We start from the raw sequence: 72,089 nt of genomic DNA, 5'->3' as shown, positions 1-72,089 counted from the left end.
AGAATGTAATAATTTAAATAGTTGAATTCATGAGTCGATCTAAGCTAGACCTGTTGGGGAGATCCAGAAAACTCCTCGAAAAAAGACAGCCAATAAAGGATATGAAAATACTGAGAAACATCTCATCCAATCAATATTCAATAAAGTGAGTGAAGTCAACTCAGATGCAGGTACATCCGGCTGACAAGTCCCGAATAAGACGAAACGCACGTTCTAAATTCCACTGCTAGCCATTATCCATCTTTGCTTATTCAAGTGTTTTATTAAAAGCTTGTTGAATAGATGAATTTCTTTAAGAAGATCTAGAAAATTCCTCGAAAAACAGCCAATAAAGGATATGAAAGTACTGAGAAACATCTTATCCAAGCAACATTCAATAGAAGTTTTGCTAGAAACATCTAGAAAGTGAAAAGTGACATGTCACGTCTCTGATTGTATGATTACCTATACTACTACTACTACTATGTTTAGTAGTGCGTTCCAGGAATTTCCGGAAACCCAAGGTCATCGAAAATATTATGGACACCCTACAGTAAAGTGATTTCTTCCATATTTCGCTCCATTTCTACCATGTTCAAGTTGCTGTGTAAATTTAGCCTGGAGATTACTCGAACAGTTTAGGGAACCAAATCTAGAGTTTATTTAGAAGATTTATCAAGACTACGATTAAAATCACAGAAGAACTGGATGAAGAGTTGGGTAAGATTATGAACCGATCATAGTTAACTATTAACATCATCGATCGCTGATTTAATGTCCTAGAGGTTAAGTATTAGTATATGAAACTGTATATCCATAGTTGAAGTTCCCTGATGTAAGATCATAGATTAGCACTTCTTTGGATACACATACTCGACTGATATAACTGTCCCGTACTTTCACGTTTTCAATGATTGTTTAATTTAAATAGACTCATAAATTCAATCATGGTAGATTTTTAACAAATTTTTCAATGTGTTTTTTTCATTTGTTCATCGGTTTGTTACCTTTTTTTGGTTGTCGTTTGGTTTATATCCGTCGAAATATTCATAAATTAAAGTGATTTATTAGGGGGGAGGTGTATGTATATATATATATATATGCATATGTGTATGTGTGTGTTTGTATGTGTGTGTGTGCGTATGTGTGTGATGATTATGATAATGAATGAACTCATTTTAATTGTTAATTTCTTTCTCTTTTTTTTCGTTTAAAATTTTTTCTTCTTTTTTTCTTTTTTTTCTTTTTTTTTATCACCAAGGAAACAATTTATCAATTTATTGTAACATTACTTTATTGTATTGCAATTGGTGTAACATTTAATCAAATAGATTATTTACAATATTTTATTGGACCAATTACAGTAAGTGTTTATTTTATGAATATCAAAAGGGATTTTGGTGAATATGATAGTAATTTTTAGTAGACCATCATGGAAAACCTGGGAGCATTGGATGGCCGTTTCATCCTGTTGTGGGACTCCTCAGCAGTACGCATCCACGATCTCACCTCGTGAGATTCGAACCCAGTAGCTATCAGTTTCGCACGCGAGCGCTTAACTTCTAGACTACTGAACCGGCCGGCATCCAACGATGTTAATGTCTAACTTAATAAAAGTTTTATAATTACATCATCATTCCATACAATGAATGAATGTTTTAAAGGATATTATACATTATCTTAAAAGATAAGAATTGATTTCACTAAAGACCGATGATAATGATGATATAAAGTGAAGGTTGATATGAAAGTGAAATAAACTATTCGATAATCATTACAAGTTCACTTCAATCTTCTCATTGATGTTTAGCACTGCAATTGATCAGTCTCTTATTGAGATGCAGGTATATCCAGCTGACAAGTCCCAAATAGGACAAAACATGAGCCCCCGATTTCCCTGCTGGCCACTATTCATCTTTGCTTACAACTACAAAGATAGTTTACATCATAAAACGATTTTATTTTGCAGACTATAGAAAATCAGGAAGTATTAGACAAATATTTAATTTTAGTATGAGATATATTAGTCATTTCCATTAACAATCTCACCAGGGGTCTAATCCAGGACCTTCAGGTATCGAAGAGAGCGCATTACTTTTAAACTACCTGTGAACGACATTCTCAACTTTTGTCATTAAATGGCAGTGGAGCAACGTCAGGAGATGCAGTTCCATGGTAGCCGGTAACCAACAGTAGGTTCATATAGCGTTTCTTCACTCGAAATACTAGAGTCCATGTACACCATTGATTTGGAATGAGGGTTTCCCGACTCCCCTAGGTGGACTTTCCGTTTCCACCAACCCGGTTTTTAGGCCGGACATTCGCTTTTCATCGTCTCAATTTCGTAAACAACACCAGTACCACGGGAAGGTATTGAGTAGGTTTTCTGTGGTATTGGCTATATACGCGTGATCATGTGAGAGCATTTCAAGAGGCAGAGCTGACTGTCCTCTCCCCTGTCCGTACCAGAGCATTTGGGAGCAATGTCATCCCACCATCTCATCAGACAATGTTTACAATTAAATTATTGTGTAACAGTTTCCATGTTAAAAACTCAAGTTAAAAAAAATTATCATCCAATTAGAGTATAATTCTCAATCCTTCAGTTTTCTAGACATTTTAATGGTCTATACTGATTATTCTCAAACTTTTGTTAACTTTTAATAACCCAGATCAATTAGTTCTAGGGTAAAAATGACATACAACCCTGATCATTCATTTAACAAAACAACAATTTTCATAGTTGAAAGCCTGAGGAGTCCCACAATAGGACGTAAAGGTCGTCCAGTGCTTCCAGGTTTTCCTTGGTGGTCTAGTTTCAAACGACTGACGCTTTCGACAATGAAAATACTGAAATATCCACAAAAAGCCCCTTCTGATAGTAATAATAATAATCATATGCTCACTAGTGACTGACTTCGAGAGGTAAATCCAGGAGTTCTAGTGAGAAGCAGTGACCAGTGGAGTTCAAACCACGTCTGTTGTGAGATAGGAACTCACTGAAGACAATTGGTGAACGGTTGCTCAACTTGGTGGTTGAAGTTAGACATTAACATCGTTGGATGCCACCTCAGTGATCTATCGGTTAAGTGCTCTGGCGCGAGACTGGTAGGTCCTGGGTTCGAATCTCGCGAGGTGGGATCGTGGATGCGCACGGCTTAGGAGTCCCACAATTGGACGAAACGGCCTTAAAGCAGTTCTTCCAGGTTTTCCAAGGTGGTCTAGCTTCAATTGACTGACGCTTTCAACTATGAAAATACTGAAATCTCCACACAAAAAACCCCTTCTAATAAAAACAACCATTTCTTTCTTATACAATTTTTTTTATTGTTTATTTATATAGATATTTACATCAGCAAATTTTGGTGCTTTTACATTTGGTAGTATGGTTGCATTAACTGAATTAATATGTAAACATCCAGATATCAATACTACTGATAATCCTACTACTAATAATAATACTATAAATACACCAGTTAATACAAATTTGAATTCAACCCCCATTCAAACTGTTAATCAAGTGAATCCAAATAAATAGATAAGAAAGAAGTCGATTATGTATATACTTTATATGATTCTTTAGTTATCTTATCTACCTTTAAATACTTTATATAATGTATATTGGTGAATGATCTATCTATCTATCTACCTATCTATCTATCTATCTATCTAATCTGTCTATCTATCTACCTGCCTATCTATCTACCTATCTATCTATCTAATCTAATCTACTCTACCTATCTATCTATTTACCTACCTATCTATCTATTTATCTACCTAACTATCTATCTATCTATCTATCTATCTATCTACTTACCTATCTATCTATCTATCTATCTATCTATCTATCTATCTACCTACCTATCTATCCACATATCTATCTATCTACCTATCTATCCACACTACCTACCTATCTGTCTATCTATCTACCTACCTATCTATCCACATATCTATCTATCTACCTATCTATCCACACTATCTATCTATCTATCTATCTACCTACCTATCTATCCACATATCTATCTATCTACCTATCTATCCACACTATCTACCTATCTATCTATCTATCTATCTATCTATCTACCTACCTATCTATCCACATATCTATCTATCTACCTATCTATCCACACTATCTATCTATCTATCTATCTATCTACCTACCTACCTATCTATCCACATATCTATCTATCTATCTACCTACCTATCTATCTATCTACGTATCTATCTACCACACCTCCATCTATCTACCTATCTATCTATCTATCTACCTATCTAATTTATCTACCTATCTATCTATCTATCTACTTATCTACCTATCCACCTATCTATCTATCGACCTGCCTATCTACCTATCTATCTATATGTATTATGTAATTGGTTATAATAATGAATTATTCAAACAATTCCATCATTCAATTCAATTTCCTTAAATTCCTTAAATTAATTTTATTATATTACTGAACTTTCTTCTCTTATGACTATTGATTTTACCTTTGAAGAATTTTCAAGAGGTTAGAATTTTGTTTATTTGAAAAAATAGACAATTAATTTATTACTTATCTTGTGTTTAAATAGTTGAATTGATGGGTCATCTAAAGCTAGATCATCATGGAAAATCTGGAAGTACGAGAAGACTGTTTCGTTTTAGGATGGGACTCGTCAATAGTGCGTATCTACCTGTATCTATCTGTAGGATTCGAAGTCAGGACCTTCAGTCTCACGCGCGAACGCTTAACATCTAAATCACTTAGACGGCATCCAATCCAAGAAATTGCACCATCACCCACCATTATCTTCAATGAATTATTATCTTACAACAGACACGGTTGAACTCTATTGGTCGAGGCTACTCATTAGAACTCCAAGAAATACCTCTTGAAGTCAGTTACTAATGAGCACATGATGTTTATTATCAGGAGTGGGTTTCGTGTAGATTTTAGTAATTTTATCGTTGAATACATGAATTGGTTTAAGCTAGACTATCTTGGAAAATGGCCGTCCAGTGCTTCCAGGTTTTCCATGGTAATTGTCACTACTTCTATTTCACCGCATTTTGTCATGATAATTTCATCTGGTTGTGGGGATTTCATGTAGAAAGTTGATCCCAAGAAACATAAGAGTCAGGTTCTGTGTTGATTATGATTGATGGACGACTTGAATAGTAAAAGACAGTTTTATATTGATTAAATACAATTTATATTATATCCGGTCTTTGAAATTTCGCGTTGATGACTGACTGACAATTAAAAATAACAAGAAAGTTTTCAATCTCTTTCCTTGAATAGTTCCATATACTTACTCTTATGCAAAGTAAACATTGATAATATTTTAAACAACAGAAAAAGATTTCACCTAAGTTCGATGCTCTGGGCTAGATGGTTTAATTCCTCAGCTTTCACTGTCATTCTGGTCACAAAGGGCTTAAAAATCTTTTTAGTTATTTTTTGAAATATTCCTCAAAAATGGTATAAGGTTCCTCTTCTTGATTCCTCAGGCTGATTATTTTAATGGTATTTGGATTGACGGGACATAGATTCTTCATCTAGTCCTGATATAGGAGAATTCCATTAGAGTTCCTTTGATCTGTCTAAAAATGTAATTGTTGAATAGGAGAAATGTTGTTAAACATAGATCGGTGAGTTCTATCACTTCTACATGAATCAAGGGATTGAAGATGTTGTTCAAAATGTCAATGAAAGCTCTACAATTAGACCATCTAAGTCAGAGAACATACCACTATCTAAGATTGATGATTTTGTTTAAAACCACAATGAAACTTTTGAATTTGTATTATCCAATTTTTGAGTAACTAATACATTTTTAAAAGCTATGATAAGTCTTCTAATTAATAGATAGATTTAGTTCCCTAGGCTTTTCCTTCTAGTAACTTTCAGGCTAAATCTACACAGCAACATGAACGCGAGAAAAATGGAGCGAAATATGGAAGAAAATGCTTTACTCTAGGGTATCCATAACATTTTCGATGACCTTGGGTTTCAGGAAATTTCTGGAATGCTACTAAACATAATAATAGTATAGGTAATCATACAATCAGAGACGTGACATGTGACTTTTCACTTTATAGAGTGAACATCAACTTTGAGATGCAGGTACATCCAGCTGACGAGTCCTAAATAAGACGAAACGCGCTCCAAACTGGATTCCACTGCTAGCCATTATCCATCTTTGCCTATAAAGCTTGTGACTTTATGCAATATCGAGGCAGTCCACACAAGATGTATATATGCCAACAAGAGACTGATCAATTTCAGTCTTGAATAATAATGGGAACATTCAAAGAAACAATACTAAGTGAATTGGATAATTTGAATAAAAATAAACGAAATTCAAATTAGACTATTATGTTCAATAACAAAATTTGATTTGACACAGTTATGTCATAAACAAACAAACATACAAACAAAAAAATATTTCGAATTCAATAACAACGAAAGTAAACAATCAATGAATTAGTTTAGTTAAACAAAATATTTAATACAGTTAGATATTTTTATATAGTTGAAATCATGATTCGACTGAAGCTAGACCACCGTGGAAAACATGGAAGCACTGGACGGCCGTTTCGTCCTGCAGTGGAACTCCTCAACAGTACGCATCCACGATCCTCATTCGCGAGATTCGAACTCAGGACCTATCAGTTTCGCGCGCGAGCGCTTAACCACTAGACTAATGAGCCGCCCGGCATTGTCTAAGCGAACCCTCTTCTGCTAATGATCACATGTTCACTAGTGACTGGCTCTATGAGGTGTTTCCTGGAGTTCTAGTCAAAAGCAGTAACCAGTGGAGTTCAACCAGGTCTGTTGTGAAATACTAACTCACTGAACACAATGGTGGATGGTTGCTCAGTTTCTCTGATTGATTGAAGTTAGACATTTATACCGTTGGATGTCGGCCGGCTCAGTGGTCTAGTGTTTAAGCGCTCACGCGCGAAACGGATAGGTCCTGGGTTCGAGTTTCGCGAATGAGGATCGTGGATGCGTACTGTTGAGGAGTCCCACAATAGGACGAAACGGCCGTCCAGTGCTTCCAGGTTTTCCTTAGTGGTCTAGCTTCAATTGAATCATGATTTCAACTATATACCATTAGATATTCTCAAGATATTGTTTCATTTGAATGTATGAATACATGAAATCACTTTCTTTTTATTGTATATTGTGATTTAAAATGAACAAACTACTAATTACTAGATTTGGATTAACTACTTATAATGATTGAAGAATATATGGAACTTGAAACAATTATCTGCCAATCAATATCAAAGTTAGAATCTTCAATACGAACGTCATGACAGTTCTATTGTATGGAGCTGAAACGTGGAGAACTACCACAACCATCATCAAAACGGTACAAGTATTTATAAACAATTGTCTACGCAAGACACTGAATATCGGTTGTCTGGATATCATCAAAAACAGTTTACTATGAGAGAGAATAAAGAAGCTTCCACCTGAACAGAAAATTAAGAAATGATGCTCAAGGTGGATAAGACATACATTGAGGAGATCATCAAAATGTATCAAGAAGCAAGCTCTAATTTGGAACCCTGAAAGGAAACGAAGAAGAGGAAGACCAAGGTACATACTGCATTGAAAATTTGAGGTATATTTCAGAAGAATGAATAGCAACTGGAAAGGAATGCCCAGATTAGAGTGGGTTGGATAAAGCTAGTGGGCGGCCTATGTTCTTTTATTAGTAACTCATAGCGGTCATGATGTATATGACCCAGATCGGACATACTGATTTGTTAGTCTTTAGTATGATCAAGTGAATCAGTACGATAAAAGACAACTTTGCTATGACAACGTACGAATGGACAACAAATATGGTTGGTACCATCTGTAATTTAGGTACCAATGAGCTACAAGAATATCGAAAAATAGAATCTGTTCTGTAAAGGCACAGGATTTTTACATATGTTAAATTGTGATGTCAAAAACAAGTGAATGGTTTATAAACAGAAATGGTTAGCGGCTAATAGTGGAATCCAGGACATGTGTTTCGTCTTATTCGGGACTCGTCAACTGGACGACTACTCCGGGACTCGAACCCAGTATCCACTTAGCCACTGATAGACCATACCTTGTGCAATTGGGTGAAGTTTTAATTTAAACAACCAATACAAAGTGATTTTTTTAGTTGGTCAGTGTTTTGCATTCAAATGCGGTAATTAATTTCACTAAAATTGGGACACATTCTTTAAACAACTGTTTCTGTGTAGAACTCTTCAGAAATGTACATTCATAACCTAGTCAGGAATGGAACCCAGGAACTTCAGGCTCTGAAGAGAGGATATAATCTTTATAAAGATAAACATGAATGATGTGTGAGTGTAAATATGTTATGAGAGTTAGAAAAGCGCTATGTGAGAAACCTTGTAGGAGAAAAGAATCAGAGAAAAAGCGTGCTCACAACTCACTCAATACATAAAATCCCCATAAACTTGGGAACAAAATCAATCGACAACAATTAGAGCCAAGTATGATTCCTAAAGGTTAATATTAGAATATAGCTACTGATCAGATCAAACAAGATTCCAGAGGAGAAAGGAATCAGGAAGAAACTCTGGAAGTGGATAGGACACACATTGAGGAAATCACCCAACTGGATCACAAAGCAAGCCCTCACATGGAATCCTCTAGGCCCAAGGAGAAAAGGAAAACCAAAGGACACCTTGCGCCGAGAAATGAAGACAGATATAAGAAGAATGGACAATAATTGAATAGAAATAGAAAGGAAGGTCGAGGACAGAGTGGGTTAGAAAATGCTGTTTGGTGGTCTATGCTCTACGAGGGGTGGTAATAGGCGTAAGTAAGTAAATAAGTACTGATCAGGTATGTAAATCTGAAATATAACTGAGCATATTATGAATACACTTATTGACTTATTTGCTGTTCATGATAAAATCTTCATCTGAAAAATAGTCTGCTTCCTTGATTCAAGCTACCCCGGTCTTTGTTCAGTTATAATAAGTGACTTTACTGGTGGTATGTCGAATTAACAACACTTTTCTGAAATATGATTCATCCATTAAAAAAGGAGCCAGTCAGTTAGTCAGTCAGCTACAACGTAGGGCCAGGCGCATATATGCATCGGTCCAAGTTGCCATACAAGTTGCCACAACAAGATGAACACCAAATCCATAGAAGTAGTTACATCAGTGGTAGTACTGTATAAAAGAAAGATTATATATAGGGATATAATACAAGAAGAAAGAATTAGTTCGTAGAAATAAAGGTACAAAGCAATTTTAATCTCATGGTTTAAAGAAACACAAAGAGTGTATACACCTATGTCACTGTAATCAGTTCTGAGGTATGTCAGAAAGATTCTTCAACTGGTTGCGACAGCCGTGAAGATCCCAACCAAGTAGTCTGTATCTACCAACATACCTCATATCGGAAGTTAGCAAGTTCAAGGACTGAAGCCACATTTTGCTTTGTCCACCCTTAACTTCCTTCCAACCACCCCCCAACACTAATCAGCACTGTTCAATATGTTTTCTCATAAAACTGGATCATTTTTTCAATATAGTAAATCAATACAACAAAACAAAGTAATTAAAAAATATATAGATCGTTTCACAGAGAAGTATAATCGATTTCCCTTCTTTTTCAATCAAGTCTACTAATGCGATTAGTTGAACTGAAGGGGGGGAATCATTATAATTAAAAAAATGGAAGTGATTGATCTATTCCCTGATTATATACTAATGGTTGGTATAAAAATACCTTCAGAAACCACAGTCATTCATAAGAACGTAGTGATAAATATGAAAGATTTTTTATTGACACCATGAACCGATTGATGTTAGACCACCATGGAAAACCTGGAAGCATTGGACGGTCGTTTTGTTCTAGTATGGGACTCCTCAGAAGTGTGAATCTGCGAAACTCCATGCAGGACTCGAACCCGTGACCTTCGGTTTCGTGTAAGAATGCTTAACCTCTAGACCACTGAACCGGCATCCAAAGGTGTTAATGTTTAACTTCAACCAATTCACAAAATTGCGCGACCATCTTCCATTGTGCTAAAGTAAATACCTGTCTCTACTTGACATGGACTGACTCCACCAAAAGGAACAAATTGACTGTAGTCAATAGAATGTTTACTATTTATTTATTTATCTATCTCATCTTTAAAACTATTGAGATTTCGGTGACAATCAATAGACGGCTGAACACAACATTAAACAAAATGTATCCAACTGATAAAACTGATTCTGTGACAAATAGAATGATAAATAACGTAGTAAAAGGGTTCACAAGTATATTTTCTCAGTTTATAGCTGACTATTTACACCCATAAGGTAGTTTCGTCATTTCTCATAAGCTGCTTCCTGTTATATCCCGTGGAGATTTATGAATGGTAACTGTCGGAATCTATTTCTAGAGTAATACTATACGTATATTCGTATTGTGTAATTGTTAAGTAACTAACCTGTACATATTCATGTTCCTCTTATTATAAGCTTTATTTTGACCTATAGACTATTATCATATGATTTACCATTCTTGAGTTATGTCCAGTCTATCAATTACTATCTCCCACATTCACAGTCGGTTTGAGAATGTTGGTCGGCGGCCTATGTTCTATTGGGAGTAACAGGCGTAAGTAAGTAAGTAAGTAGGTTACATTCACAGTCACATTTGGCTAGATCTTGTACAAATGTTATTTTCTATTTTATGGTAAGATGTGGTCTGTTTGGTTTGTATATAAACTCAGTATGTTTGAAATAAATGATACATTGGTGTTCTGGACTTAACAGAAAGTGTTAGGCAGGAAACAAGGACTGAAAAGGACTCTAGACTGCTCGTACAGGTTTTACGCGTCATTTGTCCCTTCTATAATTCACTGTTCTCTAACTGATGGTATCGTCACGTCATATATTGATATGAGCACATACCAACAAGATATAACACAATCATATACATAATTGTGCATGACTAGGCTATTTATGCCTGTTCCTCTTCTTGGAGGAGCATACGCCACTCACCAAAATTATCCAACCAACTCTGTTCTGAGCAATCATTTCCAGTTACTATTCATTCTTCTAATGTCTACCTTCAATTTGTATTTATTCAGAAGTAGATTCCAACAGTTATTATTCATCATTCTCATAAAGATATAACAATAGAAGCCTTTGTCTTTTATGTACACATGAAATTTTTTTAAACATTACTTACTTACTTACGCCTGTTACTCCCAATGGAGCATAGGCCGCCGACCAGCATTCTACAACCCACTCTGTCCTGAGCCTTCTTTTCTAGTTCTATCCCTTTTTTTGTTCATTCTTCTCATGTCTGTCTCTATTTATCGGCGTAATGTGTTCTTTGATCTTCCTCTTCTCCCTTGGCCTTCAGGATTCCATGTGAGGGCTTGTCTTGTGACATAACCCTTGTTTGAACGTTAACCAGTTTGCATTTTATACTGACTTGTTTATTCAACTAACCTCTAGTTAGAAACATATTGATCAACTAAAGTGAATGATCTCATAACTTTCTTCGCATTAGTTACAAACTATCTAAAATAGTGATGGATTAAAAATGTTCGAGTCAGTTCCTTTATTTTTATTGTAATACAATATCAAATCGTCAAATATACTTTGGTGTAGTCTACTTATATCCATATAAGTAGTATATGGTAATGGTCAGACATAGAATGTATTTCAGCAGAAGATCGATAAGGAAAGAACCGAAACGAAGTGCAATTAGTATGAAAATGCATGAATAATTAAATCAAAGAAGATGGATTGATATTTCCAAAAGGAGTAGTCAAGACTGAGACAATTGATTGATAGTTTGCTAATGAGCTGTTTACCACTGTACGGTTATCAGATTTTAATGAGATATTCTGTAATGTTGTGCCCAGATACATTAGATTGTCTCCACCCGTGTTCTCACTCACTACAATGCTACATGATATTACCACTCACATTCACAAATGAACCATGTAAGCAATTGTACTGGACAAGAACACGAGTGTGGACAATCGAATGTATGTTAGCACAACATTACAGAATATCTAATTAGAATATGAGAACCATACAGTAAACAGTTAATTGGCAAAATAACAATCAATTGTCTCAATATGACAGTTTTTTTCTGAGAATATCCGTTCATAGTCTCCGATTATTATTGTTCATTCATTTTCGTACCAATTGCATGCCGTTCCCATTCTCTGATTATCGATTGTCTGTCAAAATACGTTCAATACCCGACCATCACCATATACTACTTATGTGGATATCAGTAATCCACACGACACAATAACTTTAGATTTATACTTTATAGTTAATTTTGAATGCTCAATTATTGATCATATTGTTGTCAAGTATAGGTAAAGTTTAATTTTTCATTAAGATTTATAACACATAATCAATTATCTACTGACTATGTCTAGAGGGGTGGAGGGTGGGGGAATTTTGTTTACATAAATATTAGTCAATGTTGAAGCGTTCTAATTGGAAACTATATTATGATCAATAATTACTATACACTTAAATATACGACAGTATTTATAACCCTGGACCCGGGTTTTCTGTTGACCACCTCCAACCACCATCTTAACTCAACATAGTGCAAGCAGTGTCGAGCCACCTAGACTGGTGGCCACATTGCAACTTGATCGATAGTATTCGATCAGCACTAAGACGGACTTGACACGCATGACATTGATCACCACCCAGTGATCAATCAATTGTGACAGTATTTATTCTTAATAAATTGATATTTCAACGTACTTTCTTTCATAGTCTAGTTAGATGTGGGATACATCAGTTCATCGGTTAGTGAGGCTTTGAAGGCCTATCAAACTAAGTGGTTAAGACATTAGTTATGTCATAACCTACTCAGAAATAAATTTCTGACTGATGTACGACTGAGCTGGAATAAAGTTGAGCGCAACCAACTCAAAATGAGACATAACTTCAGGGTCTTTGTAGTAGTCGTAATTACTGATTAGAGACATGTTAAGAACTGGTTACAGTGGGACTTATGAATTACCTATCTACTTCTATTAACTCCTCAACTTTATATTAGTATATATTATATATATTAGTATACAACTTCTCTGAATCGACTACATTAGTCTCTTCTCATTTGTTTAAATTTAGTACAGATAAACTGTGTGTTATGGTGATTTAAAGTACTTCAGGTTTATGTCTTGCTCAACGTTGTTTATGATTGCCTTATTGATGTAAAAAGTCCCTGGATAGATCTTTTTGATTACAGGAGACAGTTTTGCATCCATACAATTTTAGATCTTAGAAATTTGAAGACAGTTTTGGTTACCAGTAGACATCAAGTGGAAAAATGTTAAAACGAAATCATTGATCACTGGATAGCTATTTCATTCTAGTTTGGAATTCTTTGACAGTATGTAGGGACCTACTTCTGTGACGAGAACAAGATTGACATAATGGAAACAATTATTATTATAACCAATTGTACCAGTGATTGTTTTACTGTACTTGTTTGTTTAAGTGTACCAAACACAGACATTTTTGCGCTGTTTGTGATCTTGCACAAACTGGTGTACGCTAAGTTGCCTGGCTTGTGGTTTTTGACAAGATCTCGGTATTCTTTCGATACCACGAGATCGCCAACAAATACATCTTATTTCAACCGTCAACGGCCTTCTGGAATTTGGCCAAGAGAGGGATGCAACTCGGTACCTGACACGTAATCTTCCTGTAGTGGTGATCATAGTCAATCGCGACCCGACGCCATCTACAAGTATATAATCACTCCCCTAAACCATACAATAGCTTTGAACTGTATAGGATAGGTAACAGTCACATTCTTGACCTAGTCGTACCTCACTTACCACGATTATTTACTGGAACTTTATAGATTCATTCTGAAATCATTTATTAATGTGACGATATAGTAAATGTGTTTGTCAGACCGTTTGTAAAATTTAGTTCAATTTAACAACCTACTACAGGCTATTACTTTTGCTAGCTATACCGTGATACATAACGATATCATACTGGTTATTTATATGTTTCACGATTACTGATCCTGTACGCTGGATAAAATACCAGACCAAGTTTATCAAGTAGAATTCATTCTAAATCAGTAAATATTGAACTATTGTGGTGTGTGCTACTTATGTCAACATAAGTGGTATATATTGTGAGTCAGGAGTAGAATATCTGAAAGCAGAAGACTGAGAAGATCCAAAACAGAAGAACAGAAACAGAAAGCAATTGGTATAGACATGAAGGAACAGTGAAGTCTGAGACGACTGATTGATCAAATCAATATTTATCATTAAAAAGGGTCATAAGTTCGTATCAGTAAGGAAAATAAAATACCGGTTTATCCGAAGCCACTTGAGTGTAAAACGACACAAGTACTTATTCACTTTTGTATTGGTTGTTTAGGTCTTCTCATTAACGTTCACGACTGCGTTCGATCAGCCTCTTAATAAGATATGTTCACCATGTGAAGGCTGGCTCGATATTAGTTTAAGTCACAAGCACTATAAGCTTGTACAAGCTAGTGGTTATCTGAACTCAGTATCTAAGCGGATGACGTGGTGGTATTTGAGGCAAACGATACTCGGTTTGAGTCTCAGAATGAACATAATTTTTTGGGATGCAACTACACTCAACTGACGAGTCCCAAATAGGACAGAACACGCACCCTAGATTCTATTGCTAGCCGCAATCCATCTCTGCTTGTGAGCCGTAGTATTAACCTAAAGAATTATCAGCAAAGTAACATGGTTTGATTTGAAAATCATGGCAGTTAATTGTAAAAATCTAACAGAACTAAAAAAACACTATATTGAGAAATTTTCGCTGATCTGTGTAGCTGAGGAGAATAAAACAACGAATGTTGTTTTCGAATGATCCACAATCACCAAATCTTCCTTTCTCCACTTTTTGTTATGGTTGTTTGTGGTGTTTGTATGTACTAACGATTCCTTTGAACTTGATAACTGCTTGATTTCGAATTCCAAATAAATACTCCTAATTAACACACTGTTATATTGCACCTTTCAGTGGCGTTGTTATATTAGCACCAGTGGTTTCTGTTTGCTGGATCACGTTCCTGTTCTTTGTTCATTACCACCACGTTATTGATGCTAGTTGTGTTCAGTGTCATGTTTGGTGTCCACCTATTCTGTGACTGAAAAGATAAGCTGAATGTAATATCCAAATGAAATGATATCAATACATATTTTTATTGATTACAATACTTTAGTAGTTAATATTTGTTTGCGAATAACTGTTATTGTATACATCTGATTGGAGCTTGTAATTACTGTAGTAAACGTTCGTTGCCCATGTAGTTGGCCATATGTGGTGGTTTCGTTAATCGGTAGATGGTTAATTACATTCTTTTCTATTTTCAAATATAGAGTAAGCACACTTTTCCTGACGGCCTCTCTTCGCGAGGTTTGTCAAGTCATAATAGGGACGTTGAATCAGCTTTCAGACACCATCAACTCCGGCGAAAATATGGGTAAAATCACGAACCTTTGTGGTAAGTAAGCAGGGTGATTTTGACTGAGACTCTACTGTTGCAAGCTATCCGTACTACTCTTTATCCGCTGCTATTAGTTATAAATATATTCGGTGGAGCCTCGGATTATGGTTTGAAATGCCCTTTGGCTAGTGGTGAATGCAACCTGCACACCAGATCTGTCACATAACAAACTTCCTCCCTCCTACTGGAGGATAGGATTCTAAGTAAGACTTCATTAGGCGTTATCTTGAACTGTTATTATTGAAGTACCCAACTCACAATGTAGTCTTCCAACCATGCTATTAAAAGTCAGGTGATATACAGCAGTACGTGCTGGCTTAACGATTGGCAATTTAATTAGCCAGGACGGATAGTGGAGAGTTCAAACATTCAAAACACTTCTTCGAACTATTATTGCTCATATATGATAGCTATACGATTGTATTTCTATGTTCTTATAATTATGAGCTACATGTTTTACTATCTTTTACTTATTGCTGATTAGTAATGGAGTAAGATTGTGTTTAAAGTATGATTTCTTGTTTGATATGCTGTGTGCCCAGTCATATTAAGTATATTATTGTATGTGTTTAAGTCATGATTGAAATGGATGTAATAATAAGAGCTTGATGCTCACTTCCCTTTGAACTCAAGGCAATCCTTATAAAAGAGTTGATATGGTGTTTGTGTGGATTAATGATTCCTTGGTACTTGATGTGTGCCTGATTTCAAATTTTGAATACAATACGTTCGTTTGTGCCCACCTAGTTCTGTCTGACTGAAACTGCGTTCTTTCGGGGATTTCTAGTTCCTACACCAATTCAAATACTTCTAATCATAACACTAGCGCCACGATGGAGCTTGTGATTGAACAGTTGGACGCATTCTAATTCTGAAGCTTTTGAGAATTATGTGGAAAGGTTCAAAATCTGAAGGGCGGCCAGAAAAGATCTGAAGCGTGATAAAATTGTGACTCGCTTCCTTGCGTTTACCGGGAAAGAGGCCCACAGTTTAATGAAAACTTTATCATTATCAGAAAATCCTATTTCACTTCCACATGCCGTTCTCAAGGAACTACTATTAAGTCATGTAAAGTGTTCGCGTTTCAACTGTCATGATAGAGAGAAATTTCATGAAGTGACTCGTCAGAATAACCACAAGGTTAGGGAATTCATCTTTAAATTGCAAAAACAAGCTGCTAAATGCAATTTTGGTGATCAACTTCATATGAAGCTATGGGATCAACTGATTTCAGGAATGAATATACCAAATCTGGAAAACGAGCTTATGCAAATTCCAAAGCCTTCCTTTCAAGATGTGAGAACTGTGTGTATTAATTATGGGGCAGTGCGTGAAAGTGACTTCCAGGACATCAAGAACTCCACTACTTTACTTAGTTATTTCGGTCCAATGCTTTTAATATAGTAAGATTAGACACATCAAGTCAGTTTGTAAAACTACTGTGCATTTTGCCGCAGGTAATACTAAACTTCATCATTCAGATCCAACTAATTTTGGCAATTATTTGATCATATATTATCCTTATTTACAAATTTCTGTGATTCACTTAATACTCAATGACAAATATATCTATTTAGTGGTGCTTTTCATGATTTCACACTTGACATTGGAAGTGTTAAGTTCATAATTTTCATAAAAAGTTGATGTCATTAAATCCTAATTTACAAATAAATTCTTCCTATTTAATGTTTCACATCAACTCGGCGCTCAAATACTGTGGAACTACTCATTCCAATTTAGACGAAAGTTCCTATATATAGGACTATGAGATGTTTTTCTTAATTAACCGAGGTCTGGATTCCCGTCCTCCTTGTTCAGTTGAACAACTTTTCAGGTCAATATGTTCTTGAACTATTTTGTGAATCTTCACTCTAGAACATTATAATCTGTATAATTAGGATCCATATTTTCTGGGACGATAGTATTTTTTCAGTGAAAAGACGTTTAGTAAAACTCTGTAGAATTATGGTCTGGTTCGTTATCAGTATTGCCCCGATAATATACCCAATCCTAAAACTGTAGATTTATCATGGTGTGACTACGAAATCTATAAGATTTACGTGGAAGTCACATCATTGCCCGCACTGACTTGTCCTGTCGTAATCACCACCAATATATGATATAGAATGCATTAGGGCTCGGGATAGGACAGTATATTTAGTATGAATAAAAGAGATAGGTTACACAAGAATGACCAGCTAGTTGTCACAGCAAATTCTACTGCCTGCACCTACTACCGACCAGTCTCGAAGAGGACTGTGTTGAGACAGAAACCAATAAGTTATTAGGCTGGTGGTAACCATTCCCGTCACGCCGTTGCAATTAGAGAAAACTAAACGCACGAACAAAGTGTTAAGTGAGGCTACTTGTAAGGATCTGGCTTAGAAATCGGACATAACAATGTGACACAGTTTAAGATTTCTCAACAGTGATATCGACAACTAACAGAGAGAAGGAAAACGCATATCTCAATGTATACCTGGACCTTGAACCAGCAAACAACCTCATGAGGTGATGGGTCAGCCTAAGAAATGTATGAAACTGCGGTTATATATTGTCAATTTTGCAAATAATATTGCAGAAAACAAAGGCAAGGAAAGATTATGAACAGTTGCCTGATAACAGTTATATTTTCTCTCAGCTGCACGGATTGCCTTCATATTCTGGTTCCGGATCCAAATGTAACGCTTCTCTAAACTTACTGCAGAAAGAATATTGGCAAAGATTCAGAGTTCTTTTCTTTTGTCTCAGTCAACCTTGAGAAAAAGTGAGTCGACCGACATGTGTACACAGTGCAGTTACCTTTACTAGGGAAAGCAATGAAAAACAATTATAAATAGCATAAGCTTCCGAATAAGGCAATCTTCGAATCGAAACTAGAAGCAGATAGCTCAAGCCGCTGCAAGTAATTTAGGGTATATCTTGCAGGGTGAAGATACCACCAGCATTGTAGTTTGACAACTCTTTACCAGTAACACCTTCTATAGTCGAATCGCGCCCACCCAGTTAAAATCAGAAGTCAGAAGCGAGGAGGTTGGAAGTTATATTTGATGGGTCATCAATATATAGAGAAGTGAATGATCTAATCTGGCTATTGATCATGGGAGATGCTTCCCATGCCGTTCTGTAACGTGATCTGGTACGATGCATGACTGAGCGCCTTTAACTAAACGAGTCCACTAAAACTAATATAGTCAGCATCCAATGTCGAACACTTACAGAGCTATTGATTTTGGGGAATTATTTACAGCTACAAGGGGCTTTATTGTCATTGAATCCTGACGATACGACCATTAGGGCTGAACATACAGAAGCAGGTAGGATTTGCATTGCCCTTTGAATACTTGGGAAACGTCGAACAAATTATATTCGAGGGCAACCAAAGGAGATAATATGGTAAGCATGGTAAATCTGTGTAACCTCTCGCTCTTCACATCAAATACATTGTTTCATTATCACCTTGAATTTGCTCTGTGATGTGTCTCTAAAAACTATACCACTGACTGCCCTGGTAGGACGAATCACCCTTTTACAGCCCGTTTGAGTCACGCCACCGAAAACAGATATGGAACCGGTGACTTCGTCCTGCACCACTAGTAAAGTCTCAGATATTCCAAAGGGATAGAAGGTTGAGGCTCATAAAAGCTCCCGACTTCGCATGGATCTATTCTCGACTATCAGTTGCATGTCGCAACGCGACCTTCATAAAGCGCGCCAATTGTGATATGACATTACGTTTCTTACTAAAACCATCTACATTCATATCTTATAAAATATCAATCCAGCTAAGTAATTTACTACAGTAAAGGTTGTAACTTCTGTAACAATTTGATCTTTCCTGTGAACTGGCATACCTCATGTAACAAACTGTTGTTTGAGAATAAATTATTACTATTACTATTATAAAATAAGCAACGATATGACTTCGACGTAAGGTCTTATAGATTCGGTAGTCACGCAATGCCAATTCCACAATGTTGCATCGCATTCATCACTGTTACCATAGAATAACTTTTCTAATGCCGACCTAGACCCAAATCCCACAGGATCTTCATTGAGTCGACTCAAAACTAGTGTGATTGTCGTTTCAAAATGTTTGGAATCAAGCAATTTCGCTGGTACCTTTCTTTAAGTTCAGTTTATCAAGTATGTATCGGTCCCAAGTTTTCTTCACCTGAATGGCCAGTATTTGCTTAGAATGACATCATACACTTCTATATTCGTTTGCGTTTTGCTCGACGATCGATGAGAAGTGGATTCAATGAGAACCATAATTCAAATATCCCCGAATATACATTTCCTTAAATGAATTGACTGCTATATGCAGTAGCGAAAAACAATCAACTTGTGACAGGAAAGAGTGGATACAGCTGGACAAAAATAATAACAGTATATAAACAACACCACAACTAGACCTCTTTGTAACTGGATCGAATTTCTATTAACATTGACAGTTAGAGTCACCAGCAATCGTGTTGTAGGAACCCTGGACAAGATTCTAGAAAGGAAGAACAAGAAGACAGCAAACAAGGTAGTGAAGAAAAGTATTAAAACCAGCTAGCTGAAATACATGGGAAAACTAGCAGAGACGACAGAAAAAGCTGCAAGAGAACGGAATATGAAACAACTATATGACACAACGAAGAAACTAGCAGGTAAATATAGTAAACCAGAGAGACCAATCAAGGACAAAAAGGGAAAGATCATCATGGATATTCAAGAACAAAGGAAAAGATGGGTAGAATACTTGGAAAAACTTCTGAGTAGACCGGCCCCATTGAATCCATCGGACATCGATGCAGAACACACAAATCTTCTTTTAAATGTCACTCCACCAGCAATACAAGATATTAAAATGGTCATCAGACAAATCAAGAATGGAAAAGCAGAGGCACTTGACGATATACCAGCAAAAGCATTGAAGTCATACATTGAAGTAACTGCAAACATACTTCACCTTCGATTCAAAAAGATTTGGGAGGAAGAACAAGCGTCAATGGACTGGAAAAAAGGATACCTCATCGAGATACCAAAGAAAGGAGATCTGAGCAAATGTGATAATTGAGGAGGCATCACACTATTGTTAGCATCGAGAAAAGTTTTCAACAGAATGTAGGTGAACCGGATGAAAGACTCAGTGCACGCCCGACTTCGAGATCAACAGGGTGGATTTCGTAAGGATCGACCGTGCACAGACCAAACCGCGACAATACGGATCATCGTGGAACAATCAGTTGAGTGGAACTCGTCAATATACATCAACTTCATTGGCTGTGAGAAGGCGTTTGACACTGTTGAGCAATTAGCTGAGAATATTGTCCACATCATCCGGAATTCATACGGCGGACTACAAAGAAAGGTCGTGCATGGAGGATAGCTGACAGATGCATTTCCAGTAAGGACGGGATTCAGACAAGATAGCTTACTCTCTCCCTCCCTCTTTCTTCTGGTGATTGGTTGGATCATGAAGACTTCGACATCTGAGGGGAAATACGGAATACAATGGACATCTCAGAACCAATTAGATTTTTTGTACTTCACAGATGACCTAGCCCTCCTATCTCATACACACGAACAAATACAGACGAAGACAACTAATGTAGCAGTAGCCTCTGCAGCAATAGGCCTCAACATACACAAAGCAAAAAACTAGATCCTGAAATACAACATGAAGAACACCAACGAAATCATACTTCATGGAAGATGTGGAATCTTTCACGTGCCTGGGAAGCATCATTGATAAACAAGGAGGGTCTGATGCAGATGTAAAGGTGAGGATTGGCAAAGCAAGGGCAGCATTTCTACAATTGGGGAACTTATGGAACTCAAAACAACTTCCAACTAACTTCAAAGTGAGAATCTTCAATATGAACGTCAAGACAGTCCTACTGTAGGGAGCCGAAACGTGGAAAACTACTACATCCATTGTCAAGAAGGTACAAGTATTTACAAATAGTTGTCTTCACAAAATACGCAAAGTTCATTGGCCGGATACTACCAGCAACAGCGTTTTATGGGAGAGGACAAACCAGCTTCCATGTGAAGAGGAAATTAGGAAAATACGTCGGAAGTAGATCGGACATACATTAAGGAAATCACCAAACTGAATTGCGAAGGAAGCCCTAACCTTGAATCCGGAAGGGAAGCGGGGAAGAGGAAGGCCAAAGAAGCAGATATGAAAAGGATGAATAACAACTGGAAAGAAGTGAAAATGACTGCCCTGGGCAGAGTTGGATGGAGAATGCTGGTGGGCGGCCTGTGCCCCTCCACGTGGGGTAACAGGCGTAAGTAAGTAAGTAGTTAAGTGTACATCAAAATCAGATCATCTATTAATTTGCGATTGGACAGAGTAATGAGGTCTAGCTTTACAAGCCACTCCTTATATGGTAAACCCAGGGGGTTCTAGGACTGAACGGGTAGCTGCTTTCTGTACTTTTTCCAGGATATCCGAGTCACCTTTCAAACAGGCGCTTTCAGGTTGAACTCACTTTTCAAGTTTAGTCTACACTAAAGTTGTGTATACTGTAGTGAATATTGTAGTATCTAACTTGGTGAACGTCCGTCTTAAAGCCCATAGGGTTCTAAACCCCTTAGCTGAAACCTCCCGACAGTTGTCCGTGGTTTCAAGATCATCACTTTCACCCCAAGATCCCTGTGGGACCGAACTACGGTACAGGACCATCGCCTATGCTGTACCTATTTACTTTTGCATCTCCAAAATGCATGTAGACACACTTTGCCGCGTTGATAAATATCAGCCACTTTTAGACCACTTAATCACAATATTTAAGTCTGCCTGAAGTACGCATGCATTTGCGTCCCCTGTTATTTCTAGCCAGATTTTTACATCGTCAGAGTACTGTAGCACTGGGAACCCAACTACACCTGAGAGTTCATTGACATACAGTATAAAAAGTAGAGTACCCAGGATGGAACCTTGCGGGTTTTCATTAAGTACTGGTCTCCAAGAGGAACGCTGTACAAAGTTATTTTCTTTACATACAAGTGTAGATCGCATCAAGTCGCGTTTGACTATGATCATCACTACAATGAGATTACGCGCCCAAAAACGACTTGGTCTCTTTGATAACTCGCAAACCAGAGGACTATAACTGGTCCAGATAGAGTATATTTATTGCCGATCTCGTGGTATCGAATGAATGCCAAGACGTACCAAAGATTACAGGCAATAAGAGCAGAGCGTAAGAGAGTTCGAACCAACAAGATGAATAGCGGAACGAGAAGTGACTTTGATACAATAAAACAACAAAAAGTACAGTCAAACAATCGCTGGTACAATTGGTTATAATGAAAATTGTTTTTGTTATACTAATCGCGTTCTCTTCGAGAAAGGCAGGTCACTAGACAAGTACCACTTGGTGTAGCGCCTTGAATAGACATAAAACTGACATTATGAAAAAAAACAACACATTGATGACGCTTTAACTGATAGTTCAGTTCGACCAAAATGAAATCAGAAGTTTCCACACTCTGAGAATGAGAAAGATCAAAAGATTTACTCATTTGGAAGAGATATTGCTGAAACTTAAATAGCGCTCGCCCACATTTATGCAAAACTAGAGATAAATCAAAGAAATTGTAAGATAGCAATGCATCTTAGTATAAATTTAGCAGAGATCAAATATATTACAGTCTGTTTTTACTTTTTTTCTGACTATGGTGTTAAACACATTGTGAACTAAGTAATTGCGTTTTTTTTGGACCAATCAGGAGTGGGCGATTTTCGTCTCACATTATTATGTCTTTATGTGTGGGAATTTCGATAGCACTTTCTTGGTAGTCTTTGGAATTGATTATATATTTTAAGAATCTCTAATTATGTTTTAATGTACGTTTTTAATAGTAAGGATTCTGGGTGTTATCATGTAACTAAATTAATTTGGCAAATATCCTAGAAATTAATACATTGTTCAAAATGTCGTTTTTATTAACCTAACCATGTATATATTTTGAATTCATATTTTCATATTGTGGAAGGCTTAATATTAAGTATTTAGTGAATGTTCGGAACCTTTATATAGCGACTCCCAGTAACTAGGATCTTACAACTGTTACGGACGTTAAGTTTTAAAAGATACGCAGATCAAAAAAGCTAAATATATAGTTCATCAATTATTCACAATAAGTTACAGGCAGTGCCTGGGTAAGTTAATGATGGCATTGATTTTAATATTTGATAAGGGTTAATTGTGAATTGTAGATGCCAATCCTTGTTGCCAGTGTTGATTCACCACAATTTTTTTGGTTTTTGAATTTGAGTTATTGCAACCCACTCTTAAGGGACTAGGTCACACGTACTTAAAACTTGGGCGTAGAATCTTACGTACAAAACACATTGTGATCTCTCCTCTCCAATACTATTTCGTTGAATCTAATAGTATTGTCAGTGACCTATTATACTAGGAAGTAAACTATGCAGTCGTATAGTAGCATTGTTCTTTCGAATCTTATTTGATGGTATGCCACCAAACTCTAAAAACACCTGATTGGGGTTATGTTGTATATTGCATTGTACACAGTTTGCTTAGTTTCATCCGTATTGCGCCACCTGTGGTACAGCCGAGGTATCCATCTGTCTCTCAAAAGGCAAGTACACTGTGCAACATCCTGCTCTATACTGCGTTTTGGTTGCAAAATATAGCCACTGAAAGTATAGGTTGTTAGTATACGATAGCATCTCTTCAAAGTATTGTTTGAGTATTGTGAAAACACGGAGTAAAGTAAAGAATTCGTTTTTTGGTGAAAACAGTTACTCGATTAATGGTTAGGTTATGTATTGCTGATATGATAGACAAGAGTATGCAAACCTTGTAAGGGCTCTCTACTCGAACACTACTGGTTCAGTCAGCTTATGGCGAATTGCCACCAGAATTAATTATCTCAAGTGGTATTATTTAGTTACCTCGCGTTTAATTGGCTTCGCTATATATGGTTCCCTAGGAACAACACTTTCTACGCCTTACTTTTCAGAGGTTGATCTCTCTTCAGGTAGTTCACTTATCGGCTAAAAATACTCAGGTGACGACGCTGACAAAATGCAATCTTGATCGCATCAAGTGACTTGTATGAGATGCTTTCCCATCTCTCTTTTACATAGCGTTGCTTCATAGCTGACCTGGGTCTACACCCGAATTAATGAAAGGAAAGTAGTTAAGCATGTCGACCACTTGTCTTGGAAGTCTCACTGCCCCTTAGGGGGTAGTATCTGACGGAGTCTCGGAACAAATTCAGAAAGCTTGGTTGGGTTTTATCAACTTACGTCACTTATGGCATAACCAATATGCCAACTAAGGGCTTGTATACACAGCAATCCGATCTGTGTTACTTTATAGCTGTGAAACATGGTCTACGTAAGCAGACGAAATCCATAGACTGAAGATTCCCGATCACAGATGTCATCAAAACACCGCTTGCGTTTCTTGGAATGATAGTGGTTCATATGCACTCACCGTTTCTCTTCCTCTAGATCTTGAGTTTCAGTATTCCTTCATACATACCTGTCCACTCCGTCTTTGGGAACTTTATCCGTAATGTCCAGTCTTATTATTGTTACTACATTATTCCTAATTTTTTTAAATCCAATTTCGTCGTGTTAAGATGGCATACCAACTGGACCCGGGCTTTGTGTTCATAGGTACGAAATTCGTGGTTTTAGGTCCCCATATTAATCATAATCCATGGTTGGAAATGTCGCGGAGGATATCCCGAAATCACTTACAGTAGCTTAGATGAATCTGTTGTTTGTAAGCCACTAGGTTATGAGTTTCAACATTGTTCCGTAATTTTTATTCCTCAAATTTACTCCTTCCTAAACCATATTCTCTATATTTAGTCTTTCTCACCATCATTGATATTAATAATTTCGATTCCTTTGCTACTCATTCTGGCAAATTTATCTTGCTATACTGATGTGATCAGTTCACTTTTTCTAATTCACATTCTTCCTAGTTTCTGCGTCGCTTGTAACTGATCAACTGTACTTTGTTCAAGTAGATATGTCTATTTCATTGAAATCGTTCCTCAGTTGGATCAAAAAGTATCCAACCCATAGGTAGAAATAGGAAAAGTGAAGCTGAAATTTCGAAACAACAGGGACGTCATTTCTCATGCATAGCAAGTATTGGGCCACTTTATCAATTTGTATATAGTTCTTTGACAGTAAGATAGGTGGCTGAGGTGTCTTTTATTTGTTTAACCATCATCATCTACTTCAGCGCGTGATAATAGCGTAAGAGATCTAATGAAAAAGCCGGTCATACTATAAGATGGCGTCAGTTAATAAATTCATTGAATTTCAAACTGAGTTGTAGTGATAATTGCAAACCGCTTGGTTGGAGTTTTCTCGACAATTGCCACCATTAGTTAAGAATTCGGGAAATGTGACTCGGAATCTGTCAGACTGGCCCGATTCTTTTGATTTCTACCTTTCTATCAATGTTCTTAATGTTTAGTCTTACATTCATTGATAGTACCACCATTTCGTTGTTTATACAACTAAGTCCACCAGTTCACCAGTTGAGATGGCTGGGACATGTGTTACGTATGCCCAACCACCGACTGCCCCGACGTGCAATGCTTTATGGTGTAGGAGCAGGTTGGAAGAAAGCTAGGGGCGGCCAGACCAAAACATGGCATAAATCCATGAAGTCACTGACAAGTGGACTGGGCCATGTTGGAAGGTGTAGACTACCTGGTTGGGATTCGCGAGATGATAGCAACCGATGGTTAGAGACCTTGAATGACATGGCTCAAAATCGTTTGCAATGGCGAAGGTGCATCCACTCTTTATGTTCTACCAAATTCTAATCTGGATTCTTCATGTCTGTATCCTTTTTTTCTTTCCAAATTTATTTAATTGTATTATACTCCTTGAATAACATCTTTAAACCCTAATCTTTCAGATTACTGCTTATACTCTTACTACTTCTACCATTATGGGATTTGAGTCGACAACTTCATCTCTGTGCTAATGTGGTATGGCAACTCGAACTGATGTACGTACGTACGAAGTTCTACGTTGTAAATGACTGACTGACTGACGTATTAAATAAGTAAAATGGACAGTTTTATCTCATGTTAATATGGTTTGAGAATTTGGGGGATAACACATTTATGCAAGGTTCCGGGTTAACTATCAATAAATGAGATCCACACCTAATCTCCAAGATCTGTAAATTATCGTTTTCTGAAGAGTAAAATTTTAATTCTCACGTCCTCGGAATAGAAGCTTTGATATTGTATATACTAGGGATTTAAGTTGATCGCATATATTTTAAACCAGATCTTAAACAATAATGACTTTTGATTCACATCCTGTAATCTTTACCATCCATTTTATTTCAGAAATCCCCACTAATACAATACTTTCTCGGTTGTAATGTATTCAGTTATTTCAATAGATTTTCGAACAGTAATTATTACTGTTTTCGGTCCCAACGTTTTTATGACATCATAGGATGAGTTATCCACCAGATGCTTCACGTTCATGTCATGAAGCTGATGGACGTAGTGACCGAAGCGGTGGTAGTGGTGGTGCAACTAGTGGGAGTGGGGGTGTTTATGGAACACTATGCAGTGCATTTGGAGGTAGCAAATGGTCAGGCAGTACTGCATCATATGAAGTTGGACCCGATCCCATAATTTCCGTAGCTCTATCAAATACAAATGAACGGATGATTTCAAACTGGAAGAAATGGTCGTTAGGTTTGGATTATTTACTTCAGGATAGTGAAGGTGTAGCCCTTTTTAAATCCTATCTTCAGTACGAAGGTTGTGCAAATCTTCTTGATTTTTGGTTTGCATGTCAAGGTTTCCGGAGTAAAGTTGATCCTTCTGATCACCGAAAAATAACTCAGTTGATTAAAGCAATTTATCGTACGTACATTAGAGGAGCTAGCAGTAGTCTTGCTTCTCAACCTCTCCTTTATTTGGGGAAGCAACAGTCCACTCCTGTGCTACAAAGCCGAAGTGAACCTATTCGTCTTAGGTCAGAGACTCGGCATGCTATCACAGAAAGGATTTCACGTAAGCATACTTTAGACCAAACTGTGTTCGATTCGGCTCAAGCAGAAGTTGAATACTTTCTACGAACAACAGCATATCCTGCTTTCCTTAAATCTGATATTTATGTCGACTTCCTACAAACAGCCCTAGAAGGTTCTATTCGTAAGTTCCCTACGTGGGAACAAACGGTCTCTACATCGTTATTCCCATATACTGGCGAGAAACAGTTAAGTACAGCTACTAATCTCCCAGAATGTCCGTCAAACATGGCATTAGGAGGGAAAGTTCTTCCAACTTTGGATGAAGATCGTGAGTTGCAGTCAGAAGAACTATCACTATTGCACCCTTCGAGACAAGCTTGCAGACCTGCTTGTTGTCAGATGTTTTCACTAAGTGATACAGCTGCTCTTACACCTGATCATGGTCATTGTCAACACTGTAAGAAATGTCAATTATATAATCCATGTTTACCACTGGATTGTTCCCAACCTATTCTAAGGCCACCATCGTGTTATCAACAATCGCCAGTTGTGCCTACTAGTTCGGCAGCACCTCTAACTATGGAAAATTTGCAAATGACTCGATTTTATCGTACAGAATTATCACTACAACGTTCTTATTTTAATCCGTCTCAAAATCCTTATGTAACGAGATCTAATCAAGAACATGAACCTGTTGGACATGCACATGTATCACGTGCTTGCAGTTCAACTCCATGGCGTTTTCACAATCGTTCTAATTACGCTTACACTCACTGGGCCGATGCGATGTGGTAAGTAATTTATTTACTTGCATATTTGTAGCTTTTTGTCACTTATTATAATGTATAAATAATTGATAGCTCGATTTAGACGATTACATCACCTTAAATTTATGCAAACACTTTTGAAAAATTGAAAAAGCAAGTTGTACTTTAGAAGTCTATACATTCTCCTAACTATGTATCATTTTAGCTTTTTGATGTTTTCACTCTATATAACCGAACTTCTGGTACTTCTATGTACATATTTTCTAACTATTTTAGTCTACTGGTGTTCACGGTCTCATCATTTTATGTTCTTTTTTACTTAGACCCCCACATAGTTGAGAGGTTTAATTACCTCACTGTCAATCCTAGGGTCATAAGTCTGGAATTTACACGTGTCTAAAGAAAATTTGTGTTATGCTAGATGTATGTTGTAAACAACATATTAAACAATTTGGTCCAATCGTTCGTTTTTTCGGACAGTAGGTTCATTGACGTTGATTTGTTAGTGAAATTAAGTGGTTAGATGCAAGTTTGTGAGCACAGTGCAGTGATAATATTCATCTAAGCAGATTGAAGTAAATTGACTGAATTCAAACCCACTACCCAGTCGTAAGGAGTTGAATGTTTCAACCTATAACACACTTATTAGTCTTTCACATTATAATTGCTTATTATTTAGTCAATAAATTGTATGCTCCCGAATGTCCTTGTACGACCGAAGGTGAGGAGAGTTCACTCCCTCTCAAAATACTCTCATATGATCACGCATATACAGACACTCTCAGGGAAGTCCTACTCACTGCCTTCTTGAGGTAACGGTGTTGTTTACGAAATTGAGAAGACGAAAAGAGAATGTTCGGCGCTCTAACCGGGTTAGTGGATATGGATTATCCACCTAGGGGAGTTGGAAAACCCTGGTTTCAAACCAATGGTGAAGTGGGCTCCAGGATCATAAGAGAACAAATGGCGTATGGACCAATTATTGGTCACTGGCTACCATGTGACTGCATCTCCTTACGTTGCTTCACTGTCTTGTGGATCAGACCTTTAGGTTGAAGGCTCCAGGTGTGACCCCGTAAGAAAACCAGCCACTTTGGTCTGGGTATTTGCGCGGTATCCCAGCCCTCACACAATTCGAGTGATGAAGCGTAGCGTATATCTATTCAGTGCCTCCTTAGGCCAACGTTTATGTTTAAATAAATAATAAATTGTGTAACATGTCAAAATATTAATGTATGTGCATAAAATCTATAATTGATTGCTGATCGTTATGTTGTTCCTGAATGTTATTCTAATCAATAGTGTAAAAACTGGTCTAGAATCACCGTAATTGTAGAGGTTGCAGCAATGCATTTCATAATTAATATAATTCACTTGCTGAGTAGACGTTTTGTGTGCTATACTTTGAGCTATAATGTTTACATAAAGTCTGATAATGTTATCCCGTTGTCTAACTGAAGTACGTTTTTTAATAAATGTATTTTATATCATATCTTAATGAGTAGAAAAATTGTATTTCTGATGTTTCGTGATTTAATATAAGCCACTTCTTCGAACTTGTAATCTACTAGTTTGAAACCAATTGTATTAACCACTGTCACCATATCCCATAACTAATCAATGACTTAGTCACACGTTGTTTGGAATTGTGCTATCTGGTCAGTCTGTTAACTGAGATAACATTTAACCAGGTACTTACCTCTAAGTGGCCTATAGTTCAGAATTCACTAATTTGATTTTGCATGGAGTGGTAGCTTATTAATGAGCAGTGATCTTGAGTGCTGTTAGAGGTATGAGGGCAGTTATCACTTCCCGGTCGCCCACATCGTGGAAGGGTTCTTCTAGAGGTACCTGAAAAGGAAATTGGGTTGTAAGTGGTCTTAATGACCTGAGAGCGTGACCGCAGTGCCCAAGGGACAACTGCTTGAGCTCGGTCACACACGATCTTTTTGTGGGTAGTTTTTGTGTTAGCTCCGTACTTGTTGGGACCTTACCGCCGGAGACGGATATCCGTGGGATAAGGCGAGGTGTGCATTTTTAGGGTCGACCTTTTCTAACTCCACCCCTCCTTGTGGGAAGGCAGCATCGCTGTTATGCTGGTTGTCTAAAGGAAACACCTTACTGCTGTCACACCTCTGTACAGTCAGCAGTACAACTTCGCCTTCGGACCTTGGGATTGCTGCTTTTAGTCTTACCGCTCTTCAACTGACCTGCCTGGCATTGTAGGACCTCGATGAACGATTGTTTCAGCCAGTATAGCTCAATTGAATCATCACGATAGGCAAGCCCGACCACCACGTCAAGTAGCAGCAACGGTTGTGGGCTTATTAATGAAGGTATTTAGCTTTCAACCACTGAGTCGAAAGTTTGAATCCCGCTTCATCTACTTGGATTTGAACAGTCGGACGGTATTACTTGCCTTATGCACATGAAATATGGACCTAGTACACGAATCTGTGCTTAGTAATTGAATTGTAGCACGTAGACTGTTTTAATTTGTAACGTTTCGTAACAGTGTACTTAGACTGGAGAAGATTTATCATTTCGTAGTTTGTTAATGAAGATGAATCAAAATAAAGGGATTATTCACGTGACTTAGTACTACAAATTTAAATTGTCGTTGATTTGTTTCGTTTATCCTTTAATTCGTTTTCTTCTTTATTTCTAGTCCACCTTCTATGGATCCACGTTTAGGGAATTTACCCAGTCAACCGCCTAATCCATATCATATTTCTTATGCACCAGTTTCAGCACGTGACTCAGAACATCATAGTCTTTCAAGTGATGCACGAACTGATGACACTCATTCACATACAGATAGTAGCCAGTAAGTTTGAAAATTTAACATAATAAACTTGTTAATTTTAATGTTTTGTTGTTATTATAATTATGATAATTTCTGTTTTCATATAAAACGGAATAGTCTCAGTACTTATTTATTTATCTAAACATATAAATATTGGTATAAAAGGGTACGAGATACATATGCGCCACACAAATCTCATTTGATTTGTATGAGGGCTGTGATACTACCCGGGTGCCAAAACCGAAGCAGGTGGTTTTCTTAGGGGACCACACCGGGAGCCTTCGACCTAAAGGTCTGATCCGCAAGGCAGTGGAGCATCGTAAGGAGATGCAATCTCATAGTAGACGGTGACCAACGATTGATTCGTACGCCATTTGTTCCTTCAGGATACTGGAGCCCATGTGCACCATTGGTTTGGAATCAGGGTTTTCCAACTCCCCTAGGTAGACTCACAGTGTCCACCAACCCGGTTAAAGCGCCGGACATTCGGTTTTCGTCCTCTCAATTTCGTAAAGAACACCCCCGCCACGAGTAGGCAGTGAGTAGGACTTCGCTGGCAGAGACTATATACGCGTGGCCATGTGAGAGCATTTCGAGAAAGAGAGCGGACTATCCCCACTCTCGGCCGTACCAGGGCATTTGGGGGCTATTTAACTTACATCGACTGAATTATTTCACACTAAATTTAAACAATGTAGCTCAAAGTTTAGTAAATAAATCTATCCATGAGATATATTATTCATATTTAATGGAAAGACTATATCTAACTAATACTAAAGTCCCATGAAAAGTCTTGATTACAGCTTCATACAAACTGTCGTTAATCATACCTTTTCGTATTTTAATGTGCACCATACAGTTAGTAATTTAATTGAGTAACTAGTTATTTACTTGTGTTTTGGACTGTAATCTATATATTTATCTTAGACCATTGATCAAGCTTAATTTAATATGGCAAAGTTCAAACTAGTTAAATAATAGTGAAGACTGACGCTTAAATGATTCTAGAGCATAAAATCTACTTTTAAGTAACAAAATTCTCTCTTGATTCCATTCAGTCATATCAAAAGTATCTTTATAATTGTTATTGTCATTATTATTATTATGCCTGAACACCGATTACCACGACGCGCTATGCTGACTAGTGTAGGGGAAGGTTGGAAAAGAGTTAGGCGCGGCCAAACCAAAACGTGGCATCAGTGCTTGAAGTCACTAACTTCTAGTCTGAGCCATGTTGGTAGATGCAGACTACTTGATTAGGTTCCGCGTGACTGTCGTAACCAATGGTTGGGGACTTTGGGTGACATGGCTCAGAATAGGTCACAATGGCGTGGGTGTATACACTCTCTGTCATCCCTTAAACTATGAGATTGAAATTGCTTCATATCTTTCTTTCTTCCTGTACTATATCCTTATATACAGTCTTTCTTTTATATATTAACACCACTAAATTAACTAATTCTATGAATCTGGTGTTCATCTTGTTGTGCTAACGAGGTATGGCAACTTGGACCGATGCATAAATGTGCGTGGTCCTACGTTGTAGCTGACTGACTGACTATTATTATCATTATAAAATGATGTAATTTTGGGAATGTTCAATAACTACAAATATCCAGTGATTAACTATTTTATCCCCGACTGTGGTTAACGTCAACCTGTAATTTTTTTGAAGTTTGAAATCAAGTATTGTCATTGAACCCTTGTCCAAGATCTTTTTCAAACTGCAATGATCATATATACGTATGTATAAGTTTACTAACAGATTTCTCTTTGTCAATAAGAAATTGTTTCAAACCAATGTATTGTATGCCTTATATCATTCTAAAAGATTGAGGTGATTGCGACACACATATTACGTGTGTGAAACAGTCTCCTACTTTGGTGTGCGATGCTTACTGGTATATGATTGAATCAAAATAAAGCTAAGAGCGACTAAACGAAGATGTGGCATCAAACTGTCATTGAGAGTTGAGCCAATTCTTGATGGTATGTGCGAACCATCTTGTTGTGGTTCACGCTATTATCAGTCAGTCAGTCAGCTACAGGAAGAAAGAAAGATATGAAGCAATTTCAATCTCATAGTTTAAGGGATGACAGAGAGTGTATACACCCACGCCATTGTGACCTATTCTGAGCCATGTCACCCAAAGTCCCCAACCATTGGTTACGACAGTCACGCGGAACCTAATCAAGTAGTCTGCATCTACCAACATGGCTCAGACTAGAAGTTAGTGACTTCAAGCACTGATGCCACGTTTTGGTTTGGCCGCGCCTAACTCTTTTCCAACCATCCCCTACACTAGTCAGCATAGCGCGTCGTGGTAATCGATGTTCAGGCATACGTAACACGTGGCCTAACCATCTCAGTCGATAAAGATTGATGACCTCATCAACTGATTTACCATCATTCCCTAATACCCTATGTCTAACCTCACTATTACTTACCCGGTGATACCAGCAGAGGCGGGCAATATTTCTAAGGCATCTGTGGTCAAATACTAGTAACCTACGAGTATCTTCTACTCTTAATGGCCATGTTTCACAGCCGTAAAGTAGAACAGAGCGAACTGCTGAGCAGTATACTCGTCCCTTAATTGATAGACGGATATCTCGTCTTCGCCATAGGTGACGTAAGTTGGCAAAAGTCAAACGAGCTTTCTGAATCCGTGCTGAGATTTCGTCAGACACCAACCCATTAGGGCTGATCAGACTTCCAAGATAGGTGAAGTTGTCGACATTTTCGACTACTTCACTCCCTATCCTTAGTTCAGGTGTTGACGCAGGCCAGTCTTGGAGCAACAATTAACATTTAGATTGGGAAAAACGCATACCGAACATCCTGGCCTTGTTGCTCAGTGCTACCGAAAGAGTGATTATGGTCACCAGTATTTGTAGACGTTGAGTGACATGATTCAAAATCGGTCACAATGGAGTAGATACGTTTACTCTTTTGTCTTACCTTAGAACTCTGTTCGATTTTTTTCATTCCATTAGTTCATTCTTTCTTTTAGAATCATATTGTCTATGCGTAGTATTTTCTGATACCACTATTACAGTTACTACTTTTACTGCTCTGGGATTTATCTTGATAATTTTGTCGTACTTTCCTTATGCAGTGTAGCAAGGTGAACGATGCACTTATGTTCCATTGTCTATTTTGCCTATATCTGGCTTACTAACTGAATCAATGAATATAATCTCATCCATATTAGTGAAATGGATGATCTTGGATTAATTCACTGTCTCATCATTTTTTTGAGAAGAAGTAATGATGGTACTAACAGATCAATGTATTCTCTGTGACTCACTTTGTTGAGTGTATCGAATTTTCATTGTATGCTTACATAGCTACTATGTTGCAAATAGCTGATTGACTGATAACTACATATACACAGTAAAGGTGACAAAACGAGCACACATACTATATTTCATGTCATAACATACCACATGTACACATACTTCTATTCTTTCTGTTATTAACTTAAATATACAGTGTTGTCGGTTTAAGATGTAAGATCAAAGGTAATCCCGCTTTTATGAATGTAAATAGTATAGAAATAACAATCACGTGTTCGAGAAATTGATCTTTTGTAGTGGAATGTTACTTATTAGTGTGTGCATGTTCACTAGGGCGAGCGAAAGAGATCACAAGCAAGCAAACTAGAAAAACCAAAATACTTTTACTGATCGAATTAACAAGTGCTTTTATCCAGTTATTATTCTGCTAAATGTCATCAGAATAGAGTTGTAGGGATCATGAACTGATCAGTGTTAGACCACCATTGGAAATCTGCAAACACCGGACGTCTGTTTCACACGCTGAGAAGTCCGATACTAGAATGAAACGGGTATCTAATACTTCCAAGTTTTCAGTAGTGGTCTAATATTGATGGGTTCAGGATCTCAATGTAACCAACATCGTCTACGTGGATACTTATCTGGAAGGTTACCGCATATTTAATATTGTATTTTTTAACTTTCTTCTTTTGAGATTTAGTATATTATTTGGGTTGTCTATCCTAAAATGAGCTTCTCAGTGTTCCTGTCAGTTTAGCTTTCTTGCTTTTTTTTAAAAAAAAATTATATCTTCTAGCGACGGTGCTTGCAATCGTTTACGTGCTCTTAATCATCGTTATCCAAGCCCATTCCAATCATCACGTTCTCATAATAACAATAATAATAATAGTAGTAGTAATAATAGTAAGCGTCAAAACCAACTCTCCCATCATCATCACCATCATCAACGTCATCTGTCTACCGGTCCACAAGGGAGTAGTAGTGGTGTTGGTGAAATAATAGTACAATGTACTTCTCCTAAATCACTATCATTTTCAACTTCTTTTCAAAGTCGTTTACAACAATCTAATCCATTTTGTCAAAGTCCGATTGGGATTAGTGGTGCTGGTGGTGATAGTCGTATCAATTATCCTCTAGAGATTTTTTCAACGAATACAAGTTGTCCAATGAGTACAGCTCCTATTACTGCTAATACTACTAGTAATAATGGAAGTAATCAAGGGATTGGAGAGAAAATTGCTCAACACTCATTAACAGATCCAATTAATAATAATAATAAGTCACAACAGCAAAAACATCAACGTCGTCTAGCTAGACGTGGTGCCAGTTCTCGTCCTTTCAGTGATAAAACGAAACTACATAATAATAACAATTGTACTGTTGGTAGTGCTGCCGCCGCCCCTGCTTCTGGAAATCCCACTGGATTGAATGTCCCAGTTAAACCAAATAATAAATCATCTACCAGTCGATCATACAGCATGGCTGAACATGATCCAAAAGCTTTTGCACAAATCTTATCTGAAAAACTACAACGTTTATTAAATAGTCAATTAGTTACAGAACGCCTTGATAATCTTATGATTGAAGTACGTTAATATGTGTTATCCTCATTGGTATCTCTAACCTCTTGATGTTTGAAGTTTGGTTCAAAGACAAATCTCTTACCTAGTGAATGTTTATTATTATTTATTTATTTAAACATATAAACATTGGTACAAGGAAGCACCAAATAGATATGCGCCACATAAATCATTCAATTTATGTGAGGGCTGGGTTACTGCCCAAATGCCCAAACCGAAGGTGGCGGTTTCCTTAGGGGGGCCACACCCGGAGCCTTTGACCCAAAAGTCTGATCCACAAGTCAGCGGAGCAATGGATATAAATTGAAATCTTCAGCTTTGATTATTAAATCAATCTCCTTGTATTTATTCATCATCTTAGTAGAACTTTTCTAGCTATTTCATTTCTTGTTTTAAAGAAAGAACAAAATGACCACCCTACTAATTGATGATATCTGTGTTGTGAGCAATGTAGTGTTTGGCTATTTCCCTTAGTGCAGATACAAATTCTGCCGATCAAATTGGAATCTGCCGAAAATGAATGATTCTCTAACCTCAAAGGGAAACGTATATACTGACAGTAATTCGAATTATTTTGAATACTCATTAAGTAGGGTCAAGGTTCAATGGTAATTACTAATGATTCAGAAGTCGAAATTCATTTAATTTTGGTGGAGTCTCGTTTTTGAGCTGTATGGTTTGGTCGTGGAGCTTTCATTGTTCTTTTGAACATCATCATCAGCAAAAACTCTAAGTAGATGTGAGATATTAGAATTTCTCCACATATGACTCATAACTTATCATGTCGACTTCATTCTTAATATATTATTGTTGACCTTTAACTTGTCATTTTGATTATATCTTCATTTGATCTGATTCTTGATCCTATATTTGTCCATAATTTTTCTGACTGCATCGACTTCGATGTGTTTGTTGATTGCTGATTGGTCTGAATCCTAAGTTCCTAAAAATTTTCTAGTGTTCTTAGTATTCTCTATGTCCAAAATCTTAACATTTTCTCAGTTTAATGTTCGTCTACAATTGTCCACATGCATTGATATAAGTATTATTTATTATTATTTAAACACATAAATATTGGTACAAGGAAGCACCAGATACATATGCACCGCACAAATCTCATTCGATTTGCGTGAGAGCCGTGATACTACCCAGGTGCCCAAACTGAAGCAGGTGGTTTTCTTAGGGGGCCACACCCGGAGCCTTTGACCGAAGGGTCTAACCCACAAGGCAGTGGAGCATCTTGAGGAGATGCAGCCCCATGGTAGCCGGTGACCAACGATTGATTCATACACCATTTGTTCCTTCAGTATACTGGAGTGCATGTGCACCATTGGTTTGGAATGAGGGTTTTCCAACTCCCCCTAGGTGGATCCTCCATATCCACCAACCCGGTTTTGGCGCCAGACATTCACTTTTCGTTATTTCAATTTCGTAAACAACACCGGTGCCATGAGAAAGCAATGAGTATGACTTCCCTGTCAGAGGCTATATACTTGTGGCCATGTGAGAGTATTTCGAGAGGGAGAGCTGACTCCCCACTCTCGGCCGTATCAGGGCATTGATATAAGTGAAGATATATCATGCCATTCGACCATCAATTGATGTTCATGCAGTCGAAGATGGAGGTGGAGTCTATTTTTTTCAATGTGTTTTTCGCTATTGTAACAGTTTATTTTGTAGATGATGTTCAGTCCTACTTATTCCATCATTTCGTTTGCATAAGATTGATTGAAGTGATTTTGCTGTTTTATATGTTAAACTGATTTCAAATGGCTTCAATAATCTTGTCTTTTATATATTGTAGGGCGATCCGTTAGTTGATTTATATACTTGATTTCGTTTCAGTTAATGGGTTGGATTGGTATTTTTTGATGAATTCGCGTGGGTAGCCGTTCTTTTGAAAGATAGTCATTAGACATTTTTCTTCGTTTTTCCGCGTTCCAGGTGTGCTGTAGTGTCTTCTAACCCCCTTGAATAAAGTTTGTATGTAGTTGATTTTATATGATCTTGGGTTGTCGCTACTATAGTTGAGAATTTGATGTTTGTGGGTTGGTTTTCGATATACTTAAGTCTCCAGTTTTTTTGTGTCGGTTCTGGTGATCAGTACATCCAAGGAAGATAGCTTGTTGTCCGACTCTTCCATTGTGAATTTTATATCATCGAAAACGCTGTTGATCAAATTGCAGGTGTTTTCTAGCTCATCCTTTCTGATGGTGACGAATATGTTGTCCGCACAACGAATCTACATTTTTGACTTGATGACTGGTAAAATTGAGGCTTCCAATCTTTGCATTACTGTTTCCGCAATAAGTCCTGATATTGGTGTTCCTTTAGTTTTTTTGTAGATTTTATTGTTGGACTGAAAACATGTTAAACATAAACCGATGAGTTCCAGTGGGCTGTGTGTCATTCATGAAAAGCAGGGATAGAGTTTCGTTTGTTAAGTTTGGTTAGATTAAGGTGAATTAGGCCTTTACGTGGAAGAATATCATCAGTTCTTCGTCGTTGATTTGAATCTCCTTTCTCAACCAAGAATTGTATGGGGGACTTATTATTATTGGATGAATCCACCAAATGTTTCAATATTCTTGAAACTTCTCTCGATGAATTGTATATTGGGAGTCCCAGGGAGTGGTGCAATTGGACGCCATGGGATGTTTGGTTTGCTTAGTTTCGGCCTACCATAGAATCTAGGAAGTACTGGTCCACTAGATTTCATTTGCCATTGATCTTTTGATATTTGTCTTGTTTTGACAAGCTTGTTTGGTTATCTAATCTTTTGATTAAATTTGCATCCATTGATTTATTTACGCTTTTATCCTCTAGTAGTTCCTTAGTTTTCCTGAGATATTCTTCCGTTTCCGTAATGAATATAGTATATCTTTTGGAACTTCCTGGAACATTGACAATATGTTTTTTAATTTTGAGTTTCTTTAAGGCTCGTCGTCCTTGTTCAATCAGTTGATTGTTGTCTTCTGCCAAGTTAGCGGTACTATGGTTTGCTTTATTTCCTGCTGAATTTCTTCATTTATTCTAGAAGTTTTGAGTGATGACTCTAATCTCTTTGTATTAACTCATATGGATGATTGTGGACACACATTTGACTGGTTTATTGATTGTGAAACTACCAATTTTGATGGTTGAAAGCGTAAGTCAATTAAAGTTAGACCAACATGGAAAATCTGGAAGCACTGGACGGCCGTTTCGTCCTATTATGGGACTCCTCAGTGGCAGTGCGCATCCACGATCCCGTCCACGGCCGTCCAGTTCTTCCAGGTTTTCCATAGTGGTCTAGCTTCAATTGACTCACGCTTTCAACTATGAAAATACGAAATCTCCACAAAACCCCTTCTGATACCAATTTTGAATTTGGTTAAATTACATAATGTTTCTTTTTTTCAAATGAACAGACTAGTCCAAACATTCAAGAAAGTCAAGAACAAGCGAATGAAACTACCAATTTAATGATTACAGATCATAATAATAATAACAAGTCTAATAAAGATGAACCACCTATTATTAGTAATACTTCAACTGTTATTACATTCACAACAACTAATTGTTCTATTGTTACAAATACTACTAACATAATTGGAACTACTACTACTACTAATTTAATAAGTACTCAATCAAATGTCATTAACAATAAAATTGTATCGTCTATTGCTAATCGATCAGTGAGTGATAGTACATCAACTGTTACTGTCATTACTACTCCTTCAGTACTTCAACGTCCATGGGCTGATAAATTATTAGCTGCTGCTCGTGTTCAACATGAAAATACACGTGAAAATGCTCAGGTTAGTTAGTAATAGATTGTTCTGTTGAATGTAAGAAATTTATTTATTTTTCCTCCTTTTAGTTATTGTCGAAGTATGGATAGCCTAAGGATAATGATCAAACCAGATTATGTCATTAGTTGCAAATTTTACTGGTTGGAATCATCTAAAGTTGTAGAGATTCTGTAGGGGAGATCCAGAAAATTCCTCGAAAAAACAGCCAAAAAAGGATATGAAAACTCTGAGAAACATCTTATCCAATCAGTATTCAATAGCTGTTTTGCTAGAAACATCTAGAAAGTGAAAAGTCACATGTCACGTTTCTAATTGTATGATTACCTATACTGCTACTATGTTTAGTAGCGTTCCAGAAATTTCCGGGAACCTAAGGTCATCTAAAATGTTGTAAATACCCTAGATTTTCTATACATAAACGAACCTTAGAGTAAAGCGTTTCTTCCATATTTCGCTTCTTTTCTCTCGTGTTCAAGTTGCTGTGTAGATTTAGCCTAGGAGTTACTAGAAGAAAGAGCCTAGGGAACTGAATCTAGCATTCACTTAGAAGGTTTTTTAGATTCCTTGTAATTTTCGGAGTTATATAATAGGCTCAGCCTATCTGGTTGAGATCGATCTGGTGATTTGTGATGTTGAGTGACATAACTCAGAATCGCTCATAGTGGAGGAGGTACATTCATTGCTTACCTTTCGATTTTAGATTCCATTAGTCCTTCATATGTGCCATTTTCATTGCATATTCTCTAATCACATTCTCAATGTTTTGTGTTTCTCACTATCATTACTCCTACTACCGTTGTTTGAATTTCTTTGTTATTCATCTTGTTAATTCAATCTCATTGTGCTAATGTGAAATATAATAACTTGGGCTAATGCACATTTGTACGACGAGGTTTATGTTGATCATAACTGATTAATAATGTATAGCTAGAGTATTTTTCATTCATTCATTAAACTTCTTTGTATTATTATCAACTACTATAGTAGTTGAATTACCCCCTCTTTCTCTCTACTTCTTCCCAGTTTAAGAAATAAGTGATTCTTTTTAATTATTCGTTCCAGTCAGTCATGTGCAACGTAGTACCTGACACATCTATGCATTGATTCAAATTGATGTACTACCTTATTACAATGAATAATTAAGATGGTGGTTGGAGGTGGTCAACAGGAAACCCTGGACCCGGGTTTCGTGTTACTTGGCACTCGTCAGCAAGGTGTACCTGTAATCTTGAGGAAACTGGTGCTCCCTGACGGATTCGATCCGTCACCTTGCTGACGAGTGCCAAATAGCACGAAACCTGGGTCTAGGGTTTCCTGTTGACCACCTCCGACCACCATCTTATCTCAACATTGTGTACGCTGTGTCGAGCCACCTAGACTAGTGGCCACATTGCAACTTGATCGATAGAATTCGATCAGCACTGAAGACGGACTTGACACTCATGATATTGATCACCACCCAGTGATCAATCAATTGTGATAATGAGATAATGTTATTTCAGGACAAATTATAAGTATTATAAGTAATAACAATATCGATAGTAATAATATTAATGATAATAATTTCAAAAGATTGAATGTAGAAAAAGAAGAAAAATCTAGTTACAAGGAGATTTCAGGACTCAAGTTGTAAAGAAAAGGCAAGAAGTCAATGTACTGATATCATTACGAACGATTTTGAGCCATATCATTCAAATTTTTTAATCATTGGTTACCATAGTCACATAGACCCCAAACAGATAATCTACACTAATTAAGATAGCTCAATTCAATTGTCAATAAACTGACATTACATAATAGTTCAGCCACCACTCCTACACCAGACATCACCAAACCAAAACGTGGCATCAGTGCTTGAAGTCAATAACTTCTAGTCTGAGCCATGTTGGTAGATGCAGACTACCTGGTTGGGGTCCGCGTGACTATCGTAACCAATGGTTGGAGACTCTGGGTGACATGGCTCAGAATCGATCACAATGGCGTAGGTGTATACACTCTGTGTCTTCCCTTAAACCTTGAGATTAAAATTGATTCATAACTTCCTTCCTATACTATATCGTTAGATACAACCTATCTTTTATATACTACCACCACTAAATTAACTATTTCTATGAATCCGGTGTTCATCTTGTTGTGCTAACGAGGTATGGCAACTTGGACCGATGCATAAATGTGCGTGGTCCTACGTTGTAGCTGAATGACTGACGCCAGGCATCGATGTAGGCGGTGCTTGAGTATACGTCGTAACACATATTCGTATATATTTACCAATGAGGTTATGAAAAAAATTCATTCTTATTTCGGTTTATCTCTTTAGAGAATTTCAAATCAAGAAGAAGTATTTTGTAAGTTTTTTGTTTTCTTTCAAAATCAAAAAGTAGTTTTTAAGGGATAAAATGTAAACATGTATGTGTTTTCTGATGGGATTGTATTTACCTCTGTATGCTAAGAGTAGATTAATAAAAGAAGCACTGAAGAACCCCCGAAATACTTTTAAGGGTGAGAGAAAAATTTTTTCATTGGTTTATTTTATTGAACTTGATAAAAATTCTCATGGTTAATGATATGACAAGAAAAACAGATGCTAAAGTTATGTTGGAGTCTGTGTAATCGAACCGTAATTACAAGATAGTAGTTGTATGATCTAGTTTGATTATCAACTAATCCATCTAAATTGTTTATATATCATCAATGAAATGATGAAAGTTAAAAAGTAGTCGAGATGAATACTCGACGAATTATTCCCCAGAATACGATTTTCTCGCGTTCTATTAATGTCACGTCAGTGGTCACCACTGAGGTTGTTATGGTTTATTAGTTTGATATAATTTATTTCAGCCAGTTTTTATACGCCCCCAAATGCCCTGGTACGGCCGAGAGTGGGAAGAGTCCACGCTCCCTCTCGAAATGCTCTCACATAGCCACGCGTATATAGTCTCTGCCAGGGTAGTCATACTCACTGCCTTCTCATGGCACCGGTGTTGTTTACGAAATTGAGAGAACGAAAAGTGAATGTCCGGCACTTTAACCGGGTTAGTGGATATGGAGGATCCACCTAGGGGAGTTGGAAAACCCTTATTCCAAATCAATGGTGCACATGTGCCCCAGTATCCTGAGGGAACAAACAGCGTATGAACCAATCGTTGGTCACCGGCTACCATGGGACTGCATCTCTTTACGTTGCTCCACTGCCTTGTGGATTAGACCTGTAGGTCAAAGACTCCGAGTGTGGGCCCCTAAGAAAACCACCTGCTTCAGTTTGGGCACCTGTGTAGTATCACAACCCTCACACAAATCAAATGAGATTTGTGTGGCACATATTTATTGGTATAGTTTACACTCATATCTGTTGAAAAAAACGGCATCTCATATAGTTTAATTTAATGTAAATATTCTAACCATTCCTTTCAAAGTGTTCTATATGTTTTTTGGAAGTAAATCGACTGACTACATAAGTGAATTATACCATTCATAAAAGGTAATGTTTACAAACGTAAAGACTAAATGAAGTAAAATTGAGCTACTTTGTCGAAATATCGATTCGGTTTTAGTTAACAGAAAACAACATCCAAGTACTGATAAAGTCAGCCCCCGATCGTTACTGATAAAGTGAAGCAAATTTGATATTTTTATACTGTAGTATTAGTATTAGTAGTAGTGATTATTCACCAGAAATAAAGTAACAATCATATACGTAACAGTGACTGATTTCTAGAGGTAATTGCTTGAGTTCTAGTGACTGATCGTAACCAGTGATCTTTAAATATGTCAGTGGGAATGAATAATGACCGTGTAATATTATGAATTGGTCGAAAGTAAAGATGTACGCGATTAAATTACCGGGTCAGTATTCCAAAGGTTAAGCATTTTCTACGAGACTTGAAGGTTTTCAGTTCGATTTGTAGTGAAGTTGTGAGTGTACACCTTTGAAGTCTCATACTGAAATGAAATAGCTGTCTAATGCTTTCTATTTCTCACTGTTTGTGTAATTCAATTCAGTTCGTGATATGTAAACAGTAAAAATTCAACAGTCTACACAAATCCCTTAAATTAGTAGTAAAAATAAGGATTTGAAGAATTATGGAAGAGAACTTGTGAAAATGCATAGTAACAATAATTAGTGGATCTTATTATGTTTTGCTGTTTACGTTTCTGATATTGATACACTTATATGCTGTACACATGCCCAAACCAGCTACTTAAGTGCTAAGGAAGCTTTATCAGCTAAACCGAATCCAGGGATATCTATATACTCAATGATATATATATATATATCCTTTGGAAATTTAAGCTACATATTCAACCAATGTCGCTTATCTTACAGCTTAGATAAAGAAGCCAAACCTTGTCCGGTAGCGTACTACTATCAATTAGTTGATGTCTGATTGCCCCCCCCCTTCACTGTATCAGATCTATTGTCTACACTACAGTTCACTGTGTATAAATATAGCTATAAAGTTATAAGAAACATTTTAATGTAGATTATTACTGGTACACTCGATCATCTTTCACACTCCTTATTGTTGAGTTAGAGATTCATGCAAATTGTTATATCTTTTTGCACTATTAGCTATGTTACTGTTGTACTTTTTCACACGATCAATATGTCATTGAAATTCCTACTTCTAAAAGTTTCTAATAAGGATAATAGGAGATTGCCATCTACTTATTATTGTCCTAATTTACGGATCACCTGATAACATAAATAATGGTAATTATAAATTCACATAGTATTGTTTATTTGAATCTTCCCATTGATGTTTTTAGAACTACAACTGATCAGTCTCTTATTGGCATATGTGCATACTGGGCGTATTAGCCTCAATATAGCCTTAATTCACAAACATTGTAAGCAAAAATGGATATTGGATAGCAGTGGAATCCAGTTTGACGCGTGTTTCGTCTTATTTGAGACTCGTCAGCTAGACGTACCTGGCGATGTAAAGAGTTATCATGAGGGTTGCAGTCAGCCAATCAGAAATCGTCGAAATGATAAATCCATATAATTAACCAAGAACTGGCTTTATTTTGCAAGGGATGAGGCATAAACCACTGAAAAGTTTAATTTCCTAAGCGACAGATAAACGTAATATAAACTTGTGTATAGGTATTTCTTGATTCGATTAGCCAATTAACTCCCATGCTCACTCGCACTTCTTTAACTAGAGTAAAATATTGTATTAGAGTATATATAGATTTTGTGAATCAATATCAGCTCTCATACATCCGTGTGTTACAACAGGAACAGTACTGATTGTAAACATTTACGGATGAATATAAATGGAAACTTCTATCATTGTTTAGTTTAGTAACCTTTCTTTTTGTATATTCATAAGTTAAGTGCTCTGGTGCGAGACTGGTAGGTCCTGGATTCGAATCTCGCTCGCGAGGCGAGGTCGTGGATGCACACTGCCACTGAGGAGTCCCATAATAGGACGAAACAGCCGTCCAGTGCTTCCAGGTTTTCCCTGGTGGTCTAGCTTCAATTGACTCACGCTTTCAACCATAAGTTATATGCTTATAAAATAGAAATCTTATTGAAATGTTACTTATTTTGTACTAAGACTTATTTACTGTTATCAAACCTATAGTATTGAATAATAATGTAATAGGAATGGTAAAATATTCGAGAAATTCTTCACTTGTAAAAAAGAGAAACATTACAAAATTTGTAGTTGAAATGTTATTCCATACCTTAAATGGAGGATCAAGTGATGGAGTTGTATTTCTGGGTGGTTTTATTCACAGGTAGTTAAGCACCATTCTATTCACAAACATAAATCATACAAATAACAATAAAGTTAATGTGTGCAACAGAGTGAAAGTGAGATTTGTCCTGGATAATAAAAAGAAAGGTTTGTATTTGTATTTATTCACGTGACCTTTTTTAGAAGTACATTATGATTAAGCAAACAAAATTCTGATTTTTCATAGTTGAAATCATGAATCAATTGGAGCGCGTTTCGTCCTATTTGGGACTCGTCGGGTGGATGTACCTGCATCTCACAGTTGATGTTCACTTTGGCATTCGAACCCAGTACCTTTTGCTTCAAACGCCATCACGTTATCCACTCAGCCAGGTTTTTAAAGAAAAGTTATTTATTTACTTGAACATATAAATATTAGTACAAAGGGGGGCACCGAATACATATGCGCCACATAAATAATTCGATTTGTTTGAGGGCTGGAATACTTCTCGGATGCCAAAACCGAAACAGGAGGTTTTCTTAGGGGGTCATTCCCCGAGCTTTCGACCTGAAGGTCTGATTCACAAGGTAGTGGAGCCACATCAGGAGATGCAGTCTCATGGCAGCTGGTGCCCAACAATAAGTTCATATCCCACTTGTTCACTCAGGATCCTGGAGCACGTGTCCACCAAACCGGTTCGGGCGCCGAACATTCGCTCTTCGTCCTCTCAATTTCGTAGACAACACCGGTGCAGCGAGAAGGTAGTGAGTAGTATTTCCATGATAGTGGCTGTTTACACGTGGTCATGTGAGAGTATTTCGAAAGGGAGTGCGGACTCTCCTCACTCTCAGCCGTACCAGGGCATATTGGCATTGTTGTTTTTTCAAAATCGACTTCTATCTTTACCAAATCATTCAAACAATAGACTCTTACATTTAAACAAACTAATTTGATATGTTGAATGTTTATTCGGTTTAAAATCGAACTTCTCTTTTTATCTGTTTTATTGTATTGCAACTTTAAGTGTAATAACTTTAATCACCAACACACGCAGTTATTTTATAATCTAAATTGTAACAATCAATATCATTGTGTTGTTAGGCAGAGTATGTATTCGTTTTATCTTTTTTTGTTTTTTTTCTCTCTCTCTATTGTGCAATCCTATCGATTTTATCGTTGATCCATCAATTTCATCAAAGATCCATACCAATTTCTTTTATTACTATAATCATGACTATTTTCTTTGAATATAATTTTAGGCTATTCTTGAAGATCATTGTTCAAGAATATGGGCTGCATCAGCTGATCGTACTCCAAGTAGTGGAGATGGAGGAGGAGAAGGGAGTGGCGATGGAAGTAGGGGAGGTGGTCATCTTCGTGATGTTGATGATGATGACGATGAAGAGAAGGAGGACAATGTTACTAATGATATTGATCATAGTGGAATTGGTATAGATCTTAGTATGCACTCAACTAGACCTCATGATACTACAACACTAGATGATAATCCATCTCAAAGAAATATATCTTCGGATATAGATGAACGTTCATTTATGTCTCCAGTTAACAATAATAATAATAATAACCATGAAGCATATTGTCCATCTACTTCTTTAAGCTATAATAAAGCATACATTAGTGGTGGTGATGGTACTACTAGTATTGTCGGTGGTGTTCGTTGGTCACATCCAACTAATGATATAACAAAATCACAACAAAGATATGATAATAAACCATCTTCTTATTCTATAATTGAAAGTAATGATAATACAAATCATTGGACTAAAGATAAACATATACAACTTATATCTAATAATAATTCTATAAATACATATAACAAATCTGCCAGGTAAGTAGTAGTATGTACATATCTCTTTAATTTTCCCTTTATTACTGTTGATATAAAACGCCCCCAAATACCCTGGTACGGCCGAGAGTGGGGGGTACTGTTTACGAAATTGAGAGGATGAAAACCAAATGTCCAGCGCTTTAACCGGATTGGTGGACACGAAGCGTCCACCTCGGAGAGTAGGAAAATCCTGATTCCAAACCAATGGTGCACATGGGTTACAGTATCCTGAGGTAACTAAAGGCGTATGAACTTATTGTTGGTCACCGGCTACCATGGAACTACATCTCCTCACGATTCTCCACTGCCTTGTGGATCAGACCTTTAGATCAAAGGCTCGGGGTGTGGCCCCCTAAGAAAACCACCTGCTTCAGTCTGGGCACCCGGGCAGTATCACAGCCCTCACACAAATCGAATGAGATTTGTGAGGCGCATATTTATCTGGTGCTTCCTTGTACCAATATTTATGTGTTTAAATAATAAATAATAATAATGTTGATATAACTCATTTATATTGGCTATTTAATTGAGTTTTCACTCATTTAACAAACACCAAATAGATATTCGTTCTAATTATTTGTTATCCTAAATGATAATACAACACGGAGAACACTAACCCGATCACACTTAGTAGACAAACTCTGAAAGATGTGGAAACATTCACGTACCTGGGAAGCATCATTGATAAACAAGGAGGATCGGATGCCGACGTAAAGGTGAGGATTGGCAAAGCAAGGGCAGTATTTCTACAATTGAAGAACATATGCAACTCAAAACAACTAATTTCAAAGATAGAATCTTCAATACCAACGTCAAGACAGTCCTACTGTATGGAGCTGAAACGTGGAGAACTACTAAATGCACCGTTAAGAAGGTACAAGTATTTATAAACAGTTGTTTACGCAAAATACTCAACATTCACTGGCCGGATACTATCAGCAACAGCGTTTTATGGGAGAGGACAAACCAGCTTCCAGCTGAAGAGGAAATTAGGAAAACACTTTGGAAGTGAGTCGGACATACACAAAGGAAATCACCGAACTGCATCACGTGACAATCCCTAACTTGGAATGGTGAAGGGAAGCGGAAAAGAGGAAGGCCAAAGAACACATTACGTCGGGTAATAGAAGCAGATATGAAATAGATGAATGTTAACTGGAAAGGATTGTGGAGGACAGGGTTGGATGGAGAATGGTGGTGTGCAGCTTATGCTCCTCCACGAGGGGTAACAGGCGTAAGTAAAGGAATTAAATGATAATAAGACTTCACAATAAATATATTCAAGTCAGCATATAAAACTGTAAAAATTATCCAATTCAGTTATATATCTTGACTATCTGAAAATTTATTATCTATTAGATTGAATTTAATGTAAATTTGGTTGAATTTTAAATGTATCATATTTAAACCATGATATTATTATAGACTATTTTATATAAGTCATAGAAATTTTAATCTTATGCCATAGAGGGTTCACCTAGGGAAGAAGGAAAACCTTAATTCCAAACCACTGGTGAACATGGGCTCCAGTATTCTGAGGGAACAGATGGCGTATAAATCAATTATTGGTCACTGGTGACCATGAGACTGCATCTCCTTACGTTGCTCCACTACCTTATGGATTAAACCTATAAGTTGAAGGCTACGGGTATGGCCCCCTAAATAAACCACCTGTTTCAGTTTGGGCATTTGGGCAGTATCACAGTCCACACACAAATCAAGTGACTTGTGTGGTGCATATGTATTTGGTGCTATCAAGTCAAATTTTGGGATTGATACATATAAACTAATTATGGAATTATATTACTCATGAGTAGTTGTCGTAATTTAGAAAACTTTTCTGTTCATTTGTTATTGATTTAGTGTACTTACTGTTTAACCATATCAAAGTGAGTGTTTACATTATGTTGCATTTTTATTAAAAAAATCTCTCAATTATCTCAGCTATAAACTTGTTTTTTTAACTGACTATTAGTAAGAATTCACTTATTTACTCATAAGTATGTACATATAGTGTATAAGTGTACATATAGGCCCCCAAATGCCCTGGTATGGCCGAGAGTGGGGAGAGTCCGCTCTCCCTCTCGAAATACTCTTACATGGCCACGCGTATATAGCCTCTACCGGGGAAGTCCTACTCACTGCCTTCTCGTGACGGGGGTGTTCTTTACGAAATTGAGAGGACGAAAAGCAAATGTCCGGCGCTTTAACCGGGTTGGTGGATATGGAGGATCCACCTAGGGGAGTTGGAAAACCCTGATTCCAAATCAATGGTGCACATGGGCTCCAGTATCCTGAGGGAACAAACAGCGTATGAATCAATCGTTGGTCACCGGCTACCATGAGACTTCATCTCCTGATGTGGCTCCACTATCTTGTGGATCAGACCTTCAGGTCGAAGGCTCTGTGTGTGGCCTTCTAAGAAAGCCTACTGATTCGGTTTTGGCATTTGGGCAGTATCACAGCTCACACACAAATCAAATGAGATTTATGCGGCACATATATATTTGGTGCCTCTTTGTACCAATATTTATGTGTTTAAATAATAATAATGTCCTGTACACCTCAATGTTGATTGGTTCTTGTTAACCTTAAATCTGTCCTTGTTTACTTCTTTGTTTTGGTTGCATCTCCTATTGGTTTGATTTTTGTTCCTATGTTTCTGCATAATGTTTCTGATTGGTTGATAAATTGGATTGATTTCAATGTGTTTGTTTATTGCTAATTGACCTGAGTGCCAAGTTTCTAAAAATTCTCTGATGTTTTTTGGAATTGCGTCTATATGAAATCTTCACCTTTTTCCAATCGAATATATGACCGAAGTTGTTCACATTATGGTAATGTGTCAATTTGTGACGATTTATTTTTGTGTCTACATTACTAATCACTGATCGATTTCATGTTCTAATCAGTTTGTGATTTGTCTGCTTCCATTCTGGTGTGTATCACCGCATAGTCGACCTATCAGCAGTCAATATATTGTTATTATTGTTAGAGTCTATGCGCTAACTTGTTGATGTATATTCGTTGTTATATCTAGAGCTTTGATTCTTGCTATGCTGCGTACTACTAGACTACTTGAACGATCGAACCCTCAATGTCGCAAGAGAGAAGACAGAAGACCATGGATTTTATTGCCTAAAAATTCCACATATAGTTCAAATCATGAGTCAATTGAAGGTAGACCACCATGGAAAACCTGGAAGCACTGGACGGCCATTTCGTCCTATTATGGGACTCCTCAGTGGCAGTGCGCATCCACGATCCCGCACTCGCGAGACCCGAACCCAGGACCTACCGGTCTCGAGCCAGAGCCCTTAACCGATAGACCACTGAGCCGGCATCCAACGGTGTTAATGTCAACTATGAAAATACTAAATTCTCCGCAAAACCCCCTCTGATTTCATATATAGTCCAAAAATCTCATATATTTATAGTTTTTTGGCTGAAAGTAAATCATCATTTCGGACAACCAATAGGCACATAAGGGGGCCCTTTTATTCATCCAATAGGGAAGCTACATGTTGACATTCTAGAATGTTCCCCTAGTGGTGATTGGATGGAATGTTTTCGGCCCTTTCTGGGCTTCTTGAGGCTTCCTTTTGTTTGTCAACGAGCCATTCTTACAATAATATACTCACATTTTTCTTTTTAGATATACAGTAGGTTTCTTTTTTGAAATCAGGTATCATAATTTTGCCAATATGTGTGTGCATGTACGAATATGTTCTATACATACATAGAATCATTCGTACGTCCATATACACACACATACAAATATGGAGGGATATATCAATTGTCTTCTTTTTTTTCTTCCTGTATCTCGTCAGTGGTGGTGACAATATTTGATGAAGTTTCTCTTTTGTTTCTCATATAGATAATGATTATTAATGGTTATGAGATATTAATAGTAGTCATTCTGTAAAGTTATTTATTCTCCTTTCTCTCTTTGTACTTGTTGCTTGTCGTTGTTATTGTCCTGTTCTTCTTCTCAGTTTTATCTCTATGCTTGTGTTTGATTGATTAGTTATGTTATGAGAGGAATAAGTAAGTAAGTAGTGTTATTAATCATGTGTTAATTCAATGCATTCATTCATCTCTGTGTGTGTGCCCTTCCCTGCTTCGTTGTTTGTGAAGAAACTGCTGACCACACGTGTACATCCTCTGTTACTCTTTATGATTTATTTCATTGTCTATGGATAAGTCTAGGTTATATTGTAGATGGAGACTATAAGAGAGAGGTGGTAAATGAAAGGAGACAATATATTCAGTTCTGATTGAATACTTCATATATTTGTACGTGTGTGTGTTTTATGTAGATAGTATCATGATTTTTTTGATGGATTGTGGTTATAATATAATTATAACTATCATATATAGTTGGGTTAATTGGGTCAGTTAGTTGGTTGATTGTTTTCCATTGTCCACTTTTACCATCAAAATATACCCTGGGTGTAATTAATCACTGTGATTATTATCATCATTATTTTGTTTTTCGCTTTATTCTACTTATATATTGATGTATTTTTGTCGTTAAAATTGAGGGGGTTTTGTTTTTTGAAAGTGTACATCTATCATATGTATTATTTGCAGAAAGCTAAAAAACAATTACGATACTGGTTTTAAGCAAATATGGATAGTGGCTAGCAGTAGAATCCTGTTTGGAACTCGTCAGATGGATGTACCTGCATCTCAGAGTTGATGTTCACTTCGGGATGCAGGTACATCCAGCTCCGGGTGTGGCCCCCTAAGAAAACCACCTGCTTCAGTCTGGGCACCCGGGCAGTATCACAACCCTCACACAAATCGAATGAGATTTGTGAGGCGCATATTTATCTGGTGCTTCCTTGTACCAATATTTATGTGTTTAAATAAATAAATAATAAAACATCCAGCTGACGAGTCCCAAACAAGACGAAACGCACATCAAACTGGATTCCACTGCTAGCCACTATCCATCTTTGTTTATAATGCTTGTGAATTAAGACAATATCGAGAAATATGCACAGTATGCACGTATGCCGATAAGAGACTGACCAGTTGCAATCCTAAACATCAATTGGAAGATTCAAACAAGTAATACTATGTGAATATAAGATACTGGTTGTTTGTTATAACTGTACTTCTCTTAATTATAACCTATTCGCTTAAGTATATATTACTTTACATGGATTCGATTGACATTTTCATTGCAAGAGATCTAATCCATATATCCAGAGACCCGAATCGGAGTAAGTGAAATCGGGTTCGAATCCATGATTTATTAGCTGGAAGTTGATCAATTGAATCACTGAGCTATTACTTCACTTTTTTTGTGATTAAAGTATACTAAATTTTTAACTTTTGTTGGTTCATATGTTCGAATCTGTATATTTTTTAAATTAAAAAACTCGCAAACTGAAACATAAATGATCACATTTGCATATGAGTAAAAGTATTTACTTAGTATCTGTGCGGAACGGACTACTGTGCAGCAGTCCGTTCCGTCCTACTTTATGGCAGTGAAACATGGCCGATAAGAGTAGAGGATATTCGTAGGCTACTATTATTCGATCATAGGTGTCTTTGAAGCATTGCTCGTATATTCTGGGACCACCGAGTAAGTAATTCAGTTGTTAGGAAACGGGTATTAGGTAAGGATGGCAAATCGATTGGTGAAGTAGTGAAACTTCATCAGTTGAGATGGCTGGGACACGTGTTACGAATGCCCAACCACCGACTGCCCCGACGTTCAATGTTTTATGATGTAGGAGTGGGTTGGAAGTAAGCTAGGGCGGCCACAACAAGACGTGGCACAAATCGATGAAGTCACTGACAAGTGGACTGAGCCATGTTGGTAGGTGTAGACTTCCTGGTTAGAATTCGCGAGATGATGGCAATCGATGGTTAAAGACCTTGAATGACATGGCTCAAAATCGTTTGCAATGGCTCAGGTGCATCCACTCTTTGTGTTCTGCCAAATTCTAATCTTCTGAATTCTTTATGCCTCTATCTTTTTTCTCTTTCCAAATTTATTTCACTGGATTATACTCGTTGAATAACATCTTCAAACTGTAATGTTTTCGATTACTGCTTATACTCTTACTACTTCTACCACTATGGGATATGAATCGAAAATTGTATCTCTGTGTTAATATGGTATGGTAACTCGAACTGATGTACGTACGTACGAAGTTCTACGTTGTGACTGACTGACTGAGTATCTGTGCGAGCCACTTTATTCCTATTGTATTTTAAAAACCGAAAATCATGAGATAATCGACAACATACAAGACAATTTAATTGGATTTACTGATAATAAAAACATTATAAACAGTCAATATTTGAACCCCAGTTACCTAGTTTCACAGTTTCAGATTTTATTGCTGAGATATACAAATGATACAGCTTTTGACTTTTAAACGAGAGTCATTTTCATTAGAATTGCAGTGAGTCCATCCTGAAGTCCACATTACCTTGTATATTACTACTGCCATCCATTTAACGTTGAGTGAATAACAATAAGTCAGGACATTTGGATCCAAGATTTATCGATCGCTTCTCTGACCTATTTAGGTCAAAATTATTTCTTAATGTTTGCAAATAAAATGTCTCACTTCATGTTTATCTCTTTGTTTTGTTCTTGTAGTACAATCGATCCATCAATTACAAAATCATTACCAGTAATCTCTCCACCATGGTTTGCATCATTTTCTCAATCGAAGTATTCTCATAAGACATCAGATATTCAATTACATACACATTGTACAGAGCAGTTAGTCGATTCAGTTAATACCACTAATGCTTCAATATCTACACATGATACAGATCAAACAGAAAGTAGTCCAGTTAATATTAGTGGTAGTAGTAGTACTACTACAACCACTACAACGACCACAGCTTCTACTACAAATAGCAGTACTAATGATCATCATCATCATCAAGGTTCTGTTACAACTAACACCACATCTCAATCAACTCATTCTTCATCAACATCAGCTGTTTCTGGGACGTCAAATTCCACACCGGGAAGTTCCGGTGTAGGTGTATGCACCTCGTCCAATTCACTTGTTATAGGCTATTATATGGGTGATGATCCGGTACCCTATAGAAGTTTATGGCCATCATCAGAGATTACACTTGGTCAATTTAAACAATTAATTCCAAAGAAAAAAGGTTTATTCCGGTAAGTTATATCATGTATATATTGATGTCATTCTAAGGTGACGCTTTATATGTTACTTGGTTACAGTTAAGTGAGAGGAAACCTTTCGACCCTATGTTTCATACTATCCTGTACAAGGAGCATCAGTTTCACCATGATTACAAGTACACCTTGGTTACAAATCCCAACTAGCTCGAAATTTTAGGTTTAGTAGAGTTCCCAGTCAACTACCTCGAATCACCAGAGATGTCAACACAGGTAGTTTTGTGTAGGTAATGCCAAATCACTTGGATTGATGTGATCATATCACAACTTAATCAATAGAATCCACTGAACACTAAAGGATTAGATAAACATGTTAGAGATGATAGATCGCCAGAAATCACTTGGTAAACTACTTATTCTTGTAATTTAATCAGGGAAATTCGAATTTCTCATTTTCTCACCGAAAGCGTCCATTACTACCTTCAACTTGTGTTTCTCTTCTGGAAGGAACTTAAACTTCATTGATTCGTGTTCGCTTGTAGTATGCTATTTTATGACGCTTTTCAAGGACATTTTCGTATTGTATATAATACACATGAGTTTAGTGCTTGTTGTTCGTTCTTCCGGGCTGCTTGTTCAATTGTATATTTTTACGTCCAAATTTGGTCTTCTTCCTCTATTTAGCAGGGTCACACCGTAAAGGAATATCTTAGTTTCGCCCTGCTTTTGCTTTGCTAGTTTTCGTTCTGTTCACCTGTCCAAGTTGATATCACAATACCGCGAACATGGCAAAACATGACACTGGTCACACTTCTTATTGATTAATCACTTGTAAACACTTCATTATAAACGATTGAAAAAGTCAGTCAGTCAGCGACAACGTAGGACCACGCACATTTATGCATCGGTCCAAGTTGCCATACCTCGTTAGCACAACAAGATGAACACCGGATTCATAGAAGTATTTAATTTAGTGGTGGTAGTATATAAAGAAAGGTTGTATATAAGGATATAGTATAGGAAGGAAAGAAGTTACGAAGCAATTTTAATCTCATAGTTTAAGGGAAGACAAAGAGTGTATACACCTACGCCATTGTGATCGATTCTGAGCCATGTCACCCAGAGTCTCCAACCATTGGTTACGACAGTCACGCGGACCCCAACCAGGTAGTCTGCATCTACCAACATGGCTCAGACTAGAAGTTAGTGACTTCAAGCACTGATGCCATGTTTTGGTTTGGCCGCCCCTAACTCTGTTCCAACCATCCCCTACACTAGTCAACATTGCGCGTCGTGGTAATCGATGTTCAGGCATACGTAACACGTGGCCCAACCATCTCAGTCGATGAAGATTCATCACCTCATCAACTGATTTACCATCATTCCCTAATACTCTGCGTCTAACCTCACTATTACTTACCCGGTGATACCAGCAGATGCGAGCAATATTTCTAAGGCATCTGTGGTCAAATACTAGTAACCTACGAGTATCTTCTACTCTTAATGGCCATGCTTCACAGCCGTAAAGTAGAACAGAGCGAACTGCTGAGCAGTATACTCGTCCCTTAATTGATAGACGGATATCTCGTCTTCGCCATAGGTGACGTAAGTTGGCAAAAGTCAAACGAGCTTTCTGAATCCGTGCTGAGATTTCGTCAGACACCAACCCATTAGGGCTGATCAGACTTCCAAGATAGGTGAAGTTGTCGACATTTTCGACTACTTCACTCCCTATCCTTAGTTCAGGTGTTGACGCAGGCCAGTCCTGGAGTAACAATTTACATTTGGATGGGGAGAAACGCATCCCAAACATCCTGGCATTATTACTGAGTTCCAACAGAAGACTCTGCATTTTGTCAGTGTCTTCACCAAACAGGATTATGTCATCTGCGTATTCTAAGTCGATAAGTGAACCTCCTGGTAGAAGATCAATTCCTGAAAATTCAGTCGACGAGAGTGTTATTTGCAGCAACAGGTCTATAATGAAGTTAAACAAAAATGGGGATAGTGGACAGCCTTGACGGACACCACTTGAGGTTGTAAAATCATATGACAGTTCGCCATAAGCTCTCACTCGACTGGTAGTGTTCGAGTAAAGAGCCTTCACAAGGTTTATGTACTTCTGAGGTACACATTTCAATGACAGACACTGCCACAGAACCTCTAGGTCTACAGAGTCAAATGCTGCTTTTAAGTCAAGAAAAACTATCATTGTCGGACGCCGATAAGCGTGTCTGTGCTCTAAAACTTGACGAATGGTGAATATGTGATCGATACAGCCACGACCAGGTCTGAAGCCAGCCTGATTTTCTCGTGTTTGGAGTTCACGAGTTTTAGTTAGGCGCCCGATAATTATTGAGGCTAGTATTTTAGATACTATGTTAGTCAGACTAATCCCTCTATGGTTATCACAGGATGATTTTGGCCTCTTCTTATATATTGGGACAATCAGAGATTGTGACCAGTCGGATGGGATTACATCCGTCTCCCAGATTTTAGCCAGAATATTAGTCAACCTAATCGCTAAAATTGGACCACCATATTTAAAGACATCTGGAGCCAATCCATCTGGACCAGCTGCTCTTCCTCGTTTCAGATTACTTATAGCCTTTTGAACTTCAAGTAGGGTCGGGGGGCCTACTTCAATGTTCCATTCAGGTTTTCTGGGAATAGTGGGTAGTTGTGCAGTAACTGAAGGCCAGCTAAACTGTTCCTTAAAGTGTTCCGCCCATCGTTCTAAACGTTTGGGTTGAGAGCAGATAAGGGTTCCATCTTTTTCCGAGATCGTCTCACTTAAACTTGACTTCTTAGTCCCGGTTTCTTTTATTAGTCTGAATAGTTGCCTGGTGTTGCCTACAGCCGCTGCCTTTTCCATCCCTTTTGCTTTCGTTGCCCACCACTGCTCACGATCGTTCCTTAGACTTTTAGTTAACCTAGATCTAATTTGTTTACGCTCTTCGTCGTGTTCAGAGCCTGATAGGATGAATTTACGAGAATCCATCAGTGAAATAGACTTAGAGGAAATCCATTGGTTCTTTGGAGCCCTATGGTTTAAATGACTAATAGATGTTACTGCTGTTTCCACAGCTGTTCGTGTGTCTTTCCAAGCAGCATCTGGGTCAGTCTCGTTTACAGAACTGCGTAGATGTGAACTCAGTTGTTTCTGGAATTTACATTTGGCTTTCTCGTCCTCCAGTTCAATCCTAATGGGTCTTCTTAGTGTACTTTTCCTGCGTCCATTGAGTCGCAGACAAATGCGTGCTCGTATTAAAGCGTGATCAGAGTCTAAACAAGTATTCCAATACGAGCGACAATCTCCTATTGAGCCTCTCCAACGATGACTGATGACAATATGGTCTATTTGAGTCCATCGTTGGTTTGGTGAAGGTGGTCGCCATGTTAGACGATGTCTCTCCTTATGCTTAAAATTAGTGCTTGCTAAAAATAAATGATTGTCTGAGCATAGTTGCAACAGACGATCACCATTATCGGTTCGTTGAGCCGGAATACTAAAATACCCACCTAAATGTCTTTCTGTTTGATTTAAGCTGCCTACCTGGGCATTAAAGTCACCCGCTACGACTACTATGTCTGAGCGCTTAGCTTTTTGAAGAAGCTCAGAGAGTTTTCTGTAAAAGTCATCTTTTACTTCATCATGGCTGCAGTCAGTGGGAGCGTAGGCAGAAACGACGAAAAGGCAACGACGTGTGTCCCTATCCTTCCGAGTTCTTACGGAGCCATTTAGCCGGACAGCACACAGGCGACTGTTAACGGGGATCCATTCTAATAGTGCCTGTTCTGCCCTTGTACTTAGTGCTATGCCTACACCTGCAAGTCTACGAGAACTAGCCAACGGGTCGCCAGATACACCGAGGGTGTATTTTGTTGGCTGTCCATTTTGGCGAGGTGAGGTCAAGTGAATGACCACACTAGGATCCTGTATGCGTGTTTCGGAGACACAGCATACATCAATGGTACGAGATTCTAGGGTTTTAGCTAAGGAGGCCTGTTGACCGATTTGACTTAGGGTACGTACGTTGTAGGCTTTAATGTGTAGTTTGGAGCGAGGTTTTAGTAGACCTGGGACAGCGTTTCGCGCACTAGAATCGTTGGCCATGGTGACACTTGAGGAGGAAACCGGAGCAGGAAGTTTAGTGTTGAAAGTCAAGGTAGAAGGAATAGTAGGAATTGAAGAAGGAGATTGATTATGAATACAGTGGTCTTGAGTGCTGTTAGAGGTATGAGGGTAGTTTTCACTTTCCGGTTGCCCACACCGTGGAAGGGTTCTTCTAGAGGTACCTGAAAAGGAAATTGGGTTAGAAGTGGTCTTAATGACCTGAGAGCGTGACCGCAGTGCCCAAGGGACAACTGCTTGAGGTCGGTCACACACGACCTTTTTGTGGGTAGTTTTTGTGTTAGCTCCGTACTTGTTGAGACCTTACCGCCGGAGACGGAAATCCGTGGGATAAGGCGAGGTGTGCATTTTTAGGGTCGACATTTTCTAACCCCACCCGTCCTTGTGGGAAGGCAGCATCGCTGTTATGCTGGTTGTCTAAAGGAAACACCTTACTGCTGTCACACCTCTGTACAGTCAGCAGTACGTCTTCGACTTCGGACCTTGGGATTGCTGCTTTTAGTCTCACTGCTCTTCAACGGACGTGTCTGGCATGGTAGGAACTTGAGTACGATTGTTCCAGCCAATATCTCTCGATTGGTTCATCACGATAGGCAAGCCCGACCACCACGTCAAGGTAGCAGCAACGGTCGGGACGATTGAAAGAAGAATATCAAATAGTTTTATTGTCTCACTTCAATGGTCATTTTCGGGTGAGAATAAACTCCACTCTTGTTTGCGGTCTTGACCTTAGACCTGGCAACCAACCATAATGAGACAAGGAATTTGTTATTCACACTATCGTAATTCATAATGGAGGGCTTGTTTCGTTCTCTGTCATTTTTGCTGGCTTACATAAAAAATGTAAAGTCTTCGATGACGATAATATCACTCCATCATGCTATGGAAGTCGGTCATGATAGAGGAAAGATCACACCATAACTAAAAACATACTTCCAATTCATTCTGTAATAAATTTTTTTTTCTCAAAATATCTACAAATGAGTGACTAACTAGATGAAAACATAAACGTAATTACTGACTAAGATACCTTTAGATGATTTGACAATGTGGAGTATATTCCCGACTTCAATTTCTGTTAGATTACAATTTCAAATAACAGAGAATTGTGCAATTCATAGTAAAGTATGCTAGTAAATTATTGCCATTTAAATGATATAATGATAGCTGTCATTGATTAAATCTCTCGAGTTTTAATTCTGTCTTTAAACATAAGCACAAATCATGGATACACTTGGTTACTATGGCAACTTGGACCGATGCATAAATGTACCTGGTCCTATGTTGTAGCTGACTGACTGACTTGAGTACTGAGTTCTATTAATTAACGATGCACTTATAGTGATGGTAATCTGTGTTCCTGTATTTGGTTAAAACATTTTTTAAGGCAATAGAGTTATCCAAATTTATAAATTTAACAATTTTTTTTCGCAAGAAAGGAAACACTTCTTATTTCTATGACAATAGACTTACTGTATCAATGGTGGTTTCTAAAAGACTTATTAGGTCGTTTATTACTTCAAGGTCGTACCATTTCAACATAGTTTCAATGCCGATTTGATGTGATCTCATCTAGTTTCAGTATAAAAATAATCCTGAAGCGTTTCATCCTGTTGAATGTAGACAACATAACCTAGAGTGATCATCAAATCAAATGTCAAAACTTTCAACAAATCACCATTGAATTGTACATTCACTATGCTATGATAAGTTATTATTTATTTTATTTATTTAAACACATACATATTGGTACAAAAGGGCACCAGATACATATGCGCCACACAAAATAATGAAAATAGGAAGAGAAAGGATGAAAAGATAAGGGGGACTGAAATGTACAACCGGAAAACTCTTTCAGCTAAGAAAGTTAGAACCACTCTTTATGAAGAAAGTAAAAGAAGGTTATAGCAGGATCGCCACTGTGTTGCACCATCTCTCGGACCTCAGCCAGGGAGTCGTGAATTCCAACAGAAGCTAGCTCTTTGCAGCTTTCTTTCATGCCACAACACCATGTCATACACTGACCTCCTCTCCGCTTTTTACAACCAGTCCCAGAATCGGCAAATAATGCACGATGTGGAATTCTGTCGGACGACATTCGTAGAACATGTCCAAGCCACCGAAGTCGGTGTTTCAAGATGGTAACACCAATTAGATTGGCGTCTTTGCGCCCGGACACACGATGCCGAAACTCTGCATTACCAACATGGTGTTGCCACTGGATGTCAGCAATCCTTCGGAGACAACGATGTTCAAACACAGAGAGTCGTCTAACATCCTCAACTCGGAGAGGCCAGGTTTCACAAATGAAATGAAATGACGCATTCCACTGACTACACTACTCTCGCTATGATAAGTGTGTGTGTGTTAGCCACATCTTTACACACAAATTTTATCAACCATCATCTAAAGTGCATACATGTTTATCATATTCATTAACATATCAGGTTGACGATGTTGCCAACAATTGACAATCTCTTTTTCGTATTTATCAAGCATACCATATATTTGATAACACTGCTTGGAGATGTGAACCAGATCCTGTCTATTTCGGGTTAGACATTCTAGCATTAGTATCGTCAGTCTTAAGTACACAAATTATTATTGAATTTAAGTTTTATCATTTCATTTTCCATCATTAAAATAAAAATCACTATTCATATGATAAATATTATTTATTTATTTGAATACATAAACATTGGTACAAGGAGGCACCAAATAGATATGCGCCACATAAGTCATTCGATTCATGTGATAAGGGTCAGGATACTGCCCGGATGCCCAAACTGAAGCAAGTAGTTTCCGTAGGGGGCCACACCCGTAGCCTTCAACCTAAAAGTCTAATCCACAAGGTAGTGGAACCAAATCAGTTGATGCAGTCTCATGGTAGCCGTTGACCAATAATTGATTTATACGCCATTTCTTCCCTCAGGATCTTGAAGCCCATGTGCACCATCCTTTTGGATTCAGGGTTTTCCTACTCCCTTAGGTGGATCCTCCATATTCACCAACCCATTTAAAGTGCCGGCCATTCGCCTTTCGTCTTCTCAATTTCTTAAACAACACCATCACCTCGAGAAGGCATGATGGTGTGATTCATTTCATGCTGACCTTGAAGATGAGGGCGAATTTATTGCTGATGATTATGATTTTGATGGTTGAGATGAACGAAGGTTTTCTGTCTTCCCTAGGTGGATCCTCCGTGTCCACCAAGCCGGTTTTGGCACCGGACATTCGATTATCGTCCTCTTAATTTTGTTAGCAATACCGGTGCTGCGAAAAAACAGTGAGTGGGATTTCTCTGACAGTGGCTGTATATGCGTGAGCTTGTTTGAGCATTTGGAGAGGTAGAGCCGACTCTTCTCAGTCTCGGCCTTACCAGGGCATATTACAAATAACTGTTAAATTGTTTATTAATACTTCTCATGGTTTACCCGTTTTCACATCAAAGTTTATTTCTTCTTTTTATTTATCCTTAAAATAATAGATACTTTTTTAAGAAAGCTTCAGATGAATTCGATTCCGGTGTAGTACATCAAGAGATCACAAATGATGATACTATTCTACCTTTATGGGAAGGTAAAATTGTCGCCAAAGTTGAACGAATTGATTGATAACTGAATAGAAGACGGTTCTGTTTTGGGAAGAATACAAAAAATCATTTAGTTCATTGGATTTTTTTGTTCTTAGGGTATAATCATTACACTATCTGTCTATTCTCTCTCTTATTTTCACTATGTTGAAAAGTGAAGTGGCATATAACCCCCCCCCTAAGGGATGTATCTCTTAACTATTCTATTTCTGTCTCTCGTTGATGCCACATTATTACATAATCATTAAATTATTCAAAATGTAAAAATAAGCGCCTCATTCATTGTAGTATTCACAATTTTTCTACGCTACTGCTCCTACTCTCTTCGTATGCGCTGCTATCTTCAGATATCATCCAAATCCGGTTATTCTTCTTATTACTTATACTAATAATGATGATGTAATCATGGTAATTTGTGCCTTCTTATCATCATTCTTTGGTTGTTTTTTTTAGTTTTATGATGTATGTGCGTGTGTGTCAATGTATGAGCGTGGTACACTTTAGTTAATCGTACATACTCGCTCACCCACCTGACCCAACAACACTTTTTTTTCCATGGGTTAAACAGGGTATAATATTATGAAATCATAATTTCTATTTTCTCTCTTATTTTGGTTTTATTTTATTTTTGCGATTTATCCATTTTTTTTGTTTCATATATATATACATTTTAGAATTTATGTATATCCCAGTTGTATTCTATTGGGGTGGGGTGAGAAAGGGGGGTAGTAACAATAGTTGCTAAGAGTTCATTTTGTAAATGTTATTTTATAAATAGGGTTACCTCTTGTTACATCATTCAATAATAATTAATCAATTTGTTGCCTTTGTAGAATTCTTAACCCCCCCTTTTTTTTGCTCCTTTTATATATATAACATTATCATATTATGAAACCATTAATGATACTCTTTTAGTGTATTTATCCTTTATTCACTTCCGTTTTACAATCAATCTTGGTCGTTTTTTCTTCTTTTATTACTATTACTCTCATTATAGGTAAATTCAGTCGACCTCTTCTTTTTTCCTTCTTAGTAAACTAGCCTATATGTACGTGTGTGTTTGTATGTATGTATGTTTGATGGATAGTGGAGAACAAAGAAGATTCACGCCAAGTACATATGCATATTATAGATGACAAAGTAAATAAATAAACTTTTTCTCTACTCATATTTCTTCTTTTGATATTAATTTTGATTATAATCAGAAGGAGTTTTTGTGGGGACTTAGCATTTCCATAGTTGAAAGTGTGAGTCAATTGAAGCTAGACCATCAGGGGAAACTTGGAAGCAGTGGAAGGCCGTATCGCCCTATTGTGGGACTCCTCAGTGGTAGTGCGCATCCACGACCTCGCCTTGCGAGATTCTAACCCAGGACCTATCAGTCTCACGCCAGAGCACTTAACCGATAGACCACTGAGCTGGCATCCGATGAGGAGTCCCACAGTAGGACGAAACGGCCGTCCAGTGCTTCCAGGTATTCTCTGGTGGTCTAGCTTCAATTGACTCACATTCATTTTTATTGAATGAATGAAGGAAAGTTTATAAATGGGATTATCTATTGACGGTTTTATTAATATTGAAGATTTGTGCTTTATGACATCAATAGTGTGTATGTGTGTGTGTTTTAGTAGTAGTAGTTTATAATGTTAATATAAGGGAAATATATCCACCTATACAATTTTGGTAAAATTCCAAAACAATAAACTGACAATGTACTTTTATTTCAATCTTGACTATTCTCGTCTCACATAAAAGTGCAAATACAAATTAGTAAAATTAAAAAAAGAAACGACGATGTTTTCTACATAATAGTACAGATTCACATGGTGTTGTATACTTGTTATTCAAGACTGCAACTGATCCGTCATTTGTTGGTATATGTGCATCCTGTGCAGGCTGCCTTGATATTACCTGAAGTTACAAGCTTTATAAGCAAAGATGGATAGTAGATAGGAGTGGAATCCAGTTTGACGCGCCCATTGCACAAGCAGATGGTTATAAGCACTCAGTGGCAAAGTAAATAACGCGATGGCATTTAAAACGAACAGTATTGAATTCGAATTCCAGAGTGAAAATCAACTCTGAGATGCAGGTACATTCATCTGATGAGTCTCAAATAGGACGAAACGTGCGTCTTGGATTCCACTGCTAATGCAGATTGTTTTTTCCCATGAATTATAGTCAGTTTTATTTTGTGAAAGCTACGGATTTTATTTTTGTTATGGTTTAAGGTTTACGATCAATAATCATGTACTATATCTATGCATATGATCAGTCGGATCACAGATCTGATCCATAAATTTACATATTGATCAATGGAAAAAAATGGAAACTTTTTACTGTTTATTGGTTTTTTGAGCCTATTTTCAATCTAATAATCAATCAAAAGATGATTGGTAGACCACACAAGAGATCAACTATGAAGTCATACTTGAAACAAAATTATACCTTAAGTAGTAGAAGTCAAAGTAAACACTATATAATTAATAGTAATTAAGGAATACTTAAGTATAGGTCTACTATAAGCTTAGTATAAGTAGTATGTAGGAATTCAACAATAAACATATAAATAATCATAATCCGGAAAATATAGTCGAACTTCTCATTTATTTATTTACACACATAAATATTGGTACAAAGGGGCACAAAATACATATACGCCGTACAAATATCATCTGATTTATGTGAGGGATGTGATACTGCCTGGGTGCCCAAACTGAAGCATGTGGTTTCTTTTAGGAGGCCACACCCGGAACCTTTGACCTAAAGATCTGATCGACAAGGCAGTGGAGCATCTTAAGGAGATGCAGTCCTATGGTAGCCGGTGACCAACGATTGATTCATACGCCATTTGTTCCTTCAGGATACTGGAGCACATGTGCATCATTGGTTTAGAATGAGGGTTTTTCAACTCCCCTAGGTGGATCTTCCATATTAACCAATCCGAATAAACCGCCGGACATTCACTTTTCGTTCTCTCAATTTCGTAAACAACACCGGTGCCACGAGAAGTCAGTGAGTAGGACTTCCCGCTGTATACGCGTGACCATGTGAGAGCATTTCGAGAGGAAGAGCAGACTCTCCTCACTCTTAGTCGTACCAGGGCGTTTGAGGGCATGTTTCCAATCGTAGTCTAACGTTAGTCAATTTATGTTTTCAATAAAGTTAATTATTTGTCAATTCATATATTTGAAATAAAAATTGTTTCTTCTGTTCATAAAGAAACAATGATATAAGAGGAACAACCAGATTTAAAGAAATGTGAACAGGTGATTTATAAGAGTTTCATCATATATATTCAAACAATCATCCTATGATTCACCAAATTATCTAAGTTAAGATCTAATAATCAACTGGATTGTTCAACATATAAACCTAAGTAGATTTCTTAAAACTTTAATCTTGATCGTTTAAGATCTAGGATCAATTTCAAGTTTATTTTTACTCAGTATACAACAATTCTTCAATCATACATTAATTCATGTTTGCTTCATTCCAAATGGTATTCTGCAACCCATTGTTCTTTTCAAACTCTAAATTTTTCCATTATATTATAATATGTATATGAAAACACCGATCTTTTCGTGTATAAGAAAATATCTGATACTTGGTTGTTTATAGATATGCACATTTCAAGATACTGTGGTGTGTGCTACTGATGTCGGCAAATATAAGTAGTATGTATCATCAATCAAAAGTGAAATGCCTGGTGATGGTACAAGGTTAAGAAGCCGAAGAGAAGAGAATGAGAACAAAGAATGATGGGTGTGGAAACGGAAGAAAAATGAAGTTCTGAGTTATTTGATTGACATTTGAAAAAGTAATAGTCAAGTTTGAACCAATGGATTGACATTTTGCAAATCAAGTATTCGCTGTACAGTTCTCAGATTTTACTAAGATATTCTGTAATTTTATGTTTAAATACATTTAATTGCCCCCACTTGTGTTGTCGCCCACTACAATACTATTATTATTTGTTTGAACACATAAAGATTGGTACAAAGTTGCAACGAATATATATGTGCCACACAAGTCACTTGATTTGTGTGTAGGCTACGATACTACCCGGATACCCAAAATACAATACTAGCTAACCATTTACTTATTTAAAACACAAGGGCAACGATAAGATGCCTATGGAGAGTACATTATACATATATAGGCTGAAGCGGTCTTAATAGGACAATTTCTTAGTGGTTACGAGTTTCCACACTCGGTCAGTAAATCCTAAGTTCGAGACCCGGATATTGAAAACCGGGTAATATTAATAAACCCCCATATTAGAAATCAAGAACATAAATTTATAAGTAGACTATAAAATAAATCGTAATCATATTGTTATTGTTAAAAGAAAAATTAAAAAATACCCCCCAAATAGATTATACTAACACACAATTAGTAAGTAGTATTGATAGTTTTTTGATAAAAGAAACACAATCACATCTGAATCATACACACACACACACAAATACTCATTTTTATAAAAGAGAAAAATGCATCACAATAAATGATTGAAGTGGATTTGTTTGTATATCTGAATAGAATTATCGATATATATATATATATAGAACAGTGAATTTTTTTTTCTGGTTGGCGTTTTTTTTAACGAGTTAGTTTTTCTACGGGGTGGGGTTGCTAACCCCATGCCCAACCCTCCTCCTTTACCCGAGCTCGGGACCGGCAGTAGCCCCCGGAGAAGCTACAGGCGGAAAGGATTGTTCAGGATAGAGTTGGATGGAGAATGCTGGTGGGCGGGGCTTATGCTCCTCCATGAGGTGTAACAGGTGTAAGTAAGTAAGTATAGAACAATGAATAAGGGAAATAGCCATTAGTAGGAAAAAGGAAAAAATTTTTTTTATAAAAGTAGAAGAAAATAAAGAAATCAGTTCGGTTTTTTTAAAAGAAAAACTTACAGGTAAAAATACAAAAAAAAAAGTTATTTTTCCTTTCTTGTTTAAATGTATATATGTATAGTATAGTTATTATACATTCACTGATCGACTATTCAATGATATAATAGATTCATCAGTTGTAGTCATTTCATTTACCTTTTGAAAAGAAACGAAAATTAATTGAGAGAATAATGAAAAAAATATATATACATTTCTCAACTACTATAACTTTTATTATTATTGGTAAGTAGAGATGGATAGTGGCTAGCAGTGGAATCCAGTTTGACGCGCGTTTCGTCCTCTATCCATCTTTGCTTACCATGCTTGTGAATTAAGGTTATATCGAGGCAATACGCACAGTATGCACATATGCCAACAAGAGACTGAACAGTTGCAGTCCTAACACATCAATGGGAAGATTCAAACAAACAATACTAAATAAATTTTATTATTATTATCAGAAGGGGTTTTTGTCGAGATTTTAGTAATTTTATATAGTTCAGATCATGATTCAATTGAAGCTAGACCATCATGGAAAACCTGGAAGCATTGAATGGCCGTTTCATCCGGTTGTGGGACGCGTTCTAGATCCAATCTTTCACAGCCAGACTAACATCACAAAGGTGCCATAGATGGCCCAGATTGGCATAATCCGCTCTGTCTTTCACTATACGTGCATCGATCTCATCACTCACGCCAATACCAGCACTTATGCAGCTACCTAGATACACGAACTTCTCAACTACTTCAATCTGCTCACCACCCAGGGTGAGTACAGGATTAGAATCCTTCCAGTCTTGTAGGAGTACTTTGCACTTTGAAGGTCCAAAGCACATACCGTACTTGCGGACACTGATTACCAATTGATTAAGTGCGGATTGCATGGCTTGGGAATTATCACACAGTAAGACAATATCATCAGTCTTAATTCACAAACATTATAAGCAAAGATGGATAGTGGCTAGCAGTGGAATCTAGAAGGCACGTTTAGTCCTATTTGAGACTCGTTAAATAGATAAGCTTGTATCTCAGAGTTGATATTTACTCTGGGACTCAAACCCAGTAGTTAAATGGATAACAATGATGATGTTTGAAGTAAACAGTAAACAAGAACAACCAGATTTACTGAATTAAATGAATTTATTAGTCTATTTCACGGTTTTAGGATAGACGTTACAATTAAGCATGAAATTCTTCAATAGTGCACGAAATTACAGTTGCGAACGGGAAGTGAACTGAAAAATCTTCAGGTTCTACTACAAACACGATTTCATTTAGTTCAATACTCAAAATTTTAATTTTTGATATCAATACATCTGATTCTTATGTCACTTATATACAATGAATATGAACAACAACACCCTTGATGTGTTGACAATTTACATATGTTAATATATGATCTGTAGTAGTTCACAGTTACAATGAACAGTCGTAGAATAAACAGGTGGACAAAGATATAGTGCATAATATTCACGCAGGTTGGATTGTATTCTCCTATGTAAACCCTAGGCTCCATTAATGAAGTGGCCCTCGAATGCCCTAGTAGGGCTGAGGGTTGGGAGAGTTAGCTCACCCCCTCGAAATAGTCTAACATGGCCTCGCGTATACACAGCCACTGCCAGGTAAGTCTTAATCACTGCCTTCTCGCGGCACCAGTGTTGTTTACCATGGAAAATCTGTAGATACTGGAGGGCCGTTTCGTCCTAGTATGGGACTCCTCAGCAGTGCTTATCCACGATCGCGCCTCACGAGATTCGAACCAAGGAGCCATCATTCTCGTGCGCAAACAGTTAACCTTTAGACCACTGAGCTAGCATCCAATGGTGGTGGCTCAGTAATCATTTCCTTTTATTTACAATTACCAAGTGACCTCAACAATTTAACCTTAACATTTAATTATTAAACAAACACTACTACTTACTCCTTCAATCATTCGATTGCGAACATTATTTACATGATTATCATCACCATCATTATTGTTAATCTGTTCAATTCCTTGTTGAAGTTGTTCCGTTTGATTTGAGAGATTGTCTACATTTATAGAATTATTCAATAGATTTGAAGAATTTTGAATTGTATTATTATCATTATGATTTTGGGATGTATATTGTTGATTTTGATGTGATTGTATCTGTTGTCGATGACGATAACAACAACAACATCTTCCTTTGCCTTCTTCTTCTTGGTGTTGAAGTCGTCGTCGTTGTTGTTGTCGTGGAAATTGTGAACGATTTATAAAAGAATGTTTACATTCATCAGTAGATGATTTGTTTGTTACGGATGTTGTTGTTGTTGTTGTCATTGTATAACCAAGTGCTTGTTCATAAAGTAAATGTCGATCAGGTCGTGTATCATCTTCTTTAAATATAGTTGATTTAGGATTATAATATTGTTGACATACAAAATGCCATAATGGTGAATTATTCGAACGTCCATGGGTATTTTGCATATCCTAGAAGGAGAAAGAGACAGAAAGAGCTAAAAAACAGCCGATTCATTCAATAGACAATAAAGATAAACATTTAATGAAGAGGTTGAGTGAAACTGTTCGATAGTAAGATAATTTTCAACTATTTATCATAGAAAAAACTCCCCTTGAACAACAGGTCTGATGTTAAGTATACTGTCTCAGACAGTAGTGAACGAGAAGATAATTGGGGACAATCGAACGTATTTCAATACAAAATTACAGAATCTCTTAATACAATTTGAGAACCATACCTTGACGTAGTGGTCGGGCTTGCCTATCGTGATGAACCAATCGAGAGATATTGGCTGGAACAATCGTACTCAAGTTCCTACCATGCCAGACACGTCCGTTGAAGAGCAGTGAGACTAAAAGCAGCAATCCCAAGGTCCGAAGGCGAAGACGTACTGCTGACTGTACAGAGGTGTGACAGCAGTAAGGTGTTTCCTTTAGACAACCAGCATAACAGCGATGCTGCCTTCCCACAAGGACGGGTGGGGTTAGAAAAGGTCGATCCTAAAAATGACACCTCGCCTTACCGCACGGATATCCGTCTCCGGCGGTAAGGTCTCAACAAGTACGGAGCTAACACAAAAACTACCCACAAAAAGGTCGTGTGTGACCGACCTCAAGCAGTTGTCCCTTGGGCACTGCGGTCACGCTCTCAGGTCATTAAGACCACTTCTAACCCAATTTCCTTTTCAGGTACCTCTAGAAGAACCCTTCCACGGTGTGGGCAACCGGAAAGTGAAAACTACCCTCATACCTCTAACAGCACTCAAGACCACTGTATTCATAATCAATCTCCTTCTTCAATTCCTACTATTCCTTCTACCTTGACTTTCAACACTAAACTTCCTGCTCCGGTTTCCTCCTCAAGTGTCACCATGGCCAACGATTCTAGTGCGCGAAACGCTGTCCCAGGTCTACTAAAACCTCGCTCCAAACTACACATTAAAGCCTACAACGTACGTACCCTAAGTCAAATCGGTCAACAGGCCTCCTTAGCTAAAACCCTAGAATCTCGTACCATTGATGTATGCTGTGTCTCCGAAACACGCATACAGGATCCTAGTGTGGTCATTCACTTGACCTCACCTCGCCAAAATGGACAGCCAACAAAATACACCCTCGGTGTATCTGGCGACCCGTTGGCTAGTTCTCGTAGACTTGCAGGTGTAGGCATAGCACTAAGTACAAGGGCAGAACAGGCACTATTAGAATGGATCCCCGTTAACAGTCGCCTGTGTGCTGTCCGGCTAAATGGCTCCGTAAGAACTCGGAAGGATAGGGACACACGTCGTTGCCTTTTCGTCGTTTCTGCCTACGCTCCCACTGACTGCAGCCATGATGAAGTAAAAGATGACTTTTACAGAAAACTCTCTGAGCTTCTTCAAAAAGCTAAGCGCTCAGACATAGTAGTCGTAGCGGGTGACTTTAATGCCCAGGTAGGCAGCTTAAATCAAACAGAAAGACATTTAGGTGGGTATTTTAGTATTCCGGCTCAACGAACCGATAATGGTGATCGTCTGTTGCAACTATGCTCAGACAATCATTTATTTTTAGCAAGCACTAATTTTAAGCATAAGGAGAGACATCGTCTAACATGGCGACCACCTTCACCAAACCAACGATGGACTCAAATAGACCATATTGTCATCAGTCATCGTTGGAGAGGCTCAATAGGAGATTGTCGCTCGTATTGGAATACTTGTTTAGACTCTGATCACGCTTTAATACGAGCACGCATTTGTCTGCGACTCAATGGACGCAGGAAAAGTACACTAAGAAGACCCATTAGGATTGAACTGGAGGACGAGAAAGCCAAATGTAAATTCCAGAAACAACTGAGTTCACATCTACGCAGTTCTGTAAACGAGACTGACCCAGATGCTGCTTGGAAAGACACACGAACAGCTGTGGAAACAGCAGTAACATCTATTAGTCATTTAAACCATAGGGCTCCAAAGAACCAATGGATTTCCTCTAAGTCTATTTCACTGATGGATTCTCGTAAATTCATCCTATCAGGCTCTGAACACGACGAAGAGCGTAAACAAATTAGATCTAGGTTAACTAAAAGTCTAAGGAACGATCGTGAGCAGTGGTGGGCAACGAAAGCAAAAGGGATGGAAAAGGCAGCGGCTGTAGGCAACACCAGGCAACTATTCAGACTAATAAAAGAAACTGGAATTAAGAAGTCAAGTTTAAGTGAGACAATCTCGGAAAAAGACGGAATTCATAGAAGTTATTAATTTAGTGGTGGTAATGTATAAAATATTGTATATAAGGATATAGTACAGGAAAAAAGAAAGGAAGATATGAAGCTATTTTAATCTCATAGTTTAAGGGAAGACAAAGAGTGTATACACCTACGCCATTGTGATCGATTCTGAGCCATGTCATACAGAGTCTCCAACCACTGGTTACGATAGTCACGCGCACCTCAACCAAGTAGTCTGCATCTACCAACATGGCTCAGACTAGAAGTTATTGACTTCAAGCACTGATGCCACGTTTTGGTTTAGCCACCCCAAACTAACTATAATTAATAAATGGTAAATGTAGCTAGTTTGTTGACAGATAAT

At 37.4% G+C, this 72,089-nt stretch overlaps 3 protein-coding genes across 3 annotated transcripts in view; 2 read left to right on the top strand and 1 right to left on the bottom strand.

The window, feature by feature from the left end:
• Smp_081720 (hypothetical protein) overlaps nt 1-3,517 on the top strand; it is a gene marked incomplete at both ends in the record, with an annotated part of 49,763 nt that extends 46,246 nt beyond the window's left edge. The window contains one exon of the mRNA XM_018790492.1: nt 3,323-3,517. Within this exon, the coding sequence (XP_018646223.1) occupies nt 3,323-3,517 (195 nt within the window). The remainder of the gene's footprint in view (nt 1-3,322) is intronic.
• Nucleotides 3,518-23,248: 19,731 nt separating this feature from the next.
• Smp_166200 (axis inhibition protein, axin, putative) lies at nt 23,249-62,164 on the top strand (the record flags this gene model as incomplete). The annotated part of the gene is made up of 10 exons (XM_018790491.1): nt 23,249-23,294; nt 26,862-28,293; nt 30,938-31,096; nt 35,427-35,961; nt 39,366-39,448; nt 39,578-39,755; nt 46,697-46,793; nt 46,893-47,286; nt 53,915-54,451; nt 62,038-62,164. Exons 2-10 carry the CDS (start codon nt 26,975-26,977, stop codon nt 62,162-62,164), a joined length of 3,429 nt encoding a protein of 1,142 aa, XP_018646222.1. The 5' UTR covers nt 23,249-23,294; nt 26,862-26,974.
• A 4,913-nt stretch (nt 62,165-67,077) lies between these two features.
• The window catches only part of Smp_190090 (mucolipin, putative), a gene marked incomplete at both ends in the record, with an annotated part of 34,056 nt that continues 29,044 nt past the window's right edge, over nt 67,078-72,089 (bottom strand). Inside the window, 2 exons of the mRNA XM_018790489.1 lie at nt 67,078-67,190; nt 68,956-69,486. Of these exons, the coding sequence (XP_018646220.1) occupies nt 67,125-67,190; nt 68,956-69,486 (597 nt within the window). The remainder of the gene's footprint in view (nt 67,191-68,955; nt 69,487-72,089) is intronic.

Source organism: Schistosoma mansoni, assembly GCF_000237925.1.
Source record: "Schistosoma mansoni, WGS project CABG00000000 data, supercontig 0080, strain Puerto Rico, whole genome shotgun sequence".
NCBI lineage: Eukaryota > Metazoa > Platyhelminthes > Trematoda > Strigeidida > Schistosomatidae > Schistosoma > Schistosoma mansoni.
This window is presented reverse-complemented; position numbering and strand designations above follow the sequence as displayed.